The 72,089-nt window shown below is 38.7% G+C and overlaps 1 protein-coding gene across 1 annotated transcript; it reads left to right on the top strand.

Moving 5' to 3' along the window:
- Positions 1 to 27,982: 27,982 nt before the first annotated feature.
- SLC5A7 (solute carrier family 5 member 7) lies at positions 27,983 to 48,131 on the top strand. Its single transcript, XM_042868406.1, has 8 exons — positions 27,983 to 28,160; positions 33,746 to 33,859; positions 36,742 to 36,897; positions 39,424 to 39,572; positions 43,598 to 43,741; positions 45,945 to 46,098; positions 46,561 to 46,778; positions 47,508 to 48,131. Exons 1-8 carry the CDS (start codon positions 27,983 to 27,985, stop codon positions 48,129 to 48,131), a joined length of 1,737 nt encoding a protein of 578 aa, XP_042724340.1.
- Positions 48,132 to 72,089: the final 23,958 nt, after the last annotated feature.

Below are 72,089 nucleotides of genomic sequence, written 5' to 3'. Positions count from 1 at the left end.
TATATACTATACTATGTACCTATACTCACATACAAACAATGGCTGCTCTGAAAGTAATGCCTCCTATTTTATTCTGTTAGCCCACAATATCAGAGGTGAATGTTGGTGGGATGACAATAGAGGTTGAACCTTCCCACCAATATTCTGTTACATGTTGTTGCCGTGTGACATATAGCAGCAGAGCGGCACTGTGACACAATGGTGTCTAACATGGAAGTGCAGATGAAGCAAAGGTGTGTAACTGGATTCCTCCATGCAGAAAAAATGGCACCCATTGACATTCGTCAATGTTTGCTGAGTGCTTATGGAGATCAAACAGTGAGTGTGAGCACAGGGAGGCGGTGGGTGGTGTGTTTCAGCAGTGGTGACAGTAATGTGAAAGACAGGCCGCATTCCAGATGTTCATGCACAGCTATCACACCATGAAATAAAGAACATATTAATCAGCATGTCCATGAGAATTGGCTAGAGATGGTGACTATGTTGAAAAATAGTGTTTTGTAGCTGAGAATTTTCTCTATCAAATAATGTTATTGTGTTCTTTATATCTGTTGTAATTTCCAAATAAATATAAGGCGTTATTTTCCAAGTGATCTGCGTATATTATGCAAGGTCACATTTGATATCAGGTGGGATTTGCAAGAAGTGCAACCAGTTGCAGTGATATTTTGGACAACATTTGAAAGGACAACAAAAAGCAGTAATTTTTTATCAGAGCTCAAAGTTTCAGCTTCTGAAAGCAAATCTCTGTTTTCTGTAATAAATAATAAGCAGTGCCTCTTTTTTGCATTTGGGAGCTTTGGGTTGACTCTGACCCACATGGGAAAAAAAAACAAAACAAAACAAACAAACAAACAAGAAAAACAACAACAACAACAACAAAAAACACCCTTCTATTTGGTGATGCACTTTGTGCCCTGCAATTCTCAGCACCTTTAAGCACAAGAGAGAAGGCTCCTTAGGAGCTGTATTACTGATTTCAGCAGACAGGAGTGGAATTGGCAGGGCAGTGTTCTTTAAACAAGTGCCTGGAATTGAACTGATTGCTTTCAGTTCTCTAGTTAGAAATCTAGAAAACTCTGATTCCAATCTACTAACTTCAAGAGAAAATCATTGCAAGAATAATCCAGTCCTCACTGCACACAGATCTGACTGCTGTTGGGGACAGACCTCTGTCTCTGGTCTCCCTCTGCCTCACACAGGGAAAAACAGAATTGCGGACGGAAACTTTCATCCCTATTTCAGATTTAACTGTTTGTCCGGTAGGTGGAACCCTGCTACTTCTTTTTCTGCGGCAGATTGGCTTGACGGCAGCTGAGAGCCAGTCTAGCTGGGCTAGGGTGTAACGCCCTACTCAGCATCCTCTATGAATGTATAGAGCTTTTAAAAACAAAAGAGGGAATAAAGTTGCCTCCTGTGGGTTGCTTTTCAGTGCCTGACAGCAAATGAAGTTCTGTAAAGACATAAAAACAGAACAAGATTTTAAGCTCTTTGGACAAATGTGTGCTTGTTTTCCCTCCTGTCTACAGGTAAGTAGGTCACTTATGAAGCTGTATGTTATTTTCAGAAGAGATTCAGGGGTAAGTTCTTTACTATGAGAGTGGTGAGGTGCTGGAACAGCTGCCCAGAGAGGTTGTGGATGCCCCATCCCCTGAGGTGTTCAAGGCCAGATTGGATGGGGCCCTGGGCAGCCTGGTCTAGCATTAAATGGGGGGCTTGGTGGCCCTGCCTGTGGTGAGGGAGTTGGAGCCTGATGATCCCTGATGCCTCTTCCAATCCGGGCCATTCTGTGATTCTGTGATTCAAGCCACCTTCTTCTTCTTCTTTTTTTTCCATCTTAGCTACATGCCTCTCACAGGATCACAGAATCATGGAATGGCTGAGGCTGGCAAGGTGCTCTGGGTCCCTCAGCCCCAACCCCAGCTCCAGCAAGATCAGCCACAGCAGGGTGCTCAGCTCCAGCTGTTGGAGATCTCCAAAGCTGTTTCCAGCATCGTCTTTTCCAACAAGCAAGACAGAGCTTCCTTTTGTGATAGGATTAGTGAGAGGATGAGATGGAACAGTCTAAACTTGTGCCAGGGAAAGTTCAAGTTTGTTATTTGGAAAAATATCTTCTCAGAAGGCGTGGTGAGGCAGTGGCACAGGCTGCCCAGGGAGGTGGTGGAGGTACTGCCTCTCGAGGTGTTTAAGGACCGTGTGGGTTGGCACTGATGGATGTGGTCGGTGGGCATGGTGGGGATGGGATGATGGTGGGAATAAAGAATCTCAGTGGTCTTTTCCAATGTTTATGATTCTATGTCCTGCAGCAGAGGACGTGTTTGGCTCATCGCACTGGGAGACACTACAGGGATCTTAATGGTACACAGCATCTGGGAAGGAGACCTTTGGGCACATGGATCCCACCTAACACCAATTCCTCATCTGTAAACACAGGATCTCTTACTCTGCAAAAATTAGATGACGATCACAGCCAGGGCTGAGGCTCCTTTCTGTCATTCTTGTTTAGATACCTAATATCTGCAGTGATTCAAGGAACATCTAGCCAAACAACTCTAGGCAATTAATTCGAGTATTATCACAGTTGCATACATGTGTATCATAATTTTTCTCCAGACAGATTAGTTTCATGTTTCTAACTCAACATCACTGCTTCCCCAGGAGTACTCATACTTTCAGACAACTCCAGTCCCCTTTCTGGGAAGCTCTTTCACTGCCAAGGGTTAAACAGTCCTATTCCTCTTTTAGTTATTCTCCTTTCTTTTCTCAGACAGACCTGTCACTCCCTGGGTTGCCTCAAAAGAACAGATGATGTAGAGAATGAGAGACATAAGTTTCAGGCCCTTTTGGAATTTTTGTTGTGTTATTCATTATTCTTCATGAATGAGCATTTTATTTTTAGATATTGAAGTTCAGCTGCTGAAGTTAAACAGGTACACATAAGGCATATCATATGTAAGTAGTTTATGCAGCCTTATATCAGAATCTTCATTTTCTCACCACACATTTAGTTTAATGTGTGGTTGTTTTTTTTTTACTTTGTATTTTACAAACTATTTTGCATTTTTATATAGTGGGCTGTTATGTCTTGCTTTAAAAGTATTATATTTTTTCATTAAAATATTTTTTCATAAAAGAAAAGGCAGCACAACTAATTCTGTACTGATCTGATATTTTTTTCTTTTTACGTTTCCCAATTTTTTTTCCCCCAAAACTGAAATAATAGGACTAGGTCTTTATCATTTGGTTAGGAGGTATTTATAGGTAAAATATTTCACTTCCCATCTATGATCTTCTATGACTACTAAAGACTGGAGCTCAGTTCCTGTGATGTGCCCAAGCATTGTCTTAAGAATAATATTACTCAAGTGTAAAGATAGTTTTTGTGAAAGACGTGAAAAAATATGTTCCATTTATATACTTAGTGAAGTATGATGTATATTTGGTGAAAAAAGTGTATATTCATGATACACAAATGTTATTTCAATAATTATCTAGAATTATTAAATTACAAGGAACTAGCGAATCACAGAATTGCAGGGGTTGGAAGAGACTTCAAGAGTTCATCGAGTCCAACCGTCCTGCTAAAGCAGGTTTCCTACAGCAGGTCACACAAGTAGGCATCCAGACAGATCTTGAATATCTCCACAGAAGGACACTCCACAGCCTCTCTGGGCAATCTGTTCCAGTGCTCTGTCACCCTCATTGTAAACAAGTTCTTCTGCATGTTTGTATGGAACTTCCTATATTCAAGTTTTAGGCCGTTGCTACACACACCACTGAGAAGAGCCTGGCCTCATCCATTTGCCTCCCTCCTCCCTTGAGATATTTATAAACATTAATCACATCCCCCCTCAGTGTTTTTTTCTCCAGGCAGAACAGACCCAGGTTAGTCAGCCTTTCCTGGTAAAGATGCTCCAGCCCTGAATCATCATTGTGGCCCTCTGCTGGACTCCTCTGTCTTCACTTAAATAGGGAGCCCAGAACTGTACACAGTGTTCTAAATGTGGCCTCGCCAGGATGCAGTAGAAGGGGTAGACCCCCTCCCTCAACCTTCTGGCCACAGTCCTTTTAATGCACACTAGGATACCAGGGCTCATTGCTGGCTCACAGCCAACCTGTTGTTCTCCACAGATCTCCTCTCCAGGAGGTCAAAAACTCCCTAGCCTCTGTTACAAATGATCACAGGTCTCTGAGCATGACCTCAGGTTTCCTGTTGGCTTGACCTCCACTTGTTTGTCAGCACAGCCAGCCCTGACCCTCCATCTATTTTATCTTTTGGTATTTCTGTGAGTTCTGAATTTGTAAAAGGTCTTTAACTGGCAGCATCTGTATTTAGTCACACAGTAAGCCTCACATGTAGCAACATCAGTATGGTACCTTCCATGGCTCTGCTGCAATAAGTCTGGTTCTTCCCTTCTCTTCTGTACCAAGGTATGAATCCTTTCAGCTCCACAGGGAGATACACTATGTAAACAAAGAGCAGAGATCATATCAGGAAAGCTAGATACATCCTGTGAATACAACCCTCAAATAACAATGTCTCTCCTGAAATTGAAGTCACTTGCAAGGGAAAGGAAGAGCTAGGCATGACAGACGGCAGATATCATTTTGGTTTCATGCACAAGAGTAAGATAGCGCTGTACAGACGAAGATATTGATTTGTTACATGTCAGCTTCGCTGCGGTAACTGCTTGTGTTTACCACAGAATAGCTGAAAGGTTACTTATCCCTTAGAGAAAGGGAGATAAAGCTGCCTCAGGTTTACTGGGAAGGCAAGATATGTCAGGAAGCAGTAGCAGCGAGCAAAGCAGCTAACAGTTAATCCTCACCATCCTGAATGAGGTATCCATGCCTGTAAAAACCTCCTGAGATGCATACAAAATCCTTGATGATTAGGATGTATCAGTGTCTAAGCCCAACTGGAAAAAAGTGCTCATCTTCAGTAGCAGGCTGTGGGTGCAGTTTTCTTCCCAGGTCAGTGAAATTCTATGCTGAGCGCACCATCTCACTCATAATAGGCAATCAGTGTTTGCAGTATATTAATAACTTCTCCTGATGTTAAGCTTGAATTGTGAATTGGAAGCTAATAATTTTCCTCAATTATCTTGCTCTGTCTTATTTTGTTGTAAATGGCTGTTTGCTGCCATTAGGATTAGAGACAGGGCACAAAGTAAATAATGTGGTTCTTTCCCGTTTGCCTTTCCATTTGCATATTTGGTGAGATGCAAACTTGTTATTAAAGGAAATAGTGAAAAGCCAGGTTAGCAACACATAAAGCTAGAGATTTCATTTTCAGCACTTGTGCACAGCAAGCAAGAGGTCCGGACACTGCTGTAATGACTGCAGAAACATTAACAGTACTGATGGCTGCTGATGGGACCTTGGAGGAAACTGGTCTGCTTTCTTTGCCTCCTGTGTTCCAATATGCACCCATGGTCCCTTGTCCTGGCACTAGGCACCATCGAAAAGCTGTGTCCTCTTTGCATCTTTCCCTCAGGTATTTGTAGTCCTAGCTCCCAGACCCTCCTCATAGCAGAGGTGCTCTAGTCCCTTCATCATCTCAGACATCCTTTGTTTAAGATCTTGGCAGTGCATTCAGGTCTTTCTTATATTGAGGGGGCCAGTACAAGAGAGACTGCACTCTGTGTCCTAGAAAGAAGCATTCATTGGAGAAAGCATATGTTCTTGTAGCATTCATTGCATCCCATGCCTACACGATTTGTATGTGGGGAGATGGCAAACTCCCTGGATTGTAAAGTTCCAGATGTGGGCAATTTTGTCCCTTTACAGTGATGCTACTGCAATGTCAATTGCCAAGTGAAGAATATTGGTGAAATAAAAGGTTTATACTAATGAATTCATGGGGTATCCTTTTAAAGTCACAAGACTGTTTTTATTTAGTCAAGGGCACATCTCTATCTAAAAGGATAGTTGTAATCAGGTCTAGACTAATTTCTATTCACTAATTACGTGCTGTATGCACTGTTCGTTATTAACCATGTTCTAAATTTCATATTTTCATAAAGCAGCCAAAAATTTGTTGTATTCTTTCCATTTAAAAATGGCCATAATAAAAGCAAGAAGAACTGCCTATAGGAGAATATGCACAATCTTTATATACCACAATCCTGATCACCCCATTGGAAAGATAACAAAGCACATCTGTATGATCTTGTTATCCCAGTAACAGAGAGAATAAAGGGCTTAAAAACCTGAACAACAGAATCTATTTCTCTCAGCACATCTTCTAAATAACAATATTTAGTGGGATTGCAAACAATATCCCTTCTCTCTCTGCTCTTCTTTGAGTGAACCAATGAATAGAAGTTATATCAGGTTATCTTGTGATTCCTGGCAAGAGAATTAAAGCGTGGACTTCCATCTAGTGACCCCTTGCCCTCATTCACGGGAAGGCCTCTCTGTTTCCATCAAATGCTGAGGAGAGGAATGCTTTCTCTCCCCAGGGCTCTCTCGGAGGTTATTGCTGCATGACACATGGAGTAGATTCCCTTCCCCAAACTGCAGAAGCTGCTTTAACTAAGCTTTTCATGCTCCCACAGATACTGCCTTCTCAGCTGTAATCTTCACTAGTCTCAAGTGCCTGTTCTCACACAAAAGGTTTGGAGTCACTCTACCATTCTAGTGTACCTTTCTTTTTCTACTCCTAAATGAGTCTGAGATATGGCAGTACACAGTGATGTGTTCCTCAGTAACAAACCTGCCTTGGCCACAGGATCAACACCACAAATGCACACCTAACCTCTGCAAACATCAGGCTGCAACATCACTTCCCAACAACATAGTATATAAAAAAAACCTGTTGGGATTCAAAAATGCAAGGCAGCAGAATGAAAGGCTCTCTGATAGCATCTCCACTGCTTGATTCCAGTGCCTCTAGTACCTTATTGCTGCACTATGTGGGGCTTATCTGCCAATATCTGCCAATATTGGAAGCAAATCAAATGGAATTACCTCAGAGATTTTATGGTGATATATTGTAACATCAGTACTTGTGGACCAGTCTTGGGTTCTCTATCTTGAGCATAAGACAAAAGAGACCAAATATGTTTATTTGTTTATAATCCACATTTTGTAAGAAACATCAGCTAGAGAAATATTTAGCAAAACCAGATGGCATGGCATTGACTGATTAGATAGACAGGATTGAAAAAAAAAATAATAAGAGAGAAATCTGAAAGTGAGAGGAAGACAAAAGGAAAGTAAAGGAAGAAATAAATGGTTTCTAAACACCTTTGCCTATCTAACGAGCTGAAAAAATGATCATGTAGCTACAAAGAAACTTAATTTTCCAGAAGCATGGGGAATTGATGAAGAAGCTGAATTATCCTAGTGGAACTCTGGAAAGCGCCTCCATTTACCCTGCTGGGAGCTAATCACACTATTTTAGCACCTCCCTAAAATATAAAGCAGATATACAGCCAGATCCAGCATCAAACTCTACTCACTGCCTCCAAGGTCTGGACCTCCATTAGAAAACCCTTTTATGACACTTAAGAACTCATTCCCACTTGTGCTGACTGTTGCATGTGCCCAAGTGGAAAGCAGGGAGGATTTAAGGGGTGAAGAAATCACACCTATTAGCAGGTGGGCAGCTGTTTAGTATGGTATCAGTAATTAAAGTCACTCCAGCTTGCTTATTGAAGTGGAAGGTAGGAAAGAGATGGATGGCACTTCTCTTCGGAGGCAAAGGCAAGTGAGGTGAGCTGAAGACATCTCTGCTTGGAGAGGTGGAAGCTTCACTGTGGGATTCATAGTTCAGGGGAGAATCTTCTCTGACTCGGCAGGAAGATAAAATAGGGGCTGAATGGGGCACAGGCAAAGAGTGACAAGCACACAGGGAGCTGTTCTCCCACTGAGCTCTCCTCTGCACCTCCATCTTTCTGTTGCTGAGCAGAGCTTTCCCAGACAGTGCCCATTACCAGCCGGTGATTTATAGTTCTCTCTTTCAGATGAACCAAAACACATCTCTGCTGATGGACTGCGTTCTGCAAAGCATGAGGTTTTGCAGTACAGCTGTTCTGTGCTATCGCCTACGAAGCAAATGTGGGAATATTTATCTGTTTTTTTAATGCAACAAACATATTTTCACAGATTCTCTTGGCTGAACATGTTGCTAATGGGAGCGTGTTCAGGTTTCCTGAATAAAATGCCTTTAAAAAAGCTGAAGAATCAAAGGTGATTTAAAAAAAAATAAAATAGGCTTTCAAATTGATCTGCAGTTCTTTTTTGTCACAGCTAGTCTAAAATCTACATTGCAATATTGTTCTTTAACTCCTTACTAAATATGGCATTACCCAGCGGCAATGGGTAATATTAACTGGTAGGTTCATCACAGAAATGGAAAACAAATAATGTTATAAAATGTAAGTAGGTATGTTGCATGCTAGTGTCTGAATATAAGCTCCCTTTATGGGATGGAAGTTGAGTCATGTATTAAACAGCACTGAAGCTCTACAACTAGGTGACTGATGAAAACTTACCTGCTCTTCAATGTTTTCTTAAATGACTTGGATATAGGACTAGAAGGTGTTTTGGGTAAGTTTGCTGATGATACTAAATTAGGAAGAGATGTGACTCCATCTAGTGTGGAGAGACCTTGCCAAGTGATCTAGACAAATTAGAGGGCTGAGGAATCACCAACTGCGTGAAGTTTAACAAGAGAAAGTGCTGCATTCTGCACTTGTGGTTGGACAGCTGTAGATGTAAGTACAGATGAGTGGATGAGATACTGGCGAGAGGCCCTGTGGAAACAGATTCGGGATCTTGGTCAAAAGCAAGTTAAATGTGAGCCAACGGTGTGCTTAGGCAGCCAGGTTGGCCAGCTGTACCCTGGGGTGCATCAGGCCCAGCGCAGCCACTGGATGAGGGGAGGGGCTGCCCTGCTCTGCTCTGTGCTGTGTGGCTTCACATTGAGTACTGTGTGCGGTTTGGGGTATCTCAGTACGAAAAGGGCATTTAGCTATTGAAGTGTCCAAAGGAGGGCTGCAAAGATATCCAACTCAAGATATTCTGTGATTCTACAATTACCTTTATTTCATTCAAAGTTCATAAGAACATCTTCCTTAAATGTCCGTAAGGCATTTTCCATTTGTACAACTTGTTCACTGAGAAGTGTTGATTGATGCCAGCAAATAAAACCATTTGTTGTAAAATGCATTTCCTTATAATCCTTTCTTAAACTGGAATTAAACTGATTGCAACAATCAATTCTTGCATATATAACTTAATGCATGTTTCTATTGATTCTCAGTCTAACTGTAATGAAGAAAGCGTATTTCATTCTGAAGAATAAGGTATCACAAAGATTTTGAGAATCATCAAGTATTTCTTAATCATTTTAGAGGAAATGCAGTCTGTTTTCAAAATGGGCCATATTTATGTTTCTACATGATCAAACAATTATAACATCCATTTTCTGTGGCCTTTTGTAACATGAGACTTAGTGCCACAATCACTGTTAGTCTGTTCGACTAAAAAATGTTTCTAATACTGCATAATAAAGAACTGTTTTGAATATAGTTGGCAATTGCTACTATTAATACACTTTTACTGTTCATGTTTAGCAAGCATATCTTTGTCAGCTACCTTCTGTGTATTTTGTCATGTGAATTATCAACATATAGAACACTTCTCCCATGTCTCACAACTCCACTGCTCTTGCTCTCAGTCAAAAAAATCCTCTTGTTCTGATTTTTTTTTTCTGCTGAAATGAGGTAACTCCTACTTCACTTCTTTTTTCTCTTGGGCCGGAAGAACCCCAGGCACCTGTACAGGCTGGGAGGAGTGGTTCTTGAGAGCAGCTCGGCAGAGAAGGACCTGGGGGTCCTGATGGACGAGAGACTGAACATGAGCCAGCAGTGCTCTCTGGCAGCTCGAAAGGCAAATGGGATCCTGGGCTCCATCAGGAGAGGGGTGGTCAGCAGGGACAGGGAGGTGATTGTCCCTCTCTACTCGGCTCTTGTGAGGCCCCATCTGGAGTACTGTGTCCAGGTGTGGAGCCCTCAGTACAAGAAAGACACAGAGATTTTGGAAAGGGTCCAGAGGAGGGCAACTAAGATGATCAGGGGGCTGGAGCACCTCCCCTATGAGGACAGGCTGAGGGAGTTGGGCTTGTTCAACCTGGAGAAGAGAAGGCTGCGGGGTGACCTCATTGCAGCCTATCAATACCTGAAGGGAACCTACACCCAGGAGGGGAGTAAACTGTTCAGAAGGGCTGATAACAGCAGGACTAGGGGAAATGGATCCAAGTTGAAGGAGGGAAGATTTAGGTTGGATGTTAGGGGGAAGTTCTTTACAAGGAGAGTGGTTAGGCCCTGGAACGGGCTGCCCAGGGAGGTTGTGGATGCCCCGTCCTTGGATGTGTTCAAGGCCAGGTTGGACGGGGTCCTGGGCAACCTGATCTAAATGTGTATGTTTGGTGGCCCTGCCAGGCAGGGGGGTTGGAACTGCATGATCCTTGAGGTCCCTTCCAACCCGGGTGATTCTGTGATTCTGTGATTCTTTTGAGATCTGTATTATTTTTGAGGTTTATAAAGTGTATCTAGAACAACAACATCTATCTACTAAATATAAATAAGTAGCTTTCTTTGAAATGCATATATGTGCTACTAATGAACATAATTCTCAAGCATTTAGTAGAAAGTACAGCAAATATTTATACAAATACAGTATTTTATGGCTGTTAAGAAAAAAATAAGTACAAAAGGCTTAACATTTATTACATTTGAAGGGAATGTTCTTATGATTAACTCTCTTTGGGCTACCTTGACCAATTCTAAGGTACACTGAAAAAAATAACAAAAATGATGAACATTATGGCAGATTTTTTTTAATTTTTAGCTGTCTGAAAAAAAAAGAAGTATAAATGTAAAAAGAAAGAATAAAAATGCAAAAGAACTAAAATAATAAAACAGCTGCAAGGTATATAAGCACCTGTTACAGCTTCAAATAGACAAGTCCCATTCTGGCAAATACTAAAATGAGATTACAGCCTTTGAAATAGTGAAGTAATCTACCTGATGTACTAATCTCTGGTAGAAACCCTACTGTGGTTTGACACTGCTTTGGACACAACATTTTGAGGAAGTTATCAACCCACCAAATAGGGAAAAGTGAAACATCACCAAAGGTCATGTAAGGAAACTTCTGAAGAAAACAAACATAAGTGAAAATCAATATGTACTTTACAGTACAAAAAAATTTACCTTGGAAAGGAAGAATTTCCTTTTGACTGGTGGACAGTAATGTCTTTAAATAATTTTTAAAAAAATCACATTTAGACATTAGAAAAAAACTTGTAACAGCACAAAAAAGCCTTGGAATAGATTTCATGGAAAGATTATCAAATCATTTTCAGATCTTTAGAAAATATTGCCTAAACATTTTTCAGAGGAGATCTAAGTAAAATGAAACATGAAACATGGAATGGAAGGTCATAGTTTTTCCTGTGATTCGACACTCAATGTTAAGTATAATATTTTCCTGCTTCAGTGGATCTTTAATTTGTATTAAAATGGTCTCCTGAGTTCCAGTAGTGTGCATCAACGAAGTGCCACAAACACCATGGAAGCATGGAAGTTGGAAACAGTGAAAGAGCTATCCTAAAGCTGTAACTGAATGGGAAAACAGGACTCTGCTATGATTTACAAACTGTGCATTGTGGAAAAGGATTTTTGATTTTGTTTATCATTTCAGTGGTTTATAGGCCCATATAGATGTCCTTCTATAAGTAAATTTATTTGAGCTATTTTTTTATTACTATGTTCCCTACAAAATTGTGTGCATCGCAGATTTTGAGAATGATGTAAACATAACAAACTTGAGTTACTGTCACAGCTTCTGTTTGCTCAATTGATTGTTTTGTTGTCTTTCTCTCTGCTCATTTATACATGTGAAATTACCTTGCCCTTTTCATTTTTCTTCCTGTTTTCTCAGCTCATTTAACAGTGAGTTGCATTTTCCATGTAGCCCTTTCAAGACAGATGAAAAAGGAGAAACATAGGGAAGAGGGACAGAAAGGTCAAAAGTCAACATCAGATCTGCAGGAAATAATTTCTTTGCTGCCAGTGATTTTGCTCAGTCTTTCCATGATTACATGCTCAGTTTTCATGATTACATGCATTTAATTGTTCCTATAGGGTCATACGTCAGTGAGTCATTACTGCAATTTTGTTTCAATTTGAAAATACTGATACTGTATTTCTCTTGCAGGAAATACACCTGTATTTTTAACATAGTTACAATTAAAATGCACTGAAAATTACAAGAAGCAAGAAATTCATTAAATTCCCACTTCTTTGGCATTATATATGCATATATATATGAATATATGTATATATATATATACACACATATTATTTACAACAATATTGTCATCTTACTCCTCCATAAGAAATATTACATGAAATAGACCACATTGAGGGTCTTCTTGATCTAGATCTTGCTAGATCTGTGTTGCTAGATCTGTGTTGGATTGTAATCCAAATCACATTTTTGCTAAGGAGACACACACAATTTGGGCTTCCAGGGCAAGTAGTTGTTGATTAGCTCTCCTGCTGTCCAGGAGAATGGGTAAGGGATTGTCATATCACTCACATCAACTATCCAGGCATACTATTTCTGCTGTTTGTCCAGACAGATAGCAAATGGGAACAAACCAAGAGCATGAGTTGGGAGGGTTTGCTTCTTTTGCTGTGCCCCACCATGCACCTATGCACCTGCTCTGTCCTCAGACAGCTTGCATACTCAGAGTTCAACAATTATAAGACATGAGTTTCATGAATTTAAAAGATAGTAAGTACTCAGTTCCCTGAGTAGCAATAGATCATTCCTCAAATTATGTAGGGCAATAAATTGTAAATGATGACTGGACAATATATTGTGCTTGGCTAATATTTAAGAAACCTGTAAATTAACAACAAACTTTTCTTTAAGTATATATCTTGCAGCTACATAATGCAGTATAAGGCAATATAATACCATTTTGCTTCATCAAATTAACTTCCAGTGTTGCAGGCCTTGTCACATAAAATAATGGCATTTCTGTGGTCTGCTAATCTGCAGAGAAAACTAAGAAAAGGTGATTAACAAAATTGGAGGGGGAAAAAAAGGAGAAAATGGCCACTCAGTACACACTGATGATTCAAGAATGAAATGTTGTCTAGACATAAATTAAAGATTGTCACAAAGAATCTCCCCTGGAGCATTGTAGAAGAGAACCACAATGTGGCTATTGCAACAATTGCTTTTTCTTAATCTGTTCTTATAGCACAGATATATATATATGTGGATGACTGAAGCTGGTATATGATCCCAGTGATGCTGCAGGCTACGATTTGTCTCGGTAATCAGCCCCTGGGGAGGATTTCCAACATGCCCATGCAGATTTCTCAGATGGCAACTGAGCGCAAGGTGGTTCTGTTTCTGTCCATGGTGCTGATCGCTTCAGAAGCCTGCTTCTGTAAACTGACTCAGAGAGCCATGACAAGGCAAAAATAATAGGTTTCTCGTTTTCTTTTTCGTTTCTTTTCCTTTCTTTTTCGAAATTCAGTGAAATTGTGGAGTGTTAAATGAATAAATACGACAATAATTAACATGATGCTTAATCATGAATATAGTATTCTAAACATTACTGCACAACCTTCTACTGCACAACCTTCTGCCATTTTTTATGTCTTGGAATCACAACACTCGCAGAAAAACTCGTCTACAAATTAAAAAAAAAAAAAAAAAGTTAACAAAACCAAAAATTCCATAAATATATGCCTCTCAGTTTTCTTCCGTAAACTAATATTTTTGATGATTTGTTGTGATTTAACTCAGCAGGCAGGTAAGCTCCACACAGCCATTAGCTCACTCCTTAGTGACATAGTGAAAAGAATCAGAAAGAGAAATGTGAAAAAAAAAAAAAAAAAGTTCTTTGGGATAGTATAGTTCAATAGGTAAAGCAAAAGCTGTGCACACAAGCAAAATAAAGAATTTGTTCAGTATCTGATCAACAGGCTTGTGTTTAGCCATTTCCAGGAAAGCAGAGCTTCATCATACATAATAGGCAAACACCATAACTCCAGATGTCCACCTCTCCTCAGTCATCATGTCTTTCTCCAACTTCCATTCTCCCAGCTTTATTGCTGAGCATGAGGTTGTATGGTATAGTGTATTCCTTTAATCAGTATTATGCTTTTATCCAGCAGTTGGCTCAGCACGACACATTCATTCACTCATTTCTCCCCTTCCCACTGGGATGGAGGATAGAATCAAAATAAGCAAAGTACGATTTGTGTTATGATGAAGTTATTTACTAAAATAGATAACAATTAAGATAGATATATGTGTGTGTATGTATATGTATGTGTATGTGTATGTGTATGTGTATATGTATATGTATGTGTATGTGTATGTGTATGTGTATGTGTATGTGTATGTGTATATGTATATGTATATGTATATGTATACAACAAGTGATGCACAAGGAATTGCTCACCAACTCCCGACTACTGCCCAGCTAGCTCCTGAGCAGCAGAAGAGAACGAGATGCACTCCCACCCCCTTCATAACTCCTTCTGCATGATGTTATATGATATGGAATATCCCTTTGGCCAGTTTAAGTCAGCTGTTTCCACCCAGCCTTTTCTGAAGAAACTGAAACAGCCATGGCTCTGTACAGTACTGCTTAGGAGGCAACTATAAATGTCAGCGTGTTATCAACACTGTTTTTCTCTTAGAACCAATACATAGCATTGCACCAAACACTCTGAAGAAAACAATTCCTTTCCAGCTGAAACTAAGACAATCAGTTTGAGTCATCTGCCCCCCTGACGGATTTTTGTGCATGCCCAGCCTGCTCTCTGATTGGGCAATGTGAGAAACAGAAAAGACCTTGATGATCTGTAAGCATTGCTCAGCAATAACAAAAACATCAGTGTGTTATCAGCACAGTTTTCAGCACAAAACCAAAAGATATTATGAGTTCTGATGAAGAAAATTAACTCTGTCCCATTCAAAATCAGTACATTACACCATGATTGAAAATGCATTTCTAATACTTTTATGCAGATTCATTAAAAATCAGTATTTAAACTCAAAACACTATATTGAAGCAGTAAGTCAGAGTCAGGAGACAAGTGGCAAGGCCTACTGAATTTCAGAAGCACCTTTCCTTTATTGAGATAAGTTTTCTGAGTTTTATATGTAAAAATCTTATTTATACATATCACTGAAAAACTGCTTCAGGATTTCTATCTTCTGCTAAAGCACACAAAGTCTTTTTCTTGTTCTCATTACATCTAAGAACTGCAGGATGAATAGCCTGTATACCACAGAGCATGTAATAAATAATGAATCACTTTGAAACATTGCTTTTATGAAAAGTCACATACAAATATGATGTTTACTTGCAATTTGTTTAAGTTATAAAAACACTAGCTGAAAGCATGACTTCCCAATAAATCTGCTGGAGTACTGGGTAATGGAGCATAGCTTCTTTTCCTTTCTTATTTTCTAATTTTTCACCTCCGCTAATTTATGAGCCCTTTCCAAAATCATGCTCCAAAGCACATTCTTAGTGAATTCCCCAAGTGAACAGCATCTAAGGAATTGTCACCTAGTTTAGTTCAATTTCTCATTTTCTAGCTTCAAGTGCAATGAATAACAAACAAATCATAGAAAACAACCATCTTTCATGCTACTTATATTTTCTTCCCAAATGTGTAAAAACACTAATACCTTAGGGATTATTTTACAAATGTGAACTCATTTATTTATTTTTTCCATAAATAAAGCAATATAAATGATTGTTCTAATTAAGAAATGAATTATTCAAAACTGACAAAGTAGTTATGACAGCATCAATTGCACCTGTGCTTCAGTAACAATTAGATATTCTAAATAAGAAACCTAAGCTTCTTTCAAATTTAGAGATGTGTTTAGCAAGTTTATGCAAGTTACTTACTTGTGTTGTTCTGACCTAGGTCTGAAGGGTTTTAAAAGGTCATATGCTCCTTAAGTATATCAAGAATAGTACCTGACATCAATTCTGGTAATGAAGTGGGCTTTTTTTGACATGAAGACACAAAGAGACTCCCAGAATGTCTTGCAAACAGCACAAAGGGCCCAAGAAGTACCTGTGGGCAAAAAAGTTTTTTGGTCAATATTTGTTCCTATCCTGCTTATTTCTAAAGTGTATCACATGGTCTGTATCAGACATTCTAATCCTGAAGTCTTCTTGCAGTGATCAGATGCTCTTTTACTAAGTATTTCTGTCTCACAATGTAGAATCATTCTGGTCATTTATATTCTACTTCTGTAATAAATCTATGGCATTTGAGTACTCAATTTTCTTTCGCTAAATCACCTGTTTGTTTTTTTTTTACATCCTGATCCAAATTTCACTGATGTCAATGGTAATAATTCTGTCAGGCACTGGAGCAATCCCTTTGAGCTGAGATTACATGCTTATTGATACATTGAAGCTACAAGAGACATTCAGACTTTTATCATTATGGATTTGTATGCCAAACGCTTTCTGACTGCATTTAAATTACTAATACTTAGATAAGAGAAATAAAAAAAAAAGAAAGAAAAGAAATAATTGCTTTTTTTTGATAACGCATTCTCAAGAGAATCTAAGACATTTTTGTCTATGGTTGAGAACTTTCAATTGAAAGTACTTTTTAACTTTGACTATCAATTTCAAATAGTTAACTGAAATTCTCAGTTTAAATTTTTTCCACACATTAGTGCAACCACAGAAATCTGTTGGATTAGCCTGATTAGCAAGTAGTTATCTATACAAAAACCCAAACAACTGAAAGCAGAGACCAGTTCATGAATAGTGGTAATGGACACCAAAATACAGAAATAATATTTGGTTTAAATTTAAATATTTTAATTATAGATATGGTAAGGAATACTTGTATGTAGGTAGTGAAGACTGAAACAAACAATAAAGTGATAAACAAACCAGAAAAAACTGTTCTGTTCTTTTCTGTTCTTGAAGTGAAAGGTGTTTGTTTGTTTTTTAAATCTCTGAATTTCAACCAATTTGTTCTAAAAGATATAAAAATTCTACAGTCAGCTTCAGACCAGTGTTATGGCACTCTGCTAGACAGCAGTTATGAATGTGCATTAGAAAATGTAAAAAATATATAAATATACTTCTGCGAATTTTGAGATCACTCAGGTGTCATAATTTGTGGCCATAAAAAATTACCCTACTGCAAATAGACAGTATTTCAGGCCAGAAGTAATGAATCTCTGAACCTTGTCATCAAATGTGCACACTTAGTAAAGTTATAAATAAATACAGAGCATCTTTCATTATATCTAATTATTCTAGAGTTTATAGTGAAACATGATTTTTATAAACTCCTAAACACTCTAAATAACATATTTCCTTCACAATCAAGGAATGTGAAGGAAAACAAAGGAATGTGATATTCTACTGTGATATTCTTTTCCCACATAAATTATAAACTCTGCTTAAAAATAATAATAAATAATAATAATAAACTGTTTAAAAATTCCTGGTAGCAGTTGAGGTGCTTGGATAGCCACCTATCAGGTGAAGCTGATGAGAACAATGACTTAAAAGGGAATAAAACCAGAATCATATTAATTTGTTTTCATTTTACCAGCAGATATTATTTTAAGTTCTCTGGCTTACCGATAATGAAATGATACATTTTCCATTTTTATGTAGCCAGATGATTTAATTTAAAAGAGAAAATTACATTTCTCATAGATCATTTATAAATTAGATCACAGAATCCTGAAAATGACTGAATAGTGTTATGCAGGTGGTTGGCCACTGAGAAGCTTACACTTTTTTCGGTAGTATGCATGGCTTCTACAATAAGAATTACTATTCTGATTATCCTGTTTGCTCACATATTTTGTCTTGTGCTTGCTTTTTAAGATATCGGTGAGTAAGTGATTTTCCTGAAGGAAAGGAGCAGGGAACAAGCAAAACAGTATAGATGTTTAAAGAGATCCTGGCTTTCAAAAGAGAATAATTTTTAAACCACTGCATAAGACAATTCTCATTTATTCTGATAGCTTTAGAAGCATGAACAGGCACACAGGTATGCCTATTTGCCACTGCCTGTCAATGACTGACCATAAACATGCATTTCACTTCTGGCGTGAAACAAAACATGTTGGTTTAAAACACATTTCATACATCTCATATAAAATCCAAGAAAGCATAGACTTTAATAGCTATTTTCTGTAACTATTGTATAGAAGATCTGTAAATTGTTCTGGCAAGGGTTCCATTAAAAAGTGATTTAAATCTGATATATGTTTTTTTTTCTCTCAATACTTTGAAATCAGCTGATACTAGTTTCAACTTTTTCTACTTTTTGCCCAGATATGGGTAAATGACTTCATATTGTGTGGATATTTCAGCCATACTACTGAAAAGCTATCACTGTTAAAAGAAGGCTTGATTTATGCAATCCTAAAAGCCTCACAGAGTCGATATTTTTTAATTTTTTCTCTGAAGAAATCATCGATTCTTTCACTGAAACGTGTACACATGAGCACAGAGAAACTGAAACCAAGCAGCACAAGTTTTTGATATATCAGCCTACCCAGTGCCACAGAGAAAATGATTTTATGTTGCTCATGAATAGTAGTGGATCATAATTCTCTAACTAGATGTTTTCAAGGAAATTCCCATGGTGAAATAACAAGGGGATTTTCTTCAACCTTTTAGGCCATGATTTTGCCTGTTTTCACCTGGTCAAAATTATACAATGAAAATTATCACAGGGTTTTCCTAAATATCTCTTTAGTAAAACCAGAAGCACCATACCTATTAATAATTGTATAATTCATAGAAAATTTTGACAATATCTTCAGATTGTAGATGACAAAATACAATTTATGTGTGGTTTCATTCAGTGCTCAGCAACTTTACCATATTTTGTTGCATTGAATTTGGTTGGCTTTCTGATTTCTTAATAGAAGGTGGCATACGTGGATCTATGAAGGGATTCAGAAGTTTTACCAAATATTTTCACATATTTCCTAAAGACTCAAATTCAGTTAGAGTAAAGGTTGGGATAGCACGAACCTGAGCTGTTGTCTTATTTCAGTGATGGTACAGCAGAATATCTTTGTAAATTTTCTGAAACTGCTTTTGTAAAGATAATCTCCATGCTATCACACACACACATACACACACACACACAAAGCTACCTAAATTGAAACTTGGAGTCCTAGTGCTCTTGAAAACCTTTCTCAGATCCTACATTTCTTGCCAAGACAGCAACAGGAAATCAGCTAGTAAATAGTGGACAATCTGAATTCACATTAACAGAAATACCTCATTATTGGCACTGAATTACTCTGCATTATTGCTGTATTGGGACAATACAGAAGATTTTAAACAATATCCAAAGGTGACTTACACTCATCTGCTACTCTTTTCAACTGAAATAATTGTCTTTTTTCTTGTGTGCCTTCCAATTCATAGCCAAACTTAGGACTACAGGCCATCTTCAGCTTATTTCAAAAATATTAATATAGCCAGAAATAGCTTTAAATGTGTTTCAGAAACTGCACTATGGCAGCTGAGCAGACATGTGACCCAATTCTGTACCGGTTCACACAGGACTTTGTGACCCTATTTGCTGGAGTAGAGCCCTTGTACCCTTCTGTTTACCAAGAGCACTTTTTCAGCCTTGGTTTATATGTGGACTTCTGTTTTCCAAGTGGACACAAATCTCTAATGTGGTATACCCAGGCAAGCATAACTCTTACCTTCTCAGATATGTGGCTAGTCACTGACATACTGTAAGTCATAAATTATAATTGACACAAGCTCTAGCTCAACTGAGAGTGTTCCTATGCAACTGTCCACCAGTTCAAAGGCCTTTTGCTGTAAGCTTGATAAATGGTAGGTCTCTGTTCAGACAGATTTATTGCTCAGAGATAGATTTCCCCGAAATCCAATAAGCATTTCAACCAGCATGATCTTGCTTAGTTCAAGGCACCCCAAAGAAAGCTAGATCTTTGTTTTGTCTGTTTCCCTTTGCTGGTCTCATCTCACCACCTTTTTCAAAAAAGTAAATAAAAAAGAATGACAAGCACTATCTCCAAGTAGCTTGCCAAATAGCTGTTTTGTACTATATCCTATATTAAGAATCACTCATTTTTATTACATTTTTTATTTTGCTACAGATATATATATAAATTTTTACTCCTTATGTAGTTCACAGGTGTTGATCTGTAGTGCATAAAAACCCAAAGAAAAATATGTAGTTTCTGTGTCAGGATCATAATATGTTTACATAGCACTTACCACAATGGAGCTTAGATGTGACTGGCTTCAGGGAACTGCTGGAAATATTAGTATTAAATAAAGATAACAATATACAACTTCCTCCCTTGCTTCACTTTAATTATCTATTCAGCACAGTTCCAGTATAGAACTTCACCATAAGGCAGCATATCTTAGATCTGATTCATTCTTATTTACCCTAAAGTAAACAGCAATAATGCAATAGAGCTGGGGTAAAACAGTGAGAAAAAAATGAACACATTCTATTTTATCTTTCAATCTTTTCTCTTCATTTCAAAATTGTTATGATAGCTTCCTTACAACAGGTGTTAAGAAGCCAGTTTAGTTCAGCTTGCTTAAATTTTTTCACAACGAAATCCTTACTTACAATTGCATAAAACTTAGCCAGGAATCTGATGAAATTTTTCATGCTGGATGTCTGACTTAGATGAAATATTGATTTTCTGTTCTTCAGCATTTCAGGAAAACCTGAAAAAGTTTTAGTTGCATCTGTGATTTGCGTAAATGTGGAGTAAAGGAGAAACAGAAATTGACCGGAGCTACATCTTAAATACAGAAAGCAGTATGAAAATTCCATGCATCCTGTTAGCATGTTATGCATATAAAATGATCTGAATCTGTGGAGTGCTGATACTCTGCACTGAAGAAACACTTGGAGAAAGTCTCCAATTTTGTTTTCCTTGAGAAGTTTGAATGAAGTGTAATACATAAGGCTGCATGACTAATAAGGAAGATAGACTGAAATAGTAAGACGAGCACCTCAAGAAAAAAGTAGTATATGATCATGCAATATATGATTATAAAGACAAAGGAACTGTGTTAACATTTCACACAGTCCTAACTTTGCTTTTTTAAGAACTTTACAGTTGTTGTTGTTGTTGTTTTAGTATATTATAGACTAAAAAACTATGCCACACAAATAGTATGTCACATGTACTATTTGTGACAGTAGGAAAAAGAACTACTTATTCAAAATCCTATCCAGTTTACTATCAAAAGAATCATATCAGTGGTCTACCAGCCTGGAATCCTGAAAGCTCAAAACAGCCGGTGAATCTGTACCTTCCCTCAAGGTAACAAGGGACTGTTAATATCTTCCAAATATATCCTCCAAAAGAGTTCTCATCCAGGTGTTCTTTCTGAGCTGTTAAGCAAATGGATGGATGATTTCTTCGGGGACTCCATGGTTAATAAAGAAACTGCATGGGGGAATCTAAGATGCATACTATTCACCAAACCACAAACTCATTGTGAGGCCCTTTTATAGAATAATTTTGCCATAAACATTTATCTAACATCTGTCTGAGGAAAGCTTTTATTAGAGTTTACACCATGCTGTAATAAAATATTCCTCACACAGGAAACTTTTATGAAAAATTTGGTGGTTTTTTTTTGTTTGTTTGTTTGTTTTTTTCGGTTGGTTAGTTGTTTTTTGAGGAGATGAGGGCGTTAAGGAAACTGATGACTTCCATTGTTTCCTTCTTTTTTCTTTTAAACTCTGTCATCCAATCTTACAAAACATGTATTTACACCATAGAATCATAGAATCACAGAATCGTAGAATGGCTTCAGTTGGAAGGGACTCGAGGATCATCAAATTCCAACCCCCGCCACATGCAGGGCCACCAACCTCCAGATCTGTTACTGGACCAGGCTGCCCAGGGCTCCATCCAACCTGTCTTTAAATGCCTTCAGGGTCGGGGCATCCACAGCCTCTCTGGCAACCTGTTCCAAGACTTCACCACTCACTCAGTAAAATGCTTCCCCCCAGCATCTCATTAAATCTCCCCTATTTTACTTTAAAACCATTTGCTCTTGTCGCATCACTATCCACCCTTGTAAAAAGTTGATTTTCCTCGTGTTTATAAACTCCCTTTAAGAGGTGGAAGGCCGTAATGAGATCTCCCCTCAGCCTTCCCTTTTCAAGGCTGAACAAGCCCAGTTCCTTCAAGCCTTCCCCTGGACCCTCTCCAAATGTTCCACATCCCTTCTGTGTTGGGGGCCCCACGCTGGGACACAGTACTCCAGCCTGGGGGACAATCACTTCCTCACTTTCTCTGAAAGAAAGCAAGAAGCACTAAGAAAAAGAATCAAGGTGGCAAATAGCCTTCCTTGCTTTAACCAGGTGGTTTTGTATTGATCAAATGCATCTTTCTCTAAACTAGGTCCCAGTGATGCACATAGGTCTGAAAACCAAAAAATCTTTACTGTTAGTAAGAATGAGTTCAAATAAGTACACACAGGCTCAGAAAATCTGTGGAAATATTATAATATCCTTGCTTCAAAAATGACTGTGTATATGAAAGCTAACTTTTGTTGTTTTCTAAGATTATTCCCTAATAGCTGTGTAAAGAAATGAAGGAGAATAGCATATGAGACACAGCTGGCTTAAAAAGTAAAAGCAAAAGCTATCTAATCTGAGATGAAATACAGTGTTTTGAAACAACCTGAGTAGGGATCTGTACCATTAGCTTTCTGCCCCTTGATAGGTACCCTGTCTCTGTACACACTATTCATAAAAAAAAAAAAAAAAAAAAAAAGCAAAAGCAAAGAATTCGACTGTCACTGAAATAAACATTCTTTTTACTATAAAAAATTGCCACACACACATACACATGCACACACAAATGAGATTTGAGGCCAGTTTCTGTTAGTGAAGTAAATCTCAAGTGCATTCAAACCATTTAGCTTGAATAGCTCCAGGTTTGTGCTGTGTTTCTTTAAAGTAAAACCTGACCCTTTATCCATGTTTCACAAGACACATAAGGTAGAATTGATAGCCCAGTGCAGAGTGAGACCTTGGAAGCTTGCAGCAGTCTGGACTTACTGGGGGAAAAAAAGCTCCAAAACTTACCACAAAAAAATTCACAGAATTCACAGAATTGTAGGGGTTGGAAGGGACCTCCAGAGATCATGGAGTCCAACCCCCCTGCCAAAGCAGGTTCCCTACAGTAGGTCGCACAGGTAGGCATCCAGGCAGGTCTTGAACATCTCCAGAGAAGGAGACTCCACCACCTCCCTGGGCAGCCTGTTCCAGTGCTCCGTCACCTCACTGTAAATAAGTTCTTGCGCACATTTGTGCGGAACTTCCTATGCTGCAGTTTCTGGCCGTTTCCCCTTGTCCTGTCTCCACTCACCACTGAAAAGAGTCCGGCCTCACCATTCTGCCTCCCCCCCCCCCCCCCCCCACCTTAGATATTTATAGACCTGGATCAGGTCCCCTCTCAGTCTTCTTTTCTCAAGGCTGAACAGACCCAGTTCACTCAGCCTTTCTTCATAGGAGAGATGCTCCAGGCCCTTCACCATCTTTGTGGCCCTCCGCTGGACTCTTTCCAAGAGATCCCTGTCTTTTTTGTACTGGGGAGCCCAAAAACTTACCACCATTTATCGGGTTACTCTTTAGTGCTGTGCATTCATTCAGCTAACATAACCAAAATGGAAGAGCAGTATGTGTTCTTCTGCCATCCTGTCTTGGACCTTGGACTGCCCTGCTCTACAGGGTTATCAAGTCCAGTGCTGTTACTCTTCAAGGCAGGGCTTTCCCTTTGGGCAGAGGCAGGTTATGGTGATGAGAAGCCACCATCCAACACACAAATAAACTTGAATGTGATTCAAGGTGAGTAAATCGGATCAAATTTCTTATTTATTATTTCTTCTTCATTTCTTAATGAAAATTAAGTTTCAAGGTTATTTTTTAAATAAAAAGTGCATTTTCAAGCTATGTTCTTTAAAAAGAAAAGGAGAAAATAATGTCCAAGCAAAGAACGATTATCTTAAAAGTGGCAAACTGCCAAGGGATTGTCTGGTTCTCTTTCCTGTAAAACACAAACTCAGCCCTATTATACTACACAAAAATCTCTTTGGAAATGTTTTCAGGCCTAGTGTGGCTGCAATAAGTAACTGGCACGATGGTACATATTTTCACAAAAGCTGTAAATTTTATTGGAACCCATTTATGCACACCCTAAGACATGAACATTGCATATGGCTGTGGTTCACAGAATCATAGAGTGGCCTGGGTTGAAAAGGACCACAGCGATCATCTAGTTTCAACCCCCTGCTATGTGCAGGGTCACCAACCACCAGACCAGGCTGCCCAGAGCCACATCCAGCCTGGCCTTGAATGCCTCCAGGGATGGGGCATCCACAACCTCCTTGGGCAACCTGTTCCAGTGCTTCAACACCCTCTGTGTGAAAAACTTCTTCCTAATGTCTAACTTAAACCTCTCCTCTCTCAGTTTACAACCTTCCCTCTGTGCCACCTCTTGAAGGTTGCTGATGAAATTGCAACTGGCATAATCCACACAGGAATCCAGTAGGTCTTTACCCAAGACAAAGACTACAAAACTGCCTGAAGTGGTACCAGTGGAAGAGCAAGGAAGGAATACTAAATTATTAAACCAAATGGTCACACCTCACTAAAATGATTGCCTCGGTCTTTTCCAGATACATCCAAAGGCAGCTTCAAAATCCAAAGCTTTATCAGCTTAAGGAATGTATACCTTAGATGAGTATCTCATGAGAGAGAAAATGTATGATTTAACTTATTTGTAGTTAGAGTAGATTCAGGTGGAAAGTAAAATTTGGTCAGTATAGTTGTTTCACTGGGTGGAAGTCTGAAAACCATTCTTATGAAATACACAAGAAACTTGTCCCAGGAGGTTACATAAATCAAAATTAATAGTTTAAATTCATTTTAATGAATTTCATTCAAATGTAATTCACTTAAATTATTCAAGTTTTAAAAATGAAGAAAAATATTGTTTCCCCATTCCAGAACAGGTTCAACTAGGGCCACTAAGGACAACAGGAATTTTGCCACAGTCTTCAGTGAAGACTAAAGCTACAATTTAAGATTTAGTTAGCAGGCTAGTTAGCTAGTTCAATGTGCTAAGAAAGACTTTTGGATAGCAGTTTTCATTAGAATTTTCTATACTTTGTTTTGTCACATGTTCCTCTGCACTGAGCCAGAGAAAAACAGACTAACATGTAATTAATTTTTTCTGTAAATCTAATTTAACATCCATTATATCACCCAAGAATTTTCTAACATGTTTTACTTGCTGAAATTCATTTATTTGCTTCTAAAAGGGACATTCAGTGCTGCTTCCGAAGTCCATGACTTCTACTTATCATTGGTGTTATGTTTAATTACGATAGGAGTGCTACTGAGAAGGTGCTACGATGCTCCCTTGTGTATGAAGTGCATCTCTGTTTTTTACTGGGAAGAGTTTTTACTGCCAACTCCCAAGGCAAACATTCATCAGTAGCATCACTCAACAGTCCACAAGATGATTGGCTGACAAAAATAGTACATTTTATAGCTTTTAATTCACTGGTCACCTTTATTTGGGCTTCTTCAACCAAGCCCAGATATTTGAAAGCATTGTTACGCACTTTACAGATATGCAATAATAATTGATTGCACATAATGTATACAGTAAGTGGCTGGGCTGATATGCTGCTTGGCATGATGGGCTCATCAGTCTGCCAGTAGGCAGCAGAGGCTCTCTGCAGGCTGGGCAGCTGGCTGATAGCAGACTTGGGACAGTCCATGTTCCCTTCCTTACTGGGTGAAGAGCCCTGCTGGCCTGCAACCTCTGCCTTCTCTGTCCTTATATCCTCCTTGATCATGGTTTTCCTCTTGATTCTAAGACGCTTCTATACTGTCTGCTTGATTCTGGCTTGTATCAATCTCATCTCTACGCTCCCACAGGCTTTTTATTTCCACTTTTCCATCTTATTTGAACCTGCAGCCCATGTTGTCTGCCTCTTTTGGGCTAATAGTGACTGATACAGCTCAGCAAGGCCTTCCCTCAATAAAAACTGAGGCAACAGTGTGCATGGGTCCTTTTTGCACATGCAATACCATTCTCAGCTCTGAGGGGCCCACTGTCCAGCATCATTTGGAGGGAAAGGGCAGGAAACCTTTTAAAGCAAGGTTGGTATGACTGTTGTGCTGCAGGTCAAGTTTATGAGCGGCACATCAAAAAGGGAGAGCCCCAACATTTAGCAGCACTGTGGGTGGGAACCCAGCTGCATGCCAGGGAGGGATGCACAGCATGGAGGGAGCTAAGGGGAAAGGTGGTTCTGACCAGCCCTGGAGAGCCCAGCCTTGGTGTCACGCCTGTGGGAGGTGCAGGTGGGGTGCTGGGGGGCAGTGAGAGCACAGAGCACACCTTCCCTCTTCTTCCCTCTGTTCTCTCCCTTTCATTCATCCCTCTTTTCAGCACTCCTTTTCTGATCGGCTCGTTCTTTTCTTCCTCTCTCCCTTTGGTCTCACATGAACCTGTTCCTTCCTTTCTCCCCCTTGTTCCCTTTCATTTTTTCTCCCCACTTTTACTTCCTAACCCTGTTTCTCTACCATGACATGACAATCACTCTCCCTTGAGTCATCCTTACTTCTCCCCAACGTCCCCTAGCACTCTGACGTCTTTCCCCCATCCTCCCCCCCATCTCTGACGGACACGGTCCTCTCACCCCACTCGACCCTCCTCCTTTATAAAGGGATTTTCCTCTTTTTAATCCACCAGCCCACCGTTGCAACCTCACCACTCGGCGCACCGAGAGGGGAACAGTCGCCTTTGCGCTTTACTCCCACCCCCTTCGGGCAGACCCCGGGTGGGGGCACGGCCCCCGGGCTCAGCCCCGACAGCGCCCCAGGGATGGACGGCCGGGTCGCCGGATCCCAGGTGGGGCGGCGGGCGCAGCGCAGCGGTCTCGGCTCCCCGACGGTGCGGCGGGAGGGAGCGGAGCGGGAGGCGAGGAGAGGGTGCGCGGCCGGGCGGGGCGGGCGGAGCCCCGAGGAGCTCCGCGGAGAGCGGCAGGTAGGGCGGCTCCGCGGGATGGAGCGAGGGGTTCCCGCGGAGCCGTCGGGGCGGTGGGAGGCTGTTGCCGGAGCTGCTGGGGGGAGGCGAGCGCGGAGCGGGCGGGTGAGAGCTGAGAAACGCGGGGAAGACTGGGGGGGTTGCCCGGGAGGGGCTCCGGGCTGTAGGTCGGGGAGCTGATGTTTGCTGTCGTCCGACAGCTTTTGCGCTTTCCAGATGAAAGCGCGATCGTGAATTGATCGGTACTTTTAACACTGGGAAATTAAGCCTGTCACTAAAAAGAAAGTGGAGATTTTTAAATACAGGAGGGGGCCGAGGGTGGAAAAGATGCAGCATTCCAATACATCAAAAGATACCTTTTGTTGTTGTTACTTCTGTGCAGTTTTTATATTCTGACTAAATAGAGACTTCTGTAACAGACCACATGGCCAAGCTCTTTTCTACTATTCCATGTACCAAGCTATTTCTTGTCTAAAGAGTTCTAACAGCGGCAACTCCGTGACTGTAAGAATTCCGTATTCAGGAACTGATTTATAAGAATTGCATAGCTTTCGGCCACATCATTCACTTTCCATTGTAATCACAGGTTACAGTTGTTGCTCGTTGCTCCACAGGCATTTCAATTGGCATGTAAGCTTAATTTCAGTTACATCTGAAATGCTCATTTAATAAATTCACCACAACAGCCTTTTCAATAACGATCTGAGTTTTCTTTGTAGATTGATTCTGAAAAGCATCTTGCTAGGTTTGCTAATCGCGGACATATTATTGCATTCTCTCCAGCAGCCTTAATGAAATAACGATAAAAAAAAACAGTCAGGACTCCAACATGCCTTTCCATGTGGAAGGACTGGTGGCCATAGCTGTGTTTTACCTGGCTATCCTGGCAGTTGGGATATGGGCTGCTTGGAAAACCAAGAACACCGGCAGCGATGGAGATCGCAGCGAAGCCATTATCGTCGGCGGAAGAGACATTGGCTTGCTAGTTGGTGGATTTACAATGACCGGTATGTAAAAGGTCTTTTTTCCCCTTCTTTTTTATCCCTAACCAGCATATAGCTTGTTAGTTTTCCATCAGAGTGAGAGAACTATAGCTTGTACACTAAATAATGCATAGTGGAGGATATACCTATATTTTGTTCCCCAATTGCTGCTGAAGTTGTTCAGTGAACAAAGTGTAGCATCTAGATAAAAACAACAAACTTTTTAAAATTGTACAGAAAGAATGTGTTTCATATCTTACTCACTGCTTTCATATTCATTTGTAGATCAGGCATGTTTGGAACAGAAATATAGGAGCTTTATGGACTTATAGGAAAACTAATTTTAAAATAACTGTTGCTGTTGTTAAAGCCATCCAAATTCATGAGTTATTTTTGCTAAGTCTGAGTAAAGCAAAATTTATATGTAAAAAAAGATGCGAGGCAGCATCAGTTCAGAATTAGTCTCACAAAGAAAACTGGCATAAATCTAAACTGTCAAGCTCACTGATTTCTGCAAACTTACTTTGTGAATTCTTTAACATCTTTTGTGGCATTTTGACAAAATAATACATTTCTGTGAAAATTAGTATCAGAAGGAAAAGCCTCAGTGAAGAATAAGCTCACTAATTTTCTTAGCAGTGCTGTTTGACTCCCAGAGCCAGTCGAACCTGATAAGTTGCATGGGTAAACAAAAGGTTTGCAGCAAGGTCCAAAATCTCAGCTCTTGAAGCTAACATCAGGGATCAGAACAAAAGTACATTGCAAGAAGAGTGAATTGGCCCACCATTTTTATTTAAGCAATATAATTTTATTTAAGCATGCTTCATTATTTTTTTTATATTCTAAATTAAATTCTGGCAAAGCGCTTTCAGTTCCCAAATTGAATTCATCAAGTTATGACTTTTGTTTTGTTTTCTCCTGTCTGGTTTTTCAAGATGCAATATATAGGAGATGCATAAAAACTTGGGCCAGGAATTTTGTGTTTATTTTTTCCATCACCCTGCAGAGTCATTTTGCTCATTGAAAGGTTGAATATTTAGATCATGAGTAAAGGATTCTTGTAAATGTCATTGAAGTTTGAATCCAGGTGTATGTTCTACTTTTACCACTTTGCTATAACATACTGGAGCACATCAGATGATGGTGCATCAGTAGCCATGTATTCATCAGCTACTGAAACTTCAGATATGACCAGATTCTACTCATGACAAGAGCTAGTTTGTCTGTTTTCTGCTAAATCAAATGTTTTCAAGGGCACTGATACAAGAATATTTTGTGGAGATACTGCCTGCCACAAAGCTATAATCGTTAGATTGGAAAAGAGGAGATGAAATTATATTCTCCACAGAATTGCCTATGATGAACTGCCTTGCCGGTGGAAGGAGGCATAAATTTGGTCTCCTTAATCCCATTTTACAGTAATACTTTTCATAAAAGGTGAAGAACAGATGAGACTTGAATTTGGGCTCCCTATATTACAGGCAATTTCTATAACCGCCAGAATTCACACCCACACACATTCGCTTCATTTCATGCCACCTCTGAAGATGACGTAGTGTATCATTTCTCTGGTAGAACATCAGATTGATCCTCAAGTTTTTGCTCAGATGGAACACTCACAGACTTTATACCATCAGGGTTTACATGCTTTCTAACCTCTGCCTTCATAAATACAGCAGATACAGTTTGAGACAGCAAGTAAATTCCGCTTTCACTTTGGGAGCACCTGGCATGTAGAGATAGGAGCTGTACGCACAACACGGCAGAACCAAGAACTAATTCAGTTTTTGTCTCAGTAACAAAAGTGAGTTGATTGGCATATGCCTTTTGTGAAAACATAACAAAACCATTGTTATGTGAGTGTAAGCTGATCAAAATCCACAATAACTTTTACAAAATAGTTTCACGGTTCTTTAAAAACCGTAGGCTAGATTTCACGCATCACAACAGCATCTCCAGAACTAGATGGCTGTTCAGACATGCTCTTAATATGTCACAACTTGAGTTGTCTAAGCAAAGCTGGATTTTTAAAATATCCCCAGAAATGATATTTTTTATATGTACATGAAATACTTTGGGTTATGAGATAAGGCTCAATTCTGTTTTTCTTGCTTGAGACAAATTCTACTGTGTTCCATGTGTATTAGCTACAAAAACAGCTGTGTTTTCTAAGGCTGCTTGGTGGGGAGGATGGCAGAACTTAGGTTGTAAATTTAAAATCAAGTTGAAAGTGTAAGCATCATGACTTCATAGGATAGATTCAAGATTTGTAAGTATTTAGTTGATTTTCTGAATTGTATTTCAAAGCTTTAAAGTACACCTTATGAATATGAACATATTTGGATTGGTACTGTGATCCTGGGCAAACTGTTTCAGTAACTTGTAATTGGAATGCCTGAACATGAAGCCTATTGAAGGTTGAATGTGTCTGCAATTATCAAAAAAGAGTGAAAATCTTGAATTCTCAATGGATTACAACAGTTCTAACATAGTGCTGCAGTAGGCAAGACTTCAATTCATGTATTAATTTTTCGTGAGTATATGTAAAATGTTGAATTAAATATAAATATTCCTTAATTTGTGGGGTGGCAATTTTAAGCAGTGATACCTGTGACAGACTTGAGGCTATCCTGATTTTAGTGGTTGAGATTGAACCCCAAAGGAAATGTTTGAAATTACATAATCAAAATTCTTGCAAGTGCAACTAAAAATATAATAATCTATTGACAACATTTTTCATTTTACTTGGATGAAGCTTTGTATTATTTCACAAAAATAAAATAAATATTATCAGTATTACCAATATTATCAGTATTCTGATTTTTTATTGTAATGCTTGGGTTGGAAATTCCATTTTATAGAACATGATGAGCTGATTCAATAATTTGTGTGTTTAGACAAGGGATCATTTACAAAGAAGTATCAGAAAGTCTGTCTTATTAATATACATTGAAATATATAAAGATTTCTGAAATGTATTTTTATGTTCCTCATATGAACTAGAAACCAAATTATGCTCCATATCCTAAGTATTTGTCTGATTATTTGTAGGGCATTTGCTTTAAATGGACGTTTCTATTTGCAGCATTTTGGGGCCCTTCAGTTGGAAGGGAAAGAGAGGATTAAAATGGATTACTGCAAGTGTTTCTATAGATTATTAAATTTTATATTCCTTTTGTCTGATTTGGGGGGGGGGGGGGGGAAGAATTTCACAAAAAAAAAAAAAAATTAACTTTAAATTGTGGCTTAAAAAACTGAGGATCAGAAAATTAATATCTAAGAATGAAATCCCTTCCTACTATATCCCATTATTTTCTTCCAAATGTATTTACTGATGACAGGGTAGCTCTTAACCCCCTGACAAAAAACTGTTAATATTTTTCTAAAGCTCTGGGGTTCCTTGTAGATGTTCTAAAAGAGTTGTGTACATACAAAAATTGATCAGCAGCTAATTTTCAAACTCCCTATCAAGAAAACAAATGATGAAATTATGAAAGAGTGCTAAATCCCCCATTCTAGCTTATTCACCAATACCTGTCCATGGGGCATCGTTCTCATCCCCAGCCAGGGGAGGGCAATGGCCCCTCCCACATCCTACAGGATTGAAATTGCTTGGTCACTTCCAGACAAAAATAAAGGAGCAAGGCACAGCATCCAAGTTCTCCTTGGAGAACAGAGACACTTTCAGTGTCAGCGTCAGGCAAATCAATGCCAGCCACCAAAGCCTTCTTGTACCACAGCAGGAGTTCTACTAGATATCTGTCCTTGCCTATGCGATTCTTCCTACCTGGAAGTGGGTGTCATTCATTCAGAATTCATTCTTCTAATTTTTCCAGGGAAACAGACATATACAAATATATTTCTAAAAATTTACTCAGTGACTTTTGCTACGGTATGCAGGTGATCGTGACACATTCCATAAGTATATACTGCTTGAGAAACAACAAGGAACACATATCCCAGGTGCACAGGGACTCTGGTAACCAAAGTATCATATTTCCAGCTGCTTCACTGCATTCACATTCTTAAGAAGCAAAAAATTCCAAATGTCTGATGATTTTCTATATACATTCTGTATCCTTGAATCTTCCTGTCAAGAATCAGTGTTCACCCATCTGCTCCATGTTGTTTCACATGGTCATCACTCGTCTCTGTAATGCACAGAAATTCTCAGTACTGAAAAGTCAGGGTATATAATGTCAATCCTTTTGCTGAAGACATTCTCTGCATGCACATCCTGTGTACAAGTCCATTTCGATATTTCCAACAACAGAATGGTCCATTCCTGTCCTTCAAAATCCAGAATCGGGTGCAATTGCAATGCTCAAATTTCCAGAGATCTTTGATTCCAAAGCCATGGTGTGATTTAACATCAAGTTAAAAAATACCATTTTGTTGTAGTTAAGAGGTATTACATGTAAGTGGAAGAGTAGTCAGATAGATTTACATTGAAGCTCTTTAGGATTTTAATTGTATCTCCGTTGGTTGTATCCACCTCCACTTGTTTATCTAATACATCAGAAGTCTGAATATTGAGCAAGGAAAATAACTTTCTTACAATTGTAAGTTTCTACACAGGAATTTTGAACTATGCATGTTGTGTAAGAAGGCAAAGATTTTGTGGCAAATCAAATTGGCTTTGCAAAAACGTAATGACTTGCCTGCCATTCTTCAAACTACAGGCTCAGGTTCATAAAATTCGCTCATTATACATCTGAGGAAATAAAAGACTTTTTTGCATGGAATCTGCAAACAAAGAGATAAACTTCATTACATAATTCATAATCAATGATTTTTACAGATTCAATCACAGAAATATTCTGTGTTTGAGATTTTTGGTCAGACATGCTCAAAGTCCAAAATTCTCAAGCGTAGAAACTTTTCTTTAAGGAAGAGAATTCATTAAGGGTCTGAGTTCAGTATATTAAAAATACTGGTGGTTTATATAGAAATGATAAGAAATACTAACGATGTTACAATCCTCTTCTAGAATATGCCTGCAGGGAGTGCAAAAATACATAAGTCAGTTTTTAGAACTTAAATAGCAGCACCATCACATACCTATATGGTGATTTCCCTATTAATGGGGCTGGGCCAGTTGGCAGGGCAGAGCTGCCACCATGATGCTGTAGGGATCTGGCTGCAGTATGGGTTGAACCAGACTGCACGTGGCCTGCAGGCTGCAGGTTGGACATGTCTGCATTAAATTACTGTATAATTTCAGTGCTCTGAGTTTTCTGAACTGGGATGACTTAATCATTACATGGTTATTCTTCCTTGCCTCTCCTTTACCTCTTGCTTTCATTTGAACAAACTAAGGAAATGATCATGTTTCATGAGTTATTATGCTTCATTCTCTGTATGAAAGGGAACTTGGGCCCCACATATTCACTGATTGTACAGAGTCATCTGGTTTCTCTTTCATATGCTTAAGTTGTAAATTTTTTTGGATTAGGACTACCTTCTATAAAAGGATGCTATGTCTGGTACTTGTATAGTACACACAGTAAAAAACAGCAGTATTATAAGTGATGACAATTTTGCTCTTCAGTGTGGAAGGTTTTTGTTCTCTGAGTGCATTAAGGGCTGTTCTACCTCTTCTTTTTCAGCCACATGGGTTGGAGGAGGTTACATCAACGGGACTGCAGAAGCTGTGTATGTCCCAGGCTACGGTCTAGCTTGGGCTCAGGCACCTATCGGATATTCCCTTAGTCTGGTCTTAGGTAAGCAAGGAAATGAAGGTGATACTCACTGATTTTGGAGTTCTGATGTCAAGGCCATCATCTGAAATAACATCAAGTGGGTTTGATGAAATGACACTGAGAAAAGCTGTTGCTTTTTTGGTTTTTATTTTTGGATGTGTTGTTGTTCATTTTTTTTTTTCAACTGTATATACTAGGTTTTATATATTTAGGGTTTTGTTTTTGTTTTGTTTTGCTTTGTTGTTGTTTAAGAGCCTATATAATCTGCAAAATATTACTGGCTTCTCTGATAGTGTCTAAACCTTGGACTTCAAATGCAGCAAATATCCTCACAGGTTAGGGAATTGCTTAAATTTTAGAAACTCTCCACTGAGAGACTAATTTCCGAATTTCATGCATGAAGCCTGGAGGAGAGCCATTTTGTTGCTGTAAAGTTGAACTAAATTTCTTTTTATATGTAGTGCGAAACTCAAAATCATGGTCAAAATGAAAATAATGAATCCTTCCATGTGCAGGTTCAGTGTGTAAAATACAGACAGTGCTGTAATTATTAATGTTCTGTTCTCTAATCCCCAAAATTCAATCAGACCTTCTTACCTTTCTCCAAAATAACAGCAATAATAAAATATCTTGTCATGTTTCAGCTGCATGGAGCAGCTTGCCTTGTGAGCTATGATGAATGCTTTACAAAGCTGTCAAATACATGCTTTCAGGTTTTGAACAGATCATGGCCCTTAGACGAGTGCTGGTGCAACTGCTTAGAAAGGATATGTTTCCAGAAATGATCCTGTATTTTTCATCTTGTATTAATACGGCTGGTTTATTAGATTTTTGATACTACTTACCCTTGCAGTCTATTTTGAGCCTTTTCCTCCTGGCCCTCCCAGCTAGTCTGTGCTACTTTTTTCCCTTTTGGTTGCTTTTCTAGGTCTTCTTGCTCCTTCTATTTCTTCCTATATAACTCAGTTTCCCCTCAGAAACTATGGCTTGTCTTGGTTCTCCTCTGTTCCCAGGTGGAACAGTTCCACATTGTATGTATTCCTCTCTGTTGTATGCAGGCCAGCTCTAGTTCCAGTAGTAAATCCCATCCCTGAGAGGAGCTCCGAATCCTGTAAGGAAAACATTAGTAGTAGAACTGCCTAGAGATAAGTTGATGTCATTATCAGGTCATGATGGTTATGATCGATCTGTGTCATTAAGTGGTCATTAGAATTATAGCCATAAGCATCTTCCAGGTTTGTAGCCGTTGTAGAATTGTCCCAAATCAATAGCCCACAAGAGGCTGAGTTAATTACTCCCCTCATTTCCAGCTATTTACAAAGAAATCCAGGCTCCATCCTTGGACTGATAAACATCGGCCTCTGCAGAGAAAAATTTTGTGCTGTGTGACCATACATCTCTCTTCAGAACACAGCAAGAAAAGCATTTCTGTATGCATGATATGTACATGCAGATTTGGGAGGAGGTGCTTGTCCTTTAAAAATATATATAAATACAAGAACAAATAACAAAAGAAATATTATTGCTTCAGGCTGGAAAGATTTAAGATTAATTTAACCTTCCCACTAATTCAATAATCTGCTGTATTTTTTCTAATTTTTTAAGTTCCAATGGTTGGAATATCTCCTATTACCTTTGATGGATGTTTGAATAGTCTAATAGGTTATGCTACCAGTGACTATTTTTTTCCTGCTTTAGTTGTATTTTGTAATGATGATGTAACAAATAGAATAGGTATAGGAGTCATGAACAATGAAAAAATAGAGGAAAAGTTTCTGGAGGCCTTCTGCATGTAAACTACTTATCTAAAGACAGAATAATACAAAGGGCATAAATTGTGATTGGTAAGCTAGAGCTTTCTGTTCAGGGAAGTTAATGAATTGAAGAAATATCAGGCACAACAGAGGTATATGGAAAATCTTCTGTGCAATACAACAAATAGATTCCCTATGATGAAGAACCTAAGGATCTCCAAATACTGTACAGTTGATTTTATTAGGGTCTCCCTGATTTTCTAGTGTAGTGTAGCTTATGGATTGCATTTCAGCAGTGTTATTGTGAGAGAAGTCTTCTTATCTGTAGGCGTCTGATGTCAACTACAAAGATTTCCTTAGAGTGTCTATTTTGATTTTAGTGAGATTTATCCCTTTTTTCTTTTTTTTCCCCCAGGCAGAAAGAATTTGACAACTGTATATTAGAAATTAGTTAGGAATGTGAGGACTTTCCACAGTTACTCAGTACATACATGAGCCAGGCAGAGCAGAATTGTGATACATCAAATGTCCTGAAAGTGCACAGAAATAAGCGCATGACAGATGTTCAGGGAACCTGACACCTGCAGAGCCCAGAAAGCATTTGACCTATACTGCAGTTGTAGTAATGTTGATCTAAGCGTGAATTATAAATCTGAGTTGTCCTGAAAGGTTCAGTTTTACTGAGTGCATTCTATGCCATGTGTGAACCCATATTTCTGATCCAGATTCCCAGATTGTTTTATTTCTGGTGTAGCTCTATGTGAAAAATAAGACCTATACCCATGCTGGGTTCTTCTCTATGTATGAACAGACTTCGGTACCAAAGACATTCCCTTAGGCTGATCTAAACTGAGACAAAACTCTGACATCATCACAGTGGAAATCAAGTAAACTGAACCAGAAAAATTAATTTTTTTTTTCCATTACTATATTACAGACATAAGTAATGTGATTTTGCTTATGTAAATCTATGGTTAGATGTAAAATGAGAGATCCTAGGAAATACTTTACTTGTACTTATTTCTTTAAAGAAACAAAACACAGTAATACTGATATTTTTATACCTTTACTTGACAATCAGTGTTTTACCCCTTAATGTCAGTGCATTACTCCACTACAGTTGGTGTCTTGTGCTACTTTTCTTTGTAGGTGGTCTGTTTTTTGCAAAACCTATGCGATCCAAAGGCTATGTGACAATGCTAGACCCTTTTCAGCAGCTTTATGGAAAAAGGATGGGAGGACTCTTGTTTATTCCAGCTTTAATGGGAGAAATGTTTTGGGCTGCTGCCATCTTCTCTGCCTTAGGTAAGGAAACATCATTTTAAAAATTAACTTGAAATAGGTGTAAGGGATTAAGAAAATTAGAAATGCATAAAAAATGGCTTCAAATGTTAGCTATCTTAGCCAAACAGCCCAGAGTGTGGCAGTTGTCTCAGACCTACGGTAAACAGTAGTTGTACACAATAATGGTACCTCATTGATTATTTTGGTAGTGGAAAGACATATCTAGATGTTTAAAGAGAAATCCAGACTTCTTCCTTGAACTGTTACTTTTGAAAATGTACCTTGAGGTGGTTTCTTGTCAAAACAGCATGGAAAGATTGAGCAACAAATTTACTTTAACAGAGAGGGTGAGGTGAATGATTGCAAGTATCCCTTTTGCATCACGGCTGCCCCAGCTTCTCTTCTGCACCACTGAGATCACAGGGGACAGACAGAATTTTGTGAAATATATGAAACATCATTGCCAATGCATCTGAACAAAATAATCCTTTACATAAAGAGAGTCTAAATAAACACAGCTTTCCATAGCACAAATAATAGAAGTAAAACAAGGTTCAGATAAATACATTTAAGTATTATTCAATTTGACTGGCTTTCCTCTTGACAAAATAAAGAAAATACTTAGGATTCAAGAAAGGATGCAAAGAATTAGTGGAACTGTGACTCAATAGAAAATCACTCAACTACTCATCCAGTCCTGAAAAATAAGTCAGTTTCCAGGGTTTTTAATTATATTTCAGTTCTGAATTTAGCAATCCCTTCAAGAACCGAGAAAGTCCTTGAGCTGAAGCACCAGTAGTTGACTTTTACCAGCTAATCATACTCATAGTGCACATGCATGTGGTAATGCTTTCTAGCACAGCTATTTTAAACAGAAAATAAACTTTGAAGGTACTCTCCAACTGTGCTCTGATGAACTGCAAAGCAATGGGGAGCTTGTTTACCACAATTTCATCACAAAACCCTTAAAGGACTAAGAACAAACTACACGCTGAGGTGATAGGAGTTGAATAGCTTGAAGAACTCTTTAAGTATTTAAAATATACTTTCTTTTTGATTGAGGACAAGCTAATATGTGATATTTCAAAGCAAAGGGTGTGAATGCCTTTCTTGGAGCTTCATATTAACCACTGATGGCTAAAGACTATAAAGGTCACAGAGAGTTATAATTTAAACTGTTCTGTGAATAGACACACTTGTATTACAACCCCTGATTTGCACACCTATCTTCACCGATGCATTCTTCATTTGCTGATCTTCTCATGATTCCTGGCTTGGCAGGGCTGTAGAAGGGAAAGACAGGACTTCCAACTTCTGCAAGATTTTTGAACCTGTAATTCTGAAACACCAGAATCTTGAGGGCTCATTGTACAACAAAAAGCTACCTGTCAGCTCTCTGCAACTCTTACATACTACATGTTATTCTGGGTGTTACTGCCAGATACTTTCCACCCACGTGTTCAAGAATATCCACCTGCTGTACCGCAAGGACTAAAAGTTAAGTTATTCTAGGATATTTCATCTAAATTGACCTAATTGGAAGGAGATGAATTTTTAAAACAATGTGTTAAAATACTACAATCATTTGAAATAGCTAATATATCTATGGGAAGTATACAAACACCTTGACAGCTATTGGAAGCACAGTACAGAACACAAGCAATTTGGGATGTTTCTAGAGTGCTCTGATAATTGCATGACCGATTAAGGGAGATGAGGAAGAGAGTTGCTCTTCTGAGCCTAATACTTGCAAACACGGAAGAATTAATTAGTTAGGGATGTAAAAGCCAGAGGCAACCTTGGGTGTAGTGTTCTGAAGATGATAGAGTTTAGAGACCTGAGAGAAAGGAACAAGGCAAAAAGCAGGACCACAGCAGCAGATTCCAGGAGTTTGGTCTCTTCTGGGATCTGCTTGGAAGAATCCCTTAGAAGATGACAGTGAGATTCAGGAGAACTGATTGATATTCAGGGATCACCTCCTCTAAGCTTCAAAACAGTCCTCTCTGACAATCATGAAAACAGGAAAGTGTCAGAAGGCCTGCATGGATGAAAAAGAAGCTGCTGTCTACACATATATAAAAAGGAAGCATTCAGGAGGTAGAAGAAGGAGCGAGGGACCTGGAAGGAATATGAAGATGCTGTCTGAAAATACTAGGATGGGGTCTGAACAGCCAAAGTCCACCTGGATTTGAATATGGCCATAAAGAGCAACAAGAGTTGTCCCTACAAGTACACAAATTAAAGTAATGTGTAGGCCAACCAAGCCTTTTGATGCTGGCTCCCATAATATGTGCATAGACAAACTAAGTGGGCAGTGAGGAAGATGAAAACTTAGCAAGCTGCTGAGCACAGAGGGCTGTGACCAGAGCATGGACTCCGGCTGGTGGCCAGTCATCCACCAGAGTACCCCGGGGGTCAATAGTGCACTGTGTAACAACTTCATTAATGACTTGGGCAACGGGATCCAGTTCCTTCTCATCATTGTGTTACATACACTAACATAGTGTTGTTTTTGTGTTGTTGTTTTTTTATTTTCTGTTTCCATAGGTGCCACAATAAGTGTGATCATTGACATTAATATCAATCTTTCAGTCATTATTTCTGCCCTGATTGCAACTCTGTACACTCTTGTGGGTGGGCTTTATTCTGTGGCCTACACTGACGTAGTTCAGTTGTTCTGCATCTTCCTTGGGCTGGTAAGTTTGGTTTTTTTCACTTTCTTGAAAATTTTGCCTTGAGCTTTATGACAAATAACAAATGCAGAGACCTATTGCTCAGCTGAAATTCTGGAATTGTGGCTTCTCTCAAGGTGAGGTGAAGGAATATCTCCACTTACAGACCAATGGTTTTAAAGAGTCTGTATTTGCATCAGTATACAGCCCATGCTTTGGCAATACTGCTGACACGAGGCACAATTCTTGGCTTTCTTCCTACCAGTCTGATAGGGCACTCTTTTACTTTTCATTCTCAGTATGTCTCTAATTCAGAACAGGACTAGAGAATATTGACTGTCTGTCCATAAGGCTGTAGCTAAAGCAGTGGAAGGAGGCATCAGATGCAGAGAGCAGTCAATAAAGCAGTCCAGAAACACTGGAACTGAAACTGTACAGCCAGCATTCTCCAGTTTCTCCTTCCTATAGCTATCACCTATGCAGCTTAGATAACCTTCTGCTGTAAATCATCATCTGGGTTTCTTCTCATTTCCCTCCACTAACCTTGGAGACTGGGAAGTCTCACAAGATGACCGTGCTGTCTGAATATGGTGTTATGATTCACCCATCAGTTATCAGTGATATGACAGTGGGTTGCCTTCCCCTTACTTACTGCTATTCCTTGAATGTACTCAGAAAAACATCAGTGCAGCAGGGGTCAGATCACAAGGGTGCAGTCAAAGAAGCTGCTTGTTTTTGCTTGCCAGTGCTAGTAATAGATTGTCACAGGTGTGCAGAGATCTGAGACAGGCTGAAATAGAAGGGGTGGCTGAAGGTGTTGGAGCTGAATGACACCTTGGGGACCCTGTGTTGATTCTCTGCTTTCACCAGAGTTCTCATGCAGCCCTAGGGAAATTGCTTCTGCCAGAGCTTGCACAGATGGCTACTAACTAACCTTGTGTGAGACCTCACTCTGTGGTGTCCTACTGTGAGGCCTGTAACCTTATTTGCAGAAGTGCTAAGCATTCCCATTTGTAACTGACTTCATGGGAATTGTGCTAAATACTCTGACAAAGCAAATACAAGTTCCAGCTGGCCACCTCCAATGAGAAGTTATTCCAGAACAACTTCTCTCACACTTCTTTTCTTCATCTGCACAGTGGGGTAAATGCTGTCTCCTTCCCTGAGGTGCATGTTAGCATTTGTGAACCATTCAGTTTTGGCAGATGGTGTGCATTACAGAAATTCCCCAAATAAAGTAAATCACTCATGCACTACTACAGACCCTCATTCTATGGGAATAGCAACATGAACCCATGATTAAAGTCGCCATGAACAGGGAGGGGAAGACAAACAAAAGTGGTATAGAGGTCTTTTAAATGGTTGGATCTGTAGTTTTAGTAGTGTTCTTTTAATCCAGATTGGGCTCTTCATGTAATTTCCCTTTTAAAATAAACAGTATCGCTGTCATGTAGAAAGAACTGTATTCATAACCTTAGGAGTGATGAGAAGCTTCAGATAACACTTAAACAGGCATGCTTAGGTGAGGGATTTCAGATGAGATAGGACACTTTCACAGCAAGTGTCACAGCAGATGTGACAGGCTTGGTGTCCAAGCTTCCCCTCCAGACTTTGGAGCAGTCTGTGTACCCACTGGCATAGAGTATTACTGCCCACTACTCTTAATGTCTCTTCCTTACCGGAGACATGATACTTGTTCTAATCACTTCTCTTCCCTGTGCTGGCTCTTCATTTCAGACACAATCTCATCCTTATGTCTTCATAAACCCTATCCCGGTCTAGGTAATCACATACTTCCCTGGTTTTCTCCTTCCAATCCCAGATATTTTCCTTCCTACCCTCTTCTCCTCTACCCACAGTTGCAACACTCAGCTCCAGTCTCTGACTTTATTTTGCCCAGTCATTCTTTGCCTGATTCTGTACTCTGTCCCCAACTCTTCATCTCAACTGTATTATTAGTTCTTTGTTCTAAAATCTTTGCTGTTATATAGGAGTACTTTTTTTTTTTTTTCTGGTTTCCAATCCCATGAGTTCCAGATCCTTCTAATACCTCTTCTTCCCTGAACTACTCACAGCATAAGGCCCCAAAATCTGTTTCACTTCCACAAGCCATTGTTTTATTTTTGCTCCATTCACAACAGTGAATTTCCTACTCCAATTATTAACAGCTCAGAGAGGACAATAGGAGAAAATTCAAGACTGCGTCCATGTTAGCAAGTTGTACAGTGTCAAGGTAAAAATAAAAGATCATCTGTTCTATTTTAATGTTGATACAGTCCTGGCACTGTTTTGGCCCATGCCAGGTAGTACTCTCCCAGATAATCCCCAGGATCAGGTCAAGGCTGTTCTGTTTGACAGGAAAAGGAAGTCTATATGTATGGAAATATCAGTGATCTGTAGAACCAGAGAAAATGTCTTGATTAGTTCTGTTTACTAAGATAGTGGTAGTCTTTGAGATCACAAAGAGCTATATTGTTGTCAGGAGCTGGAATGGATTACAAAAGCTAGTAATGTGTTTGCAACTCCCTATTAAATCCTGGGCTGTATCTTGAAGGCTGCAGATGGACCTTCAGAAATTTTCCCTACCGAAAATCTCAGCTGAATATGTGCAAACTACAGCTCTTCATAAATTCATCACTTTGACATGTTTGAGATTTGAGATTCACAAAGAAGAATGAAAAATCCACGTCATCTTTCTCTGCGAATTAAAAAAAAAATAAAATAGAAGAGTATTAGTATCCTATCATTTTAGCAATGTTTGTCTTTCCCTCAAAATCTCTTGGAGATGGCTAAAACATTTTTGTGATATTTTGCAGAAAAGCCTAAGCAAACATTGAGAAGGGAAATTTTCTTCCCAGGTGCTTAAATTGGAAAAGTTTAATATGTAACTGAGAAACTGTATTTGATAAACAACTTGATAAGCAACTTGCTGCAATAAACAGCAATAATTCATGTCTTCTTCACAAACTGATACAGTAATTGTGCAACAAGGTAGAGGAAGATATTTGAAATTTCACCTCCTTGCACCTCTGTGCACTTACACATGTTCATTTGGGCTATAGTAATCTGCATAATTTTGGTTATCACTAAAGGCTTCAGGGTGCTGTGCTTGCAGTTGTCTATTCCATGGATTACTAAGCCTGGTTTTCTTCTTAGTAGGAAGTGCCAAGGTCCTCCTCACAGGGAGTTAATGAGTTGAAAAATGAACTGGATGACAAATACACAAAAAGAGTGTTGGTGAAGAAAACCCATCCTCTGGTAGAAACTGTTTCACAATTGATTTTTTGGCTCAGATCAAAACAGCCAAGAGCTCAGAGTAAAATTATTCTCAAGGTAGAAAAGTGCTATAACACACTGGGTATTGTAATACACTGGAGTATTCTGGAGCAAGAAAGATGCTCCAGCAGCATCCCTCTCTTGCCATGATACAGTTTTCGTAGAATCACAGAATCATAGAATGGCTTAAGTTGGAAGAGAACTTAAAGATCATTGAGTTCCAACCCCCTGTTGTAGGCAGGTCTGCCCCCCACCAGCTCAGCTGCCCAGGGATGAAGCACCAGTTTCTCTGGGCAGCTGTGCCAGTGCCTCACAGCCCTCTTTTCCCATTAGAAGCATAAATTCTACATTTTCTTGATTTCAAATGAAATTCCCAAGCTTTCAGGTTTGATGCCTTGTGCTTGTATACTCACAAATCCTGTTGCTTTTGCTGCAGGTTTATGTGTAGACGTTTCTCTGCAATGCAGTCCAAGAAAGGGTGTAAAGACTACATGTAGAGCTAGGGAAAATATAGTGAATATGTACAAATATGCTTCTCCTGCTGATGATATGACTTCCACTGATAAATTTTGCCCTCACACTCATACTGTCCAGGAAAAAGGTAAAATATCCAGTACTTTCTGGAGTTTGGAGGTGTTCTGGCATATTTTCTAGCTATTCTGCAAGTCAGCTTGACATTTGATCTGCAGCATGCAAGAAGAGAAACAGACCAACACTTATAGGTTTATCATGCCTTCATTAGACCTGAACAAACTATTATTCTTTGGTTACAGTGGATCAGCGTACCCTTTGCATTGTCCAATCCTGCAGTGACAGACATTGGTTTCACAGCTGTGCATGAGGTGCACCAAGCACCTTGGCTCGGAACTATTGGCTCACTTAACATTTACACCTGGCTGGACAATTTCCTTTTGCTGGTAAGTGATGGCTTATATTAAAGACTGAAGCACCTTAGCACTGTGTGGTTGTAACAGCTAGAAAGAGCAGAATCTAGTTAAGAGTTTCCAGTAACATGAAAACTTCTATCTTCTTCATTCCTGTTAAATACGTAGATCACTCTGAAAGTAATGCCTCCTATTTATTTCCATGGAAACTAAAACAGATACAAAGAGCACAATGACACTATTTGATAGAACAAATTCTCAGCCACAAAACACTCTTTTTCAACACAGTCACCACCATCAGCTATGCATTTTCACCAGCTGTGAACAAGAAGCCTGCATGCTGCACTCTGCACCAGTGGAACTGACTCACTGTCACTGTCATCACTGCTGAAACACACCACCCACTGCATCACTGCTCATATCCGTGGTTTGTTCTCTGTAAATGCAAGTGTCAGTGAATGTCAGTGGGTGTCATTTTTTCCTTTTTCCTTTCCTTCCATTTTTTCCTTGTATTTCTGAACATTTGAATGATTTCAGAGAAATATCAGAATACTGTAGCACAGCTGTCAATATCAGCATTGTCAGGAAGACTGTTTAAATATTGTCAGGCTGAAAGATTTGCCTTATGCTAAAATTAAAAGTGTGTGGCTAACACTTAAGTGATGTCATTCTTGGCAAAGAAAGGCAATAAATACATTATACAAATGATTAAATATGCCTTAGGTGTAGGTGATGTAGAAAGAGCTTTGCAGAGATGGATGGATGAATTCACCCATGCCAGAATGAGCTGAGGGTTTTCATTATTTAATACTCATTTATTACACATGGGATTGGTGGTTATTAAGTGCTTTCCATTAGAAGGTCTAGCAACACATGCTAACATTTTCCATTCTCAATGTCCCTGGGCAACTTTAAAATGCTTTTATTATCATATTCTAGTTTGGGATTTCTTTCTATTTTTTTTTTCCCCTAAATAACCTCAGCCAAAAATCCTCAGAGTTTTCTGACAATACAGCTAATAAAATGCAACATTTTATCCAGCATAGGTTGCTTAGAGATTCTTAGAGAGTCAAAATATGACACTAGCACACGTGGCTGAATTCTGTACCATAAGGCTGAAGGTTTCATTTCTGCTGATGACCAAAGGAAAGCTCTGATGCTGCCAAATTGTGACACATTTCCTTTTCATCCTGTTTGTTTCGATACATTTCAAGAAATTTACACGTGCTTGGAAAGCTTTGTTAAAATAATGTTATTAAGGCTGTAAAGGGAAGCACTCATAAATAGTGTGCCAAAATCTGAGTTGCTTGTGAAGCATTCATTTGGTCCCTTGTGTGCATGAAGCATATATGAAACACCTGTATACACATGCTTAGGAATAAACACCTCCTGCCTCATTTATCATGTTAAACTGGACTGTGCACTTTTAGTGAGCGGTTTGCTTTGTTCTCTTTCTGCAGTGCTTAGTCATAGGCATTTATTTACTTAGTGGAGCCTACTCAAATCCTGCTCTGAAGAGAGGAAATTAGTGTGTTTTTTCAGCTTTTGATAATAGTCTTTTATGTTATATTTTGTGGGTGTAATTTTAAGTCTCATCTTCACTGTTACATCCACACAACAAGAGAAGGGTTGCCACCATTAAAAAAAAAATAAATTAAAACAACAGCAGAAAAAAAACCCGCATTCTTTTACTACTTCTTCCATAACTTATATTGGTATCATAATTGGTTTAGATAATGAGAGGAACATTTTTCATATTCTCATGTTGAATACATACAGAACTTGTTGCTTGTTTAGATAGTTATATATGTTCATAGAAGGAGATAAAATCTTGCTTTCCAAGCCTAATTAATGTAATTCTGGGGGGAAAAGGATGCTGGCAGTCAAATTCTGTAAATATGAGATATGTCAATAGAATTTTTATAATTTTTTGTAAGGCTTTATAAAATATTTACAGAGCTCACAATGCTTTAGGATTACAGAAACTATGTAGCATTGTTTCTAACTGTGCAGAGTGTAAGTTCGCTAAAAGAGTGGGATTTAAGTGGGCTTACAAAGATCTAACATTACTTGTGAGAATGGAGGTTACAGCTGTTACTAACTGACTGATAAGCCATAAATGAAAAAGCAAGCAATGCGGCATTCAAGTGATGCTTCTATGTGTTCTCTATATGACAATAGCAAAGAAATCTGGTGTCAGCTCCCAGTAACGGAACACTGCTTATTGTGTTTGCAGACATTCGGAGGTATCCCATGGCAAGCATATTTCCAGCGAGTTCTTTCCTCATCTTCTGCCACATATGCTCAAGTTTTGTCATTTCTGGCTGCTTTTGGCTGCATTGTGATGGCAATTCCTGCAGTACTCATCGGCGCGATTGGAGCATCCACAGGTGAATTATTAAAAAAATGAGTAATATAATAAGTGTGTGAAAATCTCGCATTACACAGGTAACATCATTGATCAACCCATGACTTCATCAACAGGAGACTGCACTGAAAAATACTTTTAGAGTATGTTTTTCCCAAGGGAGGTTGCTCCATTGTGGTGGTTCAACAACAAAGGATAACTAAGCTCCACTACATTGCTCTGTCACTCCCCATCCTCAAATAACAGGAGCAGAAAATAAAACAGAAAAAAGTGTATAGTTTGAGACAAGGGCAGAGAGATCACCCACCAGCTACCACCACAGGCAGAATGAACTCAGTATTGGGAGATTAATATGATTTATTGCCTATTGATAGTAGACTAGAGCAGTAAGAACTAAAAGCAAGCTAAAATCACCTACTGATGTTACTGACGTTAATGAGTGACTAATAATGTTACTCACAATACACTTGTGTCTATATTTCAGCCTGGAACCAGACTGAATATGGTGTTCCTGACCCTATTGCTAATAAAGAAGCGGATATGATTTTACCAATTGTGCTCCAGTATCTTTGCCCAGTCTACATCTCATTCTTTGGCCTCGGTGCTGTATCTGCTGCTGTCATGTCATCAGCTGACTCTTCAATTTTATCAGCAAGTTCTATGTTTGCTCGGAACATTTACCAGCTCTCATTTCGGCAAAATGTGAGATTGTATTTCCATTTTTACTTTTAGAGAAAATTGTCAGTGAGAGACCTTTACTAGGTAAAGCATAGACTGCCTTATGTTTCACTTAGTGAAACATTTAATCCATGTTCCTGCCTATGACTAGAAAAAGTACAGTATTTCTTTGCTAACAGTGTATTGACTAAACTGAAGGTTTAAAACGTTCATGGTTGTAAGCGGTGAAACAATTGAAAAAGATCATGAAAGGCAGACTTCAAGTGTTTCCATGGCATTGCAGTTTATTCTAAATAGCTCCTAATTATTGTTGCAACCATAAGTTTTACTTAAATCCTTAATGAACTGAGACATCTTTCTAACTTACTGGTTTATTAGGAAATCACGTGGCACTCAAGAAAGGTGCAGAGTAGGCTTGTGGTCATAGTTTTTCTTAGGAAATGGAGAAGAAAAAAATTGGACACTGAAAGTTTTTTCTGGTTGATCTATATTTATTTTATTTTCAAAAGTTATTTCTACAACTGTTGCTTTTTCTCTGACTCTATCAAATTTTTCCATGTGCGCGAAGGTTAATGACTTTTTCAACCATAGCCCTTGTTTTTTTCTCCTATGCTTGAGATAGAATTATTAGCTTGTGAATATTGCTGAATGTCAGGCATCGTTCCCTTTTACAATGTCACAACTTATACAGACTGTGTTCATAAATGAAAGCGTACACATACCACCATAACACTGCACTTTTTTTTTTTGCAGGCCTCAGACAGGGAAATCGTATGGGTCATGAGAATCACTGTTTTTCTCTTTGGAGCATCAGCGACAGCAATGGCGCTGCTGGCATCATCAGTGTACGGCCTGTGGTACCTCAGCTCTGATCTTGTTTATATCATCATATTCCCTCAGCTCTTGTGTGTGCTGTTTATTAAAGGAACCAACACCTATGGTGCCATTGCAGGATACTTATTTGGCCTTGTTCTCAGAATAACTGGAGGAGAACCATACCTCTACCTTCAGCCCTTGATCTACTATCCTGGTTGCTATCCTGATGAAAATAATATCTACGTCCAGCGATTCCCATTTAAAACGCTTGCAATGCTTACCTCCTTCTTTACTAACATTATAGTCTCCTACTTAGCCAAATACTTATTTGAGAGTGGGACTTTGCCACCAAAGCTGGATTTCCTTGATGCTGTGGTTGCGAGGTACAGTAGAGAACATATGGACAAAGCAACACTTGTAAAGAGTGACAATATTGTATTAAATGAACTCGCACCTGTGAATCCACGACACAGTCTAACTTTGAGCTCAACTTTCACAAACAAGGAAGCCTTTAATTATGTTGATTCAAGTCCAGATCTGTCCAACACTGAAGATAATTAAAAAGCGTGGCACCCACAGACGAAGCAATGCAAAACACAATGTTGTACGAAGAATAGTAAGAGGCATTTTATGGAAAGAAAAGCAAAACTTAGGAATGAAATGCCACTGCACAATCTCTAATTGGTTCTACAAGCAGGAGCATCCACGGGCAGAACTCTTTCCTGTTATTATCTAACATGTTGGATTAGATCACAGAGTGTTTACTGAAAGATGCACTTAGATCCCATTCTTTTCACTCACAGCTATAAACTATGTAATTAAAAAATATATATTTACGATTGAAAATATAAGTAGCAGAAAAGTGCAACAGCTATTTAGGTAGGACATCATATGAAGAGATTATAATACAGTCAATCTGAAGTACTACAAGCCAACATTTTGTTGGCATAAAGTGAAAGTACATTGTCACAGCTGTAAGTGATTTATTTCTAAAGAACTAAATGCCTTCGCAAAGATGGATGGATAACTTCCCTAGGTTTTTGTTCTGGAATTTTTTTCCTCATAACAGATTTCAAAGAATGCAAATCTAGTATATTGTTATTATTTGCATAAAACACCAGAATGTGCAAATAGTAACAAATTCTTTATAGATGTGCTGAATGTCTTATACTCTTGAAAGAAGTTAAAATGAAATCAGCAGTTAAAGTGATGGTGTACCTAATGTAAGATAACATTTAAGCAAAGTATGTTACTGTAGATTTTCTTCTTTCCTGTGTTTAGTGGCTGTCACCAATGGAGGAGGATAAAAATTTTAAAGCAATAATTGGAGTTGAGAAACTCAACTTGTGAAAAAAAAAAAAAAAAAAAAAAAAAAAAGACTGAACTTTTATAAAGTAAAAGTAAAAAGAACTTTTGTGGAAGGAAGCTTTATTTTGATTTATCACAAAACAATGAACAAACACTAAGCAAAGCAGTCTGACAACAGGCAATCATAGCAATGGAGGAAATATTAAAAATCAGAGATTCAAGAAGGCTGCTTGAAAAAAACAGATGGGGAAAATACCCAGATTTCACTTACTAAGAAAAGATATTCTCAAAGACAACAGAAAGTCTTTTGGCTTGGACTTCCTGAGATTACTCGGAAAAAAAGACTAGATTTTCCATGGAAAATCACATTTTCTCAAAAATTTGATTTCCCATGAGAAAAGATCTTTGCATGCCTATATTTACCTCCAGAAACAGCAGCAGCTTGGAGGAAATCTGAAAGGAAAGTTGAACCCACAAGTGTACCAAAATGCATAGCAGTGTCTTCAGCTAAGTGCTGGACTCCTTCGTTGACAGCCACTCTCATGGGCCAGCATGGTGCCTGTGGGGCACCAGCACTATCCAGGCATCAGTGAGACCATTCATAAGTGATAATGCTGGCTAGAAGCAAAGCAGGGAAGATTAAGCCTCTTGTAACTATGGCCTGGCCAGCAGAGAGCATTCAATTTGGATTCATTTTGCCCACAGCCAAGACGATTATGTCTGTCTTCGTTGGTACGTGCCTTTCACAGAGGGAGATCTAATAGCTAGATTTCTATGCTACTAAGAGTTATGCTCCAGTAATTCTTTTTAATATCTACACGTCACAGAACATTCAGCTGAAATCCAGATACTCTCCTGTTGCTGATCACTGGTGAAAATTGCTCTTTTACATTTACAGCAGGAGGAGCTATACTGGAGGAGGTGAAGTGTAAGAATAGGTTTTGCTGCTAAAGGAAGAAGCCATCAACGTGTACATTCAGTGTTAACATAAACTTTCACAAGGTTGAATTCTTAGATATGTTTTTGCTCCTTTTGTGGAGTTTTAATGGCATATATATATACTATATGTAGATAAAATTAATTTTAGAGACGTTATTTTTTTTCTCCATACACTGCATTAGAAATAATACTACATCTGAGTTCCAGATATGCACTGTGGACTGCAGTACTGCTGCATGAACAGGCAGTGAGTGTGCCCTGGGTGGAGGGAATCAAAATCAGGATCAGCCCCAAATCTGCTAAGAGTCAACACAGCAAAGAAAAGAAGAGAAAGTTCTGTGGGGTGAGGGAACAATCTGCTGATGAACTAACTACAGAGTGCTGAGGACCTTACAAACTGGACACAAGCCCACTGTAATCTTTCCTTGAACCTTTTCCTTGAAAAGAGAGGTGGAAAGCAATCATATGGAAGAGAGAGAGGAGAGAATGGAGCCACTGCTGAATTATTATCCATGTCTGTCCCAAGTCCACTAGCCTGAATCTGTTTCTATGAGAAAATACCAAGCCACAGTTTTTTTACCCACTTCCAGAACCAGTGCTTTACACTACAGTTCCAAATTAAGTTAGGGGATCCAAATTTTTATCTACCAAGTAAGTCTTCCTGAAAATTTTTTACTTGTGTCTTAGCTAAGAGTTGAGAGAATTTCACTATGAGAAGCTGCATATTGGCCAGCAGCATTTCTACATTGCATATTTCAGAATTTCCAGTAGCTGAAGAAGGAAGTAGGCAAAAAGATTCAGCTGGGCTCTTTTAAAGTATTTTGATTCCCTTGTATCCCCTCATTGCCATAAAAATATAAAGGCCTTTAAAATGCTCACAGAAAAGTTAAATGAAAAATCATAATATGTTATCCCAAAAACTTCAACCCAGATGCTTTCAGTATTACCAGAATGTTTTGTACTGTTCACCTTATTGAATATTTTCCTGTTTTGCTGGAACTGCTTTTTTGGCAAAAAATTGTTCCAACAGTTTTCCATTGCTCTCTGAGAAAATGTAGAGTTCATTGCACTGTTTCAAGTAGCACACCATGAAAGCTTTATCATGCAAAAGGGAGAAGAAACATGGAAGACTGTTCATAGTGTGACATTAGCTCTGCTTTCTACTTGTAAAGTCTCTGGATTTCTTTGTGTGAACCCAACAACAACTTCAGTAGCTGCAGTGGTGAGCTTTGCTGTGGATTGTATGACTCTGAAAGCCAAACTAAGACAACCCCATGCAATGTCCATTTACTGGTTTTCTTGCCTTAGTTCAACTACCCTGCCATTGGATTTATACAAAGCAAATCATACAACCAAAGCCATATGTATGATTGACAGCTGCAGAGAAAAAAAGATAACAGAATGCAACCAAGTTGTTTCCACAAGATAAACACCAACAATATGGTTCTGCAAGTAAGCTTTATTTTCATGTGAATCATCAAACGTTCCTTCTCCACTTTTGCAGTTTGTAGGTAGTGGTAGTGTGCACTACATTGGATCTACAATCAGTGAAGCAAAGAACTCATCTTCAAACACAGAGGTTATTGTTTCTGAGCCAATCATTTCTGAATAAAATATTTATATCATGTTCGTGCATTTCACTTTCTGATTCTTAACATTTGTGAATAACACTTATTCAAAAGGGTTTTTTACCTCCTTTGCATGAGATATATTCATAAAATCAAAGTTAATACATAGCTGATACATCAAAAGAATTACAATTTCATCTATATTTGTCTATATAGGATGGTATATGTACTATAAATAACACATGCTTTTGTGAACCTGAACTGAATGTAAACATTAAGTGGATCAAATAAAGTAAAAGTCAGATTTAGTCTTTTATTTTCATAGTACAATAATTTAGTATTTCAAATATAAGTATCATAGGGGAAAAAAAAGCTGTTACTCATTTTTCCTTCTGCCCTTTGAGCATATCTGATCAAGTACCATGTGCAATTAGACAGTACGTTATTGTAAGTCTGCTATTAATCAGAGCAGTATTTGTGGCTGTTGTTTAAAAAAAAAAAAAAAAGTATATTTTTGTCTGTGTCAGAAATGATATATTAAAACTACTACTAACAAAAGATAGAAAGCATAATATGGATATATATGTATGTTTTAACTTCATTTGTATTGTCTCCAATAGTGCCCATGCAATTCAGGAAAATATTGTCTAGTTTTGAGTCTGTTTTGTCCATCTATTAAAAATAAAGATGTTTATTTTATTATCACTGAGCATCGTATGAGGTTTTGTGTCACAGAGACAGAAGTGAGATGACCCTCACGTGGGGGATCATTGGTGCTGCAGGGAAGCATCCCTGTAGCCCTTCCCCAAAGTCTGGTCCTCATGTTGGAAATAGAGTTCTTATTTCAGTCATCTCCACCTCACCCTCACAGCCACGAAGTAGAGCAGAGAGCCTGGAGCCCAAGGGAAATTCATAAATGGGGCTGGAGTCCAACAGGACCTCTTGGGAGAGATCTTTGACTCACAGGTATTATTCTGGAGTATGGGAGGATGGGTCCTGAACAGGAGCTGTGGCTTGGGCTGCAGGGTTGGTGATGAGCACAGGAAGCAGGAATTCCTGGTAAAGGAGCAGGAATGCATGTGCCTAGAACTGCATCTGGGTTTCACTATTTATGGGTGTAGACTAGAGCAAGGGCTTAGCAGTTCTTCATACATTAGAAGAGCCCTTTGTAGAGGACCATAAAGTCATCCTAGGCATTGAATTTGTTACAAATGCTGTTATTTAGAAATCAAAATTTTGGCTGACCAAAAATGAAAGCTCTTTAGCTTTCTAGTAACATCTACTATCCTACTAACAGCTTAATTTAATATCCAAAGGCACAAATGGGAGTCTATTGTAAATGTTACTATAACAACACATGCCAAAGATACAATGTATTTATCCCCTAGCTGCATTATAAAAATACATAGGCAACGCTATCCACTCCTGGATGAGCAATGGAGGCAGAGGCACTCATTCAGGAAGCAAAGCACAGCATGGGATTTTCAGTGTAACACAGCTCAGAGGTTCCTTTGAGAATGAAGAGCTCTGGTCCCCCTTGCAAGTCTTGGCTTGGATCCCCACTTGCACCTTCAAAAAACTAGTGCACATTTTAAGACAAGTACCCTGATATTCTTTCATTTGTATCTCAGAGTAAAAGCAACTCCAGAATTCTGCCAACTCAAAAAGGCAAGAATAACCTTCAAGTGAGGGCACAGTGATGATTTCTTCAGAAGCATTAGTGCTTCAGCACCTAACAAAACAGGTAAATGCCATGTGCAGGCCAGCTGTGGCCAGAACCACATCAAAAACCTGCTAAAGAGACTCTGTTTAGGAACCATTGGAAATGCAAAAGAAGAAAAAAAGAAAAAAGAAAAGAAAAAAAAGAAAAGTATACTTCTTGTGAAAAAAGATTAGATTATTCCCCACATTTCTGTCAAATTCACAAAAGGAAAGTGGACATAAAAACAAATAATGAAAAAGCAAACAAGTAGAGAAAGAAATTAAGCCCTTCAATGTAAGCATTTTTTATCAAGGAATATTGAACCAGTCACTTTTCACCACAGCCATTCAAGGACTGACCACAGTTAACACCAAGCAATTACATCAAACAAGGAGTATATGATCTCTACCTCCTTAGAGCATATTTAGTTGCCAAGTGTAGTTTAAAACCCACAAAAGGAACTGAAAAGACCATAAATACTGAGTAGTTTTTCACTTGAAAAGCGTGAACCTGGGTGCATCAAAATGCCATTAATTCCTTCTACCTGAGACAGTATTTCTCTCTTGGAAAGGCTGGAGAATTAGACCAGGTGTATGATAAACTTAAAAGAGGTTTAAAGAAGGCAATGTTAATACATGAAACAACACCTAGAATTGTTTCCAGGCATTAGGTGGTCTCCAGCCTGCCTTTTTTCTCAAGACCAGCATCATTCTCCCATTCAGGCCTCCAAGCACAGCTCAAGAGCATGCCTGAGCACTTTCAATTTGGTGGTGTGTGTATAGCCTCAGAGAGAAACCAAGCAGTTCTCCACTCCTGAAATGAGCTTTTTGGTTTTACTTGGCTGTCAAAGGGAGAAGCTGAAACTTACAAAACATGACTAACCTCACCTGAGTGCTTGAAATGGATCACATCCTAGAAATGACCACACAGATACCTGAATGTTGGTGAGATGTGGCCACTAATTCTTGCTCCTTGCTCCTCGAGAAGGAGGTTGAAGCCATGAATACAGTCACAGCAAACAGATGGCTCAGGAACAGGTGTGAGGAAGAGGACTTTGGAGTATTTAGAATTTAGGAAGTTCTCACAGAAAAAGTATAATTCCCAGGGGAGGATCTACACCTTTCTGCCTGGTGCACTGACCTTCTGCAACCAAGATTAGAAAAATAGATATGAGAAACATCCATCTAGGTTGCAAGGGTTTTTGTTGTGGTTGGGAGAAATTTACCCAATCTCCTAAATTGATGTTAATAAATAACAGGTGAAACACAATGTACATGAGGGGGTCAGGGGTAAGGCCTTAATAGACAAGGTAATAGACAGCAGAGGGAAAAAAAGGAAAGTTTTGCCTATGGATGAGAGAATTGATCACGTTGGCCATACTTAATTGATTTAGGAAATATCATGAGGTCGGAAGGAAGCAATGAAACTGTTTCTGGACTAATGCAGGAAACCTGGGTAATGAGGTGGAAGAACTAAAATGACTGAAGCAAGATGTGATGATCTCTCATACATACTAAGGGAAGAATGATAGAGTAGTTCTCAAGATGAAAAGAGATTTTTAAAGAGCTTTTGCTGAATTTATGTGCTGGGTTATATAGGCCCAAGGAATTCAACTTGAATGTGGACAGAAACCCTTTTAATACTATTAGTGATGAAAATGGTACTTCAAACTGCGTGATCATGCAAATATTTGAACTCTGCTGGAGACTGGGGAAAAAAAAGGCTGTTACAATGGCAGAAAACAAAGCACTTTGGGCCCTAAGGATAATAGATTTCTTCTTCAATCAATGTACAGACATGAAGAGGTGCTATTTCAGCTCTGAGTTAATGCATACATACAACATTGTGAAAGATTTGATGACAAGAAAAAGCTTGTACTGATAGCTGAGAGTGATTAGATTATCCTTACATACAAAGAGCAGTGAGAGGACATATTTATGCTAAAATATATTAAAATATATTAATTCAAATGAGTATACAATAGCAAAGAATGAACCTGGAATGGAAATTAGGAGAAAATTCCTCATCTAATTATTGCATTTCTGAAATAGTCTCCCCACTGAAATGTTGCAGATTGAAAGCAGTAGTGCTAAAAAACAGATCCTATGCAACGATGGTCTGGTTTTGTACATGTTATACGGCTACATCCCATGTTGCTCTTGATCCTAACATGCATCATACTGGAGTCTAAGCAAACCTCAAGTGTAAATTACTGATGATATTGGTAACTATCCTTCGGTGTAAATGGCAGTAGCAAGTCAATTTTAGCCACTTGTTAATTCATCCCAGAGTTTTCTGTGGTTGTGACTGAAGCACTGAAATTCACTTACTAATTTGGAAATGGACGAGGCATATTTTGCCAGGCTAGTAATAAATTTAATTGCAAATATTGGATTTGAATACATCCAGCCAATTTACTAATGGAATGTAATTATTATCTGTATATTAATAACTGAGTGGAGTGCTGCAATGCACTTTGTGTTACTCAGCTGTTCACATCCATCAAAATCTTGGACACAATTTTCAGAGGATTTAAAGGGAAAGATCCTCCCAGAAATGCTGGATTACTGCAGGCCTGTCATCAAGGTGTGAGGCAGCTCCGGTTACCTGGTTTTCTATTCCTATCCCATGATTTCAGCATGATTGTGTAAAACACAGATTATCTTTGATGATATTTTGACAACAGAGATGTCTGCTTTATGTTAGCTATGCCAGTAAGTGCTACAGACTCATGACTGCAAAAGTCTTCTCCTCTGAGAGTGGGCAGGAGTACGGACATGGTGAAAGGAATTAATGGTGCCTGCTATCCACTAGCCTCTAGGTCTTCCCTCTGTCTTGTATGTGATGCTTGTGCTATTCTGGATTATGGTTGTGTAGTGATACAGTGATTTAGTCTGTACTCAGCACCACAGTGGGTGTTCTTAGTGTGAACTTGCATAAAGTAGGCTGTATGGTCAGTTATGGGAGAGAGCTGTCTTTATAAGATCATGTCATCTCACAGAATAGCAAGAATATACATATTATATATATTAACCCTATATATATATATATATATATAGGGTTAAAAAATAGTATTGGGTTAAGTTGTATATAGTACTGAGCAGTTCTACATGATATTGTTGTAACAAATTTTAAGATGGTTTTTATTTCCTCCTATATCCTAGCATCCTTGAAAGATACCAGAGTATCTTAATTTGCCTTCTTCCACAATGATGTTTTCGCCTCAGAACTGATCTACTGTTACTGTTGTCATCACAGGAAGTGCAAGCTGAATTACTCAGCATATAAGTAGTTAGCAATAAAAAAGATTTCTAGCCTGCACAGTTTGTATTCTTCTTCCACATAGAGTAGATTTGACAGAAATATGATAGAGAGGCAAAGTGAGTGCCAGAAATAAAATAATTGGCCTGAGCTAGAATTCCAGAGAGCTATGTAAACTTTATTATACTGTGTGACTTGGAAAAAATATGATGTTCCAGCAAAGCAAGAAACTAATAAGTTCTTCTGCTTCATTTCTACATACTGCCCATGAGGAAACTAATATTTGAGGAGTTGATGTACTTATATATCTATTGTCTGTTCTGCGGGATATTGTTAAATGTGTGCTTTATGCCCTCTAAACAATAGTAACTGCAGATTGGTGATAAACTTCATCAACTAGATGCAAGCAGAAAACCTCAAGAGAACAGCTACTATGTCATATGTTTTAAGGTAGCCTATTGAATTATTCAATCTGCGCAGTGCACTAGGTTCTGGCTTATTAGTTCACACTAACAGGAAAAATTAGATATGAATCCTGCTTCTAATGGGACACTATTTTACCTCAAGCATTGTCAAGACTACTGCCAATAAAAAGTCTGAAAAATCATCTCAATCATCTCAATGGAGCCTCTGGATTGTAGCCATCACAGAAGAAACATGCTGGTGGGCAGGGTCATTCGCACATGCGGGGTCAGAATTTGTAGAGTCACTTATCATGAAAGAAAAGGAAATATTCAGACCTGAGAAGTTAAAAGTATAGTCATCCAGTGATCCATTCAGTGACCTAGTCATCCAGGAGTGGTTACTACCAAGGGTTGACTGGTTTTCCTCTCAATTCCACATAAATTAGGATATTTGCACACTCTCTGATATTTGTTTATGCACTCACTACAGCAGGCATCTGTGTAATGACTCCAAGTTGAGTAGCAAGCACAATCATCCACATTTTGGATTTGAAAGACAACTTTATATTTTCCATATATCTAAAATATATCTTTCTGCTTTTGGTGAACTACCCTTGAGCATTTCACTTATCAAAATTGCTTATAATATCATGGGAATATCTTTATAGCAGCATAATGTAATGTTTGAATATGAAAATAAGTAAGATAGATTTTCATAAGAAGCTTAGTTTGCTACTTAAAGGGCACAGATGGAACCTTCATTCCTGAGCAGGACCTCTCATAGAATTTCACTACTAACTCATTTTCAGACAGCTTATTTTTCAGAGGTTGCTGAATGTTAGCTACTTGAATATTAAATCTATTTAAGCTACTTCAAAGTAGATATGACATATAAACTTAAGAAAATCTGGGCTGCTCAAGCAGTTCAGCCCTATGCCTAGTGAACTGACTAAAATGTACGCTTAACTCATCTTGTATGAATGCTTGCCTCAAAATTTGGGATGGCTAGCAATCCTTTTTTAAACTCTAATTTTCATTCATTAGCAGTTTCTATTCAGATACACAACGCGTCATTGGCAAGGCACAAACAAAAATGAGATAAGTTTTGTGGCTCTAATGTTCTAAAAGAAGGGCTTTGTCTAAGGGATTTCTTATGTCATTCTCTTTTACCTAACCTAGTAAAGCATTTCAAGTTGTACCTCTCACCCATTTCCCTCTCAGTGCGTCATCTCCTGCATTTATGTTGTTGTACAACAACCTAAGGAATCCTGAAAAGGTTTTCAATGGTGGAACTAACAGTAAACAGACATATTTCACAGCATCGTAATTTGAAATAAGAGCAAAAAAAAAAAATTCAGAAGTCTCATAGCAATTACAGTGTCTGCAGTTATGAACAGAAATGGCAGAGAAAATAGGAATTTGAGGACATGACACTAAATGGCATTAACAGAGCAATGCTGAGTGTCTCCATTACTCAGTTTATTAATTGAGGCTAATGGTCCTATCTCTGCTGTCACTGTATGCCAAAGCAGTCCTGAAAACAAATAGTGGGTATGCAGTTAAAAAATACAAACTGCAATTGAATATTAAGAAATAAAAGTCACATTAATAATAGGTTATTATTAATCACATAGTGAGCCATTGTGACAAACGTTATCAGTGCAGAGCATCTGATTTTTCAGCCTATTTGAAATGCATGGGCTAGGATCGTTCTTAATCACAGTGAACAGAGGGTAACAAATGCCTATATCAAGAAAAAAAAAAAACAAAACTATAAAACAACAACAATCTCCACACATAAAAATATGTTGCGTCTTACTAAACAGTATGTATCTAAAGTCTTTGAGCCAGGTGGGAATAATAAAAAATAAACAAGCATCAACACCAAACTAACTTTGGTTCCTAAAACAAGGCACTTCCAACAAATGAAGACAGTAATTGATACATCATTTGTGCTTGTGCTGCAACTCTTCTCACCTATGTGGTAAATAGAAGTGGCCTGTATGTAAATATTTTGTATGAGTAGAGATGCAACTTCCAGTAGGTAGTGGAGTTTTGCAACTCACAGTCATTAAGAAGTCAAGAAATTTCATTAGGAAATTCATCAAGAAATTTCCTAAATACAGCTCCACCAGGTGTATGCATGTGGTTAGAACTGAGGATCTGTAACAGGACTGGCATAGCTTTGCATTACATTAGAAGAAGCATTAGAGAGAGCTGCAACAGCCTTGGAAGAAAGTTATTTCTTTCAAGTCCACACACAATTTCTGTCTCAGATTTGTCCTCTCAAGCTGTACTAAGGACAGAAAATTGAAGGATTTGGATCATGCATATTTATTTACCACTATGAGAGTGGTGAGGTGCTGAAACAGGCTGCCCAGAGAGGTTGTGGATGCCCCGTCCCTGGAGGTGTTCGAGGCCAGGTTGAACTAGGCCCTGGGCAGCCTGGTCTAGCATTAAATGGAGAGGTTGGTGGCCCTGCATGTGGCGAGGGGTTGGAGATTCATGATCCCTGAGGTCCCTTCCAACCATGGCCGTTCTGTGATTCTGTGTGATTCTGTGATTTGTTCTACCATAACAAACATTTGCATTGGAATATTATAAAAGTGCATTTAGTCCCATTTCTATAGTTTATACAACTTCTCACTATGCTTATATGTTGATTTTTACAATTATTTCCAAGTCTATATTCTTCCTCTTCACTGTGCTGAAGAACATAACATGAAAGGAGATATAGTCCTTCTTCTGGAGACTTATTCACATACACCCAGAGAAGAGAATATGTGTAAAGCTACGACAGATAAAATGGTAGGACCAGGGCAAGGTAGGTAGGCATGCAACTCCTGAGCTTCAGCTTATATTATAGCTTATAGAAATAAAATAATAAATTCCAGGTTAGGCTAAATGCCTCTCAAATGCCTGTCTCGTATACCTAACGGAAGTAGTGGGGCCAGGGAGGCAATATCAATGCCTGCAGTAACAAAGGACTGGAAAGCTGGCAGATTTATCCAAAATTCTCTTCCTGACTGTTTTCATCATGGACACCTTTGAAAAGCAGGTGTTTGATGCCACAGTTCTAGTTCTGGGCAGCTAGAACAGCTGGCCTCAATTGCTCCGCAGAAGGCAAGGGGAATGGGCTCGACTAAATGGCCTGTTCTTCACCTGCTGCCTGACCAGAAGGAAGGCAGTATGCCTCTCTTTGTCCCTTCTTTTCCTCATCTCATCCATCTTGTTCAGACTTAACCTCTCACAGACAACATCTCTTCATATCTGTCTGCAGTGCGCCTACGGAGGCCTATGTTTGTCTGGAATGCCTGTGCACTCCCATAATATAAATAATGATGGAAACAATAGATCTGCTCCTAGACCTCTGCTTTGTCAGACATTCCTCTGGTACAACACTATTTGCTCTCTATAACTTCCTGAAGGGAGGTTGTAGTGAGCTGGGGGTCAGCCTCTTCTCTCGTGTCATTAGTGATAGGACCAGAGGGAATGGTTTCAAGCTACGGCAGGGGAGATTCAGGCTGGAAATTAGGAAGTATTACTTTTCAGAAAGGGTGTTCAGGCACTGGAATGGACTGCCCAGGGAGGTGGTGGAGTCACTGACCCTGGGGGTGTTCAAGGAAAGGCTGGATGTTGTGTTGAGGGACATGATTTAGTGAGAGCTATTGGTAACAGGTGGACGGTTGGACTGGATGATCTTTTAGGTCTTTTCCAACCTTGGTGATTCTATGATTCTATGATTCTATTACAAATAGTAACTCAAATGCTAAGTGTTCTTTGGCTCCTACATGTTACGAATAATGTTTGGCAGCTTTTATATAACCTTGTGAATACCATGTGGTGTTAACAATTAAACATGTAGAAGAATTTTCTGTAGTAGAGTATTTATAAAACTGCCATGTTGCTGTACAAAGACACCCCCCCCCTTCAGTCAAACACTGTAGTTGCACTAAAATAATAATTGCTAATTTAATGTAATACTTTGCTTAACACCCTATTTCATTTCACATAAGCTGCCTTCCCTTTTCCAAAATTCCTGCCTATGATAGGGAAGCCACGAACATCTTAGAATCTCATACATTCAGTGCTACGTGTCTGTGCTGGAAATGTTCTTCTCTCTAATTAAATGTGAATCCTGTAGGATTAGCCGGTAATGAACTTTGCAGTTGATCATTTCTCCAGGCTGTTTTTAAGAGCTGGGTTATTGCTTTTATAATTTATTTGTGTTTTTGTTATCTAAATCTCAGGGTTTACTGTGTACACCTTATCTCATAGCTACTTGAGTTCCATTGCTGGCACATTCAGAACTGTTCTCTCTTTCAAATAGTGTAACGTGTTTTTGAAGCCAATTACTAAAGAATCCCCAAGTAACAACATCACTTCAACAATTTGTCAAACATACGCTTCATGTATCATATATTAATACTAATCCTGTGCTAGATTTTACAGTGCATAACTGTAATTTTAATTGGATTTTTCGTATGCATGTAAGTAATCTTCTGAAGGGCTTTAAATTGTAAGCTCTTTAAGCCAAGACTTTCATATACACTTGTCCTCTGCTCTGGGCCAAATATTTTTATCAAAAAAAATTAGCTAAGTATAGAAGCATTTTTCACATGATTCCCAGATTAGCTACCTAACTGGCTAAAACTTAATGTTTTTTTTGTAAACCTTGGCCCGAGTTTTGCAGATGACTGGCAACATAATACCAAAAACACTGAAGCAGTTCTAATAGCCATGCAGAAAAAGTGATTAATTAATTGTATACATACACATAAGCTTGTAAGTACATATAACTGCATATACAGAGCAGTAACTCAATTAGAACATTTGAAGTCTCTTTAGAAGGAGCTGAAATGTGTAATCTTTGAAATACATTGGCATAATAACAGAACAAAAATATTTCATTCATAGCCTTCTCAATCCATACCTCAGTCCCATGTGCTTGTAGATTTTTTAAATTATCTAAGTATCAATATCCATAAGTGACATTCCAAAGGCACATTCAAAATAACTATCAGGAATTCTATAGTAAACTGTAGGTAAATACACATAAAATTACTGCGACCAAGTCTGGGACTCCCAACACAGGGAAGATGTGGAGCTTTTGGAGGGGATCCAGAGAGGGCCATGAAGTGATCCAAGGGCTGGAGCACCTCTATGAAGATAGGCTGAAGGAACTGGGTTTGTTCAGCATTGAAAAGAGAAGGCTACAGGAAAACCTCACTGTGGCTTTCCGATATTTAAAGGGAGTTTATAAACAGGAGGGAAATGAACTTTTTACATGGGTGGGTAGTGATAGGACAAGGGGGAATTGTTTTAAACTAAAGGAAGGAAGATTTAGATTAGATGCTGGGGAAGTTTTTCACTGAGAAAGTGGTGAGGTGCTGGAACAGTTTGCCAAGAGAGGCTGTGAATGCCCCATCCCTGGAAGTGTTTAACGATAGGTTGGATGGGGTCCTGGGCAATCTAATCTAGTACTTGATCTAGCAGCTGGTAACCCTGCCTGTGACAGGGGTTAGAACTTGATGATCCTTGAGGTTCCTTCCAACCCAAGACATGGTGTGACTCTATGATTCTATGATTTTGTTTCATAGTTGGAATATCTTCTTCCAAAATGGTATGGATAATATGAAGATATTTTTCTGAGAGCAAAACCTCCATGGTTTTTTCTTCTTCCATTTTAAAGACCCACCTGAAGAAGAACTACTTTGTAAGTCAATCATTTTGTATGGGCATCAAAGTAAAATCAAGAGGGAGAGTAGAGTGTAAATCACCACCTTCAAATCTGAGCTTTCTGCATTCAAAATCTCAAATGCAAGGTCAGTGCAAGTGGAAATGAGAAACTTCAGGTGCTGAAGGTCTTGCTTCAAATAAATAAAATTTGGTGCATATTATTTTCCTCCTGTTGTGCCTTGATAGAACTGGCATTATTACACTGCTGCCACCAGCAGCTCATGAAGGGTTCTGGGGTATGCTGATTTAATTTTAGACAGGCTTTCGCCTGACCACTCTGACATTAACCAGTTCTGCCTGAATCTAATATTTCAGGCAGGTTTAAGTTAAGCTTGTTTTTGCAAAACAATTTGAAAATTACCCTAAGCAAATTGGTGGTATTTGAAATAGATCAGAAAAATTAAAACACTTCAGTCATCTTATGTTTAATGAAGATTGGAATATCTGCTTGAGTAAAGCACTGAGTAAAGGTAGATGAGGTACTACTCAGTAGCTGCATTGTCTTGAGTGGACAAAGAGGCTTGGAGACTTTCAGCACAAGTCCTGGTGTGACACCAGTATCATATTTACCTGTTCCCTTACAGGTCTGTGTTCTAAAAGCACTCCATTGTCAGTATTTATATAGATGGCAAGACGCATCTGTTCACATCACATTCATGTAACAAAGTAGAACTAAGTCAAGGCGTAACAAAACATATTTGCAGCAGCCTCATGAGCTTTTCCCAACCTAAACCTTCAAGCATATTTTCAAATCCTTATTATTACGTTGTCAAAAGAAAAATCATTTAATACTTCTGGTTGTTTGGTTTTTTTTTCATTTTCCAGGCTAGTTAATCAAAGATATCCAAAGCTATGACAATGTCTCTGCAGGCATTAGAAATAGACTGTTAGCTAAAATAGGGTAATATTTAATCTCTGATTTATTTAAAGCATCAGGAAGACCCTGAGAGTTGCTTATACAATGCTCAGGTATCAACATATAAAATAAGTAAATCAGTTTATAGGTCTTTCCTATGTTCCCTACTCTGCAATTTAGCTCACACTGATCTACATTACATATCCAAACCCAAAATTCTGAAAGTGTCAAGAAAATTAGAGAGCAGTATGAACAGTAAAGCCTTGCTTCAAAAGACCTACTATTTAAGCAAAATAGGAAGGAATGATTCCAGTCATCTTACCACAGGCAGAAGAAAAAGTAGGTAGTTAGAAATCAGAATGAAGGAAATCCTTTGAAGCACATCTGCAGAACTGCAAAACACGGTATTCAGAATGCTTTGTATCGGGCCCTCAGTTCCAAGATGCGTGTCACCATGTTGAATAAAAATTTATTACTTGTGGTACACATGCCAAGCCTTTCTTTTCTTCTCTGACAGGCTCCTGCAGGCTACATTTCCTTGTGAGTGGATGTCATGAGAGGTTCCCTCCTACAGGCCAGTCTTTTCAACACAGCAAAGGCAAGCAACACATATGGCCATTTTAAGGCCAGTTGAGTTCTTTACTCACATCAAGAGAAAGTTGAACTCTCGCAACCTCCTTTATCACTGGACCCTGTATTTGCCTATTCTGGCATTCTACAATACTGGATTTATTAGTCACTTCAAGCAGCTGTCCTGTTCTAAGGCTGCAGTGTGATGCTGTACACAGTGCAGCTTACCAGTTTACAAAGAGTTTTCAGACAACATAGGAAGTCCTGGACACATACTACGTTATAATAAAAGGAAAATGGAATCCTCTTTGCATAAAGAGGTTGTGGAGTTTGTTTTGGTTTGGTAGGGTTTTTTGTTTTTTTTTTGTTTGTTTTTTTTTTTTTGTGGGTATTTTTGTCTGTCTAGATTTCTGTATATGTTTCTTATAAAAATTAGTATTCTTCAGCTGGAAGTATCATCTGGGATGGAATACTGTGCTAATCAGGCAGTTTAGATATCAAAATGCAATACAGAGAGACAGATACACTTGGCATTTGCATGTCCTGCACACTAGTTTGAAGTGATTGCAGAACTATGTCCAGAACTTCTGTTGCAGCCAAAAGCTATTTTAGTTTTCTCCTAAAAATAATTTCTTGCTGAATACTTTATTGCAGACATTCTCCTTACTGGTTTCTGATGTTACTTGCTTTATTCTCATGGGCTCATTCTTCTAAGTCTCCTGCCCTTACAACCACTATTCTTGGATGATCTGCCCATGCAAACACTGGACTCAGCGTGCCTCTGGGTTGCAAGCTAACTTCACAAAACCACAACTGAAAGAGTAACATTGTCAAAGCAGATAAACCGTCATGCAGTCAAAAGTGCTTCTGCTCTTAAAAGATTCCTCATAATTATTTCTGTTTGATTGCCAAAGCTGATTCATTGTTAACCATCCATAGGATGGTGTGTGTGTCATATATAAACCCAAGCTGCTGATACTACACTGGTAGCTAAATGAGGACATTGCAACAATTTCTGCAGTTGCAGACTTTAAATACAGAATGGCAAACAGACAAATGTCTCCCTGAAGGGCTTTTAAGAAGCAGAAATCTTAACGAGCTCATCACTTATAAAACCTGAATACCTGCCTGGGGGCAGACAGTGTGATGGCAGAGGAATCACGTGGCTGTGTTTCTCTTCAGGCTTAACATCGACAAATCTCATGTCATGATTGCTGCCACACAGAGTAGGACTCACCAAAGTAAGGCTGAGCAAGACAGAGATTATATTTACTCAGAGTGACATTTTGTTTTCTAGTCATTCCTGTAGTCATGCAAACTCTTCAAACAAGGAAAGTTTTACAGATTGTTGTTCTGTTCAGTCTCTAACCACAAAAATGGCTTTCAGAAACCTTGCACGTTTCAGCAGGATCTGTGTAAGTGGATAGTGTTTGATCTGAAAAATTTAGCTACTCCTACACAGAAATACAATATCTGCTAAACCACAGCCTGATGTCAGGTCTCACACATTGTAAAAGCACAGAGTTACCATTTTGGTTCTTCTTGTGGAAGAAAACATATCAGACAGAAATATTTTATTTTTCTTATTGTTTTCTAAGAAATATAAATCTTTAAACAAATAAAGCTGGAAATATGCTGGGATATCTCCCTGTTAAGCAACTCACCAAAAGCTGTGACAACTACAGTTTTAGGAGTTGGACTCAATGACCTTTGTGGGTTCCTTCCAGCTTAAAATATTCTCTGATTCTATGCTTTAATCTGAGAAGTACTGAGTAACCTCATTCTCCTTGCAAGTCAGATTATCTCCACATATGTGATGCGTTTCAAGGCTTGTTCTGTGAGCATCCTGCTGAACATTTTTAAAAGATCTGAAGAGAACTTCCTCCAAGGGTCCCAGTGACATGAGCTGTTTTTTCTCTTGTTCTTTTTGAATTTCTTCTCAGCAACCCAAGCATTCTATGAGTCAGATGCTCCACGAGATGTGTGGGACAGTACAGGAAACCTGGGTAACTGTTAAATTGAGACATGGAGGAAGGAATCTTTTCCCCTAATAACTGAAGCTGGGAAAGAGAAAACAGTCTTCTGCAGAAAACAGGGGATGGTGTTGGGCCTACAGTGTATAGCACCAAGTCGTACATAGCCTGTATGCCAAGGGAAGGAATGAAAGAAATGTGATTGCACAGGACATTTGGCAATATATTTGACAACAACCTTTCTGTCTGGTTCCCAGCTTCATGCTAAGCAATGCTGACATCTGTATAGGTGGTTAGGCTGTATTCTGTAGTTACAGTAAACCGACATGCAGAGAACAAAAACATGCTGTGCTTTTCACAATCTTGCCATCATTTGCATGATATTATTTCTAATTAGGCTCTGCCTAAGAAGAGAAACAAGTCAGATCAGTTCAAACAAACAAACAAAACAACAGAATGCAGGGGAGAGGGCAATCAACACCAAGTGAGCATGCCAATATCATTATTTGCATACACATGTATTTCAAGGCGAAAAAATAAGGAGACCAAAAATACTTCTAATAGTAGTGCTGTTGTCTCTGATGCACCAGCTGATTTTTTTTATGCCTGCTTGGATTTCTAGCAATGCTGCACATGAATAAGTTTTGATATATTTTTTAAACCTACACTCTTAAGTTTCCAATTTCATTTATGACCATTTCAATTCGATGTTGGAGGTGTGAGCTATCAACTTCAGGAGCTGATTTCATGTACAGAAGTCTAGCCAGCAAATCAGAAGCAATTGTTTGGCCAGATTTCATGATCCATGGCTCTGCTACTTGTACCTCCAGCTCTTAAGGGCTGTATTCTAGTACAGAGCAGGTTGGCTGCAGCCTGTGTCCCTTCCTCCTACTTATGACTAAATGGAATAAAACAGCACAGCCGAAGTAAATGAGCCATGGCAAAATTGATCTTAACCTCCACCCCAATGATTTGGCAGCCAGGCATTAGGGTAGGAGACAAGATAATTCCCTCAGCTTCAATAGGTTCTGTAATGCAATTTGACAAATCGAACAGATAGCTCTTATTAATGTAACTAAATGAATTATTGCAAATGGAAGAGGTGGACATTGATCTGTCTTCATGTACGCTTTATTCTTTGGAGGAGGGGAGATTGCCTTTAAATTCAAGTTATTGCTGCCCGAGGTATGAAATCACTGTAATGAATCAGCTCTGCAGTTTTGATTCCCCCAAACCGCTCATTTAACACCAATATCAATGAAGATAAAAGAGAAGTACAGAAAAGCGCTATGGGCACAGAGCTATCAGTGTTCATACCTGGCATTCGAGCAAATGTTCAGGGCCATTTTTCCACAACTATGAATGTCTGCTTTGTTTTTCTGGTGATGGAATAGGACTTCCAAAAATACATACATGTAGCTTATTTTGTTGAATATCAATAAGATACAAGGATGCTCTGACTACCTTCTTAATGGTTTCTAACCTTAATGATTCTATGATTCTGTCATGCTACTTCCTATGTTACCTGCTTAAATAATATATTTCACATCATTTATGTTCATTTCAACAATCAAATCCTGCAAGTCCAGGTGTTTAAGGCACGTAAACTCAGAGCCTAAAGAAATATGAGTATTTCTGCCACATTATCAAGGTTGTGACACTGGAACATCCAAGTGTCAAACCTGGTTTGAAAATATATTTTGTCATACCTTCATATTCTTGCAAGTGAAGTCTAAAAAGCTAGAGAATAGCCCCCATTGTCCCTCTCATTTCTTGTCTGTACCCAAAGATGAAATTTCTCAAGATGTGGATGGATACTAAGCATACCAGTGCTGGATAATTCATAATACAGAAGACATTCCAGTAATGGAAACATTAAACAAAATAGCATATGCGGAATAAAGACTTATTTATTGTGCTGTAGAGGAAGCCTTCTTGGAATCAAGTAATCTGCATTCTGCAAACTGATGTGGTATTTTCTTTTGGCTCCATCCAGTTAAATATTTTCCCTGTTCAGCTGTGAAAAAATGTTTGGATTTTTTTTTTTTTTTTAATTATTTCCAGAATTGCTTAGTTTTGTTTTTGTATTTATTTTGGTTAATTTGGTACCTGGTATATCTGGCAATTTTTATAGCATTTATTCAAATTTTCTTTAATGATAGTATGCCATGTAAAAACTGAAGTGCATGCCTCAAAACTGTCAGGGAAAAATGTAACTGGGAGTGCAGTATTATCTTATATTTCTTTTATTTAAGGTGTTTGTTTTGAAGGTATCTCACGCATAAGCTCACTGCTGTAAGGAAGATCCTCTCTACACCAGAACAGAAACTCTCTCACCAGTTTTGAAAATTCTGAACAACCAGGATGCACCTGAAGATCTTCCCCAGCCTTCTGTCAAAGTGTCCCTCTAAAGGCAGAAGTCCTGTCTGCAGAAACAGAGACTGTTTCACAGCTGTCACAAACACAAGACCTCCCTGTGTGAAGAGCCATTGCTGCTACTGATAGTCCCCATTAGTCTGCAGATTTCAGGTAATTTCAGTAGTAAGAAGGTGTATGAGAAGCATAAGCAGCAGATAACTCTCTGAGAAGAAAGTGATTCCTCTTTTTTTCTGCTATTCTATGTAAGGATATTACAGCTGATGCTGAGATAAAGAAATTCTCAGCTTGATGGTGGGAGAGAAATCTCAGCTTCTCAAAGTGGTTCATGAAATGAACCCTCATGCTGCCCTCATCCCTTCCTATTTTGCAGTTCTTTTACAGGGGTAATAGTTTTGTTACTTAGGGAAATATATACATCCTTCTTTCTCCTTCTTTTTTTTTTTTTTTTTTTTTTTTTTTTTTTCATAAAATGTGACCATTACCTTTGCAGTCCCACCCACCTTCTGCAGACTGAGTTATTGATATCCATTAGCTGATCCAATATACCATGTTATAAGGCACCAGGGACCTTGAATTAGTTCTGACTTCATCCCTGCTTTATGTTCTATAAAAATGCCCATTCCTTCAACAGCCAGTGTTAACAGACCTTCCTAAAATATTACTGGGCAAATTGCACAGCCTCCTGAATTTAATTAACTGTTCAAGACAGCATATCTTGAACTAGTTTCTAAAATGGACCTGGAGCAAACAAGCAGATGAATGACAGTGTTGCTTACTGCTGTAAGTCATCAGTGTACACAGCTCAAACGATGCTTGCACAGGCTGATGGTAAGGTAGGAACTCAGTAATCCTAGGAAGGGCATGAAGGGAAAATAAGGAAAAAAAAAAAAAAAAAAAAAAAAAAAAAAAAAAAAAAAAAAAAAAAGAAGAAGCCTGAATGCAGTCTCCTTTTCAGAAAATCCCTATACCACTAACTACATTGTGGACAGATTACAGCAGGGGAAGGATCACTATGCAACATCTCTTTCATGTCAAGACAGATCACAGTCTGCTGCTCACCACTTCAGAAATGGACCTACCTTTAAGTACTTTGTCTGTGTTTCTGTGTCTGTATACATATATGCAGGCTGCTATTAAAATTATGCCTCCTATGTTAAGATGTTGGCCCACAATGTCAGAGGAAGATGATGGTGATATGGCAGTAAAGGCTGAACCTTCCCATCAATATTCCATCACATAGTGTTGCCGTGTGACAAATGGCAGCAGAGGGGAACTCTGACAAAACAGTCTGATATAGAAGTGCAGATGAAGTAAAGGTGTGTCAATGAATTTCTCCATGTGGAATTAAATGACACCCATGGACATTCATCAATGCTTGCTGAACATTTATGGAGGCCAAACAGTGGTAACTGTGCTGCAAAAGAGTGTTTTGTGCTGAGTATCAAATAGCGTTACTGTGTTCTTCATAGCTGTTGTGGTTTCCATAGAAACAAATAGGAGGCATTGCTTTCTGGCTGACTTATATGTATCTGTAAGTATTTTAGTCTAGAAGAAGAGAAACACTGTTGAAAAAACAATACAAGAAGTTCTAGAGAGCTTGGTATGAGCCCTGAAGATTAAATTCTCCTTCCCCTTGGGGAGGGCAAAGAATCTGATAGAACACTCCTAACACCAGTGCTGGAGGTTAAAATGGCAGTGATTCTCTCACTTCAAAATTTGGATATAAAAACTCAAATGGACCCCGGTCTCATTCTTCACATGATCTGCTTGTGCTTTCTTCTTCGTTTTCCTTGGGCTGCGGGATAATAGAAATATGTGTCACACATCATTTTCTTGTGGCTCCACAATTTCTGATCGCACAGGGGAATGAGATCCTGCCATGATAACTGTAAAACAGCTAGAAGACAGCACATACTAGCCCCTCTGTTTCTGCCCATCAATTTCCGTTGCTCCTTGAACAATAAAGAGCAGTGCAGAAGTTTCACATGGAAAAAATTAATTTTGGGCAAAATCAGACAGCAGATGCCTTCTTAAAGGCATTGCCACAGGGTTTTCTCAAATGTTTATTTTTCCTAAAAGTTGAATAAATCTTGGTATCTTCTCTCCATATGGTGTAATATCCTTCAGACTTTCTTCATCTCTTTTCTGAATTTGTAAAGCAAACCCATAACGAAAGGGCATGACTCAATGAATGAGTCCCAAATATCTAAGCCTCCTATTTTCATTCATCAGCTGGACTCTGTTCTCAGTTTGCCCATCCCTTCTTTCCTTTCACCAGAAGGAATCACATGTGATAGAGTTTGCCATAGCTGGCTTTGCTCAGGACATTAATAGTTCAGAGATCTCTCACTTCCCTAGAAGTTGGAAGATCAAGCAAGCAGTGACTGAAACTGTGACTGCATCCCACTACAAACAGTTAGATGTGGTGTACAAAGATCTTTGGCTAATATAAAAGTAAGAAAGGGTGAAAGCAGATATAAATTAGACCTGCAGGACTTCAGATACCTCTGATACTGGGAAAAACATAAAAACGTTTAAAAAAAAATACCATTGTATCTATATGTTGAGACAGAGATCACTGCCTGACACATGTAGAGTGTTTTCTTGCAGTGAATCACTTCAGTTCTTCTTCCTTGTGTTACTGAGTTAAATGAAGGAGGTCTGATATTATGCTGCATAGTCTGACAGGAAAAAATATTATTTCAGCAGTAAATTGTATGGGAGACAGTAGTTTTGATGACTTGCTTACTGGAATAAAAATGCATAAACTATCACCTAAAATTTTACTGGCTTTCAAAGCCAAGGTCAGACTGAAAGAGCCAAAGAAATAACACTGTCTTCATTGCTCAAAATAGTAAAAATAAAAATAAAAATGGGAGAAGAGAGAAGCAATAATCTTAATTTCCATTGGTTTGAATGGTCTCTTGGGAGGAAAGTATGCATGTGTATTTCCAATAGAAGTCCAGCTATGAGCTCACTACTGTGCTTAGGAAGGCAGCATCTGGATAGTGTTATTTTACCTTGTTCATAGTTACTTCTCTTTATTCCTGTAAATAATATTCATCATAAAATGTTGTATCTTTCATTTAGTTCCTTTGTTTCATGTTTTGCTATGAGTAACTAATAGTTTAATAAGCCATTAAAGTATATTATTGTTATTATCTAAGCTTCTGTTTCCACTGGCTATCTCTAAGCTGATAGGCTTGGGAATGCTTCCAAGCATCTGCACTCTGCTATCTGTGCCCTTATTGAGTGCTGCCTGCCTATAAGAACAAGACACAGGCACGCAGCCTTCTTCCTCTCCAGCATGCATGGGTTTACACAGAAAGAAAAACAAATTGCTCTAGGTAGGCAAGAGCTATGTTATACTCTCGTCTGTTTTCTATTCCAGGCAACTGACCTCATGCCTTGGGATGTACTTCAGTGTATAGCCATGGAAGAAACGGGATGTTCATTTTAGTCCAAAAGCATGTTTTCAATGTGTCCTTTAAAGGTTAGGAGATTTGGCTTTAAGCTGTCCCAAGCTTTTGGAAAGCCAGCTGGTTGTCTGCCAGGCCTTCCATCTTCTTCAGATTATTTCTTCTTACTGAAGTTGAAAGTATCTCCAGTAACCCTGAGTCTCTTATGTTTTAGCAAAACCCTTCTGGACAAATTAGAGAATACATTAACACCGCACCTGTTTGGCTTGTGCCTCTGCCAGATGTGGTTCTGTAACTATCTCAGCCATGAGCTTCATTCCACACCAGAACATTCCTTGGCTTTCCAACTATCCAGGCTCTCAGCAAGAAGTGTGGCCTATTGGTGTTCAAGTTATTCAGGG

This window comes from Lagopus leucura, unplaced genomic scaffold (genome assembly GCF_019238085.1).
Source record: "Lagopus leucura isolate 7727_CA_CO unplaced genomic scaffold, USGS_WTPT01 Super-Scaffold_100001, whole genome shotgun sequence".
Taxonomy (NCBI): Eukaryota; Metazoa; Chordata; class Aves; order Galliformes; family Phasianidae; genus Lagopus; species Lagopus leucura.
The sequence above is the reverse complement of the archived record's forward strand: the minus strand, read 5'-3'. Positions and strand labels throughout refer to the sequence as shown.

Excerpts from the sequence above, each read along its gene's own strand:
- SLC5A7 (XM_042868406.1), top strand. The coding sequence starts at position 27,983 with ATGCCTTTCCATGTGGAAGGACTGGTGGCCATAGCTGTGTTTTACCTG. Across the intron at positions 33,860-36,741 it reads TTCCCTTAGTCTGGTCTTAG|GTGGTCTGTTTTTTGCAAAA; the intron begins GTAAGCAAGGAA and ends TTTTCTTTGTAG. Across the intron at positions 43,742-45,944 it reads TGGACAATTTCCTTTTGCTG|ACATTCGGAGGTATCCCATG; the intron begins GTAAGTGATGGC and ends TTGTGTTTGCAG.